General features: G+C 52.7%; 4 protein-coding genes across 4 annotated transcripts; 2 read left to right on the top strand and 2 right to left on the bottom strand.

Moving 5' to 3' along the window:
* Positions 1-1,846: 1,846 nt before the first annotated feature.
* Positions 1,847-2,782, bottom strand: LOC135326961 (olfactory receptor 14A16-like). Its single transcript, XM_064504601.1, has one exon. It carries the CDS (start codon positions 2,780-2,782, stop codon positions 1,847-1,849), a length of 936 nt encoding a protein of 311 aa, XP_064360671.1.
* Positions 2,783-30,220: 27,438 nt separating this feature from the next.
* LOC135326960 (olfactory receptor 14C36-like) lies at positions 30,221-31,156 on the top strand. The gene has a single exon (XM_064504600.1). It carries the CDS (start codon positions 30,221-30,223, stop codon positions 31,154-31,156), a length of 936 nt encoding a protein of 311 aa, XP_064360670.1.
* A 4,119-nt stretch (positions 31,157-35,275) lies between these two features.
* On the bottom strand, positions 35,276-36,211 carry LOC135326959 (olfactory receptor 14A16-like). Its single transcript, XM_064504599.1, has one exon. The coding sequence runs from the start codon at positions 36,209-36,211 to the stop codon at positions 35,276-35,278; it is 936 nt and encodes a 311-aa protein (XP_064360669.1).
* Positions 36,212-67,230: 31,019 nt separating this feature from the next.
* On the top strand, positions 67,231-68,343 carry LOC135326958 (olfactory receptor 14A16-like; the record flags this gene model as incomplete). Its single annotated transcript, XM_064504598.1, has 1 exon — positions 67,231-68,343. A coding segment is annotated over exon 1 (1,113 nt), but the record flags the coding sequence as incomplete, so codon positions are not given.
* Positions 68,344-70,084: the final 1,741 nt, after the last annotated feature.

The following is a 70,084-nucleotide window of genomic DNA, read 5'->3' as shown; positions in this document are numbered from 1 at the left end:
AGAGAGTCCCCAGGTGATGCTGGACTCCACCTTGGCTGAGGGGAGGGGAGCACAGGGCAGGGTGGAAGAGGCAGATGGACCAGCAGATCCCCCTCCCTGTCTGCCTGCAGCCCCTCCGGCAACTCCTGCTGCCCCAGGGACACAGCAGCCTGCCCCAAGCTGGTGACCAGAGAAACCTGTTTCTCATTCTCGTTTTCTATCTCTGAATGCTGCCCTGCTCCTCTCCTGGGGCATCCCTGCTCCCCAGAGAGCCTTTCCCAAGTCAGTGTGTCTGTGCTGGCCTGGCTGTTCCTGCACCCCTGCCTTGTGCTCCCCGCAGGGCCCCTCTCTGCTCTGCAGAGTGAGTGAGCTGTGGGGCCACGGGGTGACTCCTGACTCAGCTCTGGCCATGCTGGTCAGGGCAGGAATCAGACCCAGCTGGACAGGGATCACCACCACTGATACTGCTGGCACCTGTCTGTGCTCATGGAAGGTGCTCAGAGTGACCCCAGGGCCTCTGCAATGGCAGGAGATGTGTTTGGGTGGGCACTAGCTCCAGCCTGTGGTGTTTCACTGAGGGGGCAGGAATCACTCTCCAGTGCCCCTTCCCTGGGCCCCCTGGGTCCCAACTGCCTCCGTGGGGATTGCAGAGCCCTCGTTTCCCCCTACATACCCGGATTTAGTGCTCTACCTTCTGGTTACTGCACCATGGACCATCCCTCACTTTGTGAGGCTCCACTCACTGCCCACCCCCAGGCACACACTGTCCCTGGAGACCCCGTGAGCTCTCCTGGGGACTCAGATTGCCCTCCAGAAGGATGGGCATCTCTCATCAGCACGGTCACCTGTGGGACAGCCCCGAGGAGGCAATTCAAAGACCATTCCCCATCTCCACTGGCACTGGTCACCGAGAAATGAATCCAACCCTCGGTCCCTAACAGATCACCCAGGGACTCTGAGCTCATTCCCCAGAGCCCATGGAGTCTGCAAGCAGAACAGCAGACCCTGCAGTGGTGCAATCCCTTGAACATATTTTTGACTCCATCTTCTGAAGAAAGGCCAGACTTCAGGCACGTCACACAGGAGAACCCCTTTATTATGGAAATGTTGTTCTGGAGGCCAGGTCTGGCATAAGGGTGCCCAGGGCCTGGTCCTGCCTGAGCTCACAGAAATGCACAAGGAAGCACCATGTTACAGGAGCGCTTAGGCCATGTGCACGCACGAGAGCACAGCAGGACATTGCAGCCCCCACTCAGAGGCTGCAGCAAGGATATGCCTGCTGTGGCAATGTAGGGATGGTCCTGAGGAGCAGAGGGTCTGTCCCCACAAGCTGCATCCAGACTCTCCTCCCTTCTGCTCCCGCTCCGCTGTGAATGTTGGAGCACTGAAGAGGGAAAGGACCAGCCCATGGTGACAGCTGTCTGCCACCCTCGCAGGAGAAGGGTGTGAGATCACACCCTGACTGTGGCTAGGAGATCTGGGCTCTCCTAATGGACATTGGACTTCTGGTCTCACCCTGTCAGTGCTCACCTGAGCCTGGCTCTGGGCCTCTGAGCATCCTTGGTGTCAGTGCCAAAAGAGACACTGCACAGGGAAACCCATTGCACTGGGGGCATCCGAGGGAGCTCAAACTAGTGGGCTCTGAGGTTCCCCCACCTCTGCTGATGAAGGGGGAAGCCTGGCTTCCTGTTTCAACATGGTCTCTGGGTCAGATTCAAAGGAGAGATTCCAGAGGAGACATGACATGAACTGGATATTTTTCTTTGTTTTTTACTGTAGATGTAAAAGAGAAAAGTAAGAAAGAAGTAAATGCACAACACACACCCTTGATTCCGCATATCCTGGTGAGTGAATGAACGAGGGACAGTTACTGGTGCTGACTTTGTACCCATTGGATCAATTTCTTCAGTGCCTCCTTGAGCTCCTTGTTCCTCAGGCTGTAGATGAGGGGGTTCACTGCTGGAGGCACCACCGAGTACAGAACAGCCACCACCAGATCCACAGCTGGGGAGGAGATGGAGGGGGGCTTCAGGCAGGCAAACGTGCCAGTGCTGATGAACAGGGAGACCACGGCCAGGTGCGGGAGGCACATGGAAAAGGCTTTGTGCCGGCCCTGCTCAGAGGGGATCCTCAGCACAGCACTGAAGATCTGCACGTAGGACACCACAATGAAAATGAAACACCCAAAGCCTAAACAGGTACTAACCACAAGAATCCCAACTTCCCTGAGGTAGGCGTCTGCACAGGAGAGCTTGAGGATCTGGGGAATCTCACAGAAAAACTGCTCCACAGCATTGCCATGGCAGAGTGGTATTGAAAATGTGTTAGCAGTGTGTAGTAGACCATAGAGAAAACCAGTGCCCCAGGCAGCTGCTGCCATTTTGACACAAGCTCTGCTGTCCATGAGGGTCCCGTAGTGCAGGGGTCTGCAGATGGCAACATAGCGGTCATAGGCCATGACTGTAAGGAGGGAAAACTCAGCTGAAATCAAGAAGAAAAAGAAAAAGACCTGGGCAGCACATCCCGAGTAGGAAATGGCCCTGGTGTTCCTCAGAGAATTGGCCATGGACTTGGGGACAGTGGTGGAGATGGAGCCAAGGTCGAGGAGGGAGAGGTTGAGGAGGAAGAAGTACATGGGGGTGTGGAGGTGGTGGTCGCAGGCTATGGCTGTGATGATGAGGCCGTTGCCCAGGAGGGCAGCCAGGTAGATGCCCAGGAAGAGCGAGAAGTGCAAGAGCTGCAGCCCCTGTGTGTCTGTGAATGCCAGGAGGAGGAACTCATTGAAGGAGCTGCTGTTGGACATTTGGTCCCACTGGGCTTTGGGGATTGGCTAAGGAGGAAAAGACATTGACAAGTTAGGAGAGACCTTCCAATGGAAGAAAAAAAAAAGTAACATTTCTCTTTGAAAACACCACATTGCTTCTCTTTTTTGGGGAGGATCACTGGGCAGGTACCTTGCTTGAGCTCTGGTTTGTGGTGGCTGAGTGTGCTGTGAGGAGCAGAAGCCTCTGCCCATGGGCTCCAGAGCACTCAGTCCTTCTGCACAGTAGTGGGAACATGGGGACAGGGGTCAACAGCTCTGGCACTCACAGTTTCTGTCAAACAAAATCTATTTGTCATGTGGAATGGCTTTTCAGTGTCTTCACTACCTGCTCTAAAGAACGAGAATTGAGCAACAGAGTTTTAGAGAATTTTTAATAATTTTTATTTTCTTTGAGAGGCCCCTGTCCCCCCTGGGGAGTGTTCCGCAAAGGCAGAAATTCTCAGCATTTCTACTGTGAGTCAAAACAAAACAACAAAAAGATTCACTGCCACTTGGTACAGAGAGGGGACAGTTTATCTGTGTATTAGCCTTGTTCACAGCTGTCCTGTGCTCACACCGCTTTGAGCTGGGGGATGATCACACTCACATGTTGCCCTAAAAAGAAACCAGCCACTGCTGAGAGCAGAGGAGTCCAGTTTCAAAGTACAGATCTCCAAATTTGTCTCTAATTCTCTGGGCACCAGGGGGAGGTCTCCACACTCCCCTTCTAGGCAAGGACACACAGGGCTCTTTTCAGCTGCCTGTTTACAGCCTCCCACCACCATTTCCATGATCCTCACATCTCTGCAACTTCTGCACAGCTCTCTCAGATGTCACAGAGATGCTATGGGACATCTGTGCCTTGCTGGAGGGCAGCTTGCAGCCTGGCAGGACACCACAGGGAAACAGTCAAAGGCCTGTTAGGACTGAAGATGGGCTCTCCTTAAGGGACAGTCCGCTCAATTCCCTACCCCATAGGCTGCATTTCCAGGAGCCACACTGGTCAAAAGTGGGCTGGGGCAACAGCACTCCCATGCAGAGCCCTCTCTTGCACAATTTGCAGCCTCGGTGTCTGAACTGCAGCTGAAAACCCCAACCCCAGGGAGCCCAAGAGAAAAACAGGAGCAGCATGGACAGGAGGGGGAACAAGGAGCAACATCATGATCCTGCTGCCAAGAGAGGCAAGGAGACAGAGACAGACAGGCACTCGGGAAAGCCTTTCCCTTACGTAGGTGGGCATGTCACCTTGCAGATGGTGACATTGCAGGGCAATCACTCTCAGCCCCTTTGTTGGACAGTACAAGATGGGCCCATGGCAGGAGAGACACCCCTCTCCTCTGCTGGAGGTCTGGCTGCAGAGGAGGCAACTCATGCCCTAGACTCCATGGCTGTCAGGGCAGAAGCTCTGCTGGGTGGGAGAGGAGACATGGGGGACTTGCTCAGAGGAAGTGTCTGTGTCAGATGGACTAACCATGACTTGCCCAAATCCATCCTCCCATCATGATTCCGTTAGCAGTTCCCTCTCATTTCCTGCCCACCTCTGCTGCCTTGAGCTGTCCTTGCTGGCAGCTCTTTCTCTGTTCCAACGTCTTTTCCCAGTCAGTGCTCCCAGACCCCTTCCCACCCTCTGTGTGCTCAGTTCTGCCCTACAGAAACCTCCCGGGACAGGGCACTAGCCAGAGGCACCTCTGTGTTTGCAGGTCCTAAGGAGCAGGTGACACAAACCCTGACGAGCCTAGAGAAGGGTGATGCTGGTGCTGTCTGTAGGCGGAGGTGGGAGTGGAGCAGCTTACTGAGGTTTCTCAGACCTACTGATCTCTGAGAGTGAAGGTTTGGGAGTCCCAGTTCCTTGCCAAAGTAGGAAACTCTTTCCTTTTTTCTCCCTGACAAAATCTGGAAACTGAAAGTGCAGACATTGAGAGGAAAGCTCCTTCCCTTTCAAGTAGCCTTTTCCTCGCTTTCCTCTAAAAAGACTCCTCAGAAATGTCCTGTGCATAAGCTGGAGCTGTGAGCAGCCCTGAATCACGCAGCACCCCCTCAGCAGGAGAATGAACCTGCCCTGATGAGGGGCACTCCTCCCACCCAGAGCTTCTCCCTGCAGCACTGTGGGGGGCTCCCTGGGCAGGCTGAGTGCTGACCCTCACAGGCAGCAGAGTCACTGCCCCGGGCACACAGCACCCTGGGGCACAGGGACGCTGCTCTGAATTACACCCCTGGGCAGACCCATGTGCACACCTCAGCTTCACACCCCTGCAGCCATCCCTGGGAGAAAGGTAACAGGCTGCCCTGTCCCTGTGACAGTGCGACTAGAAATCCCTGCTCTGAAGCATCTCATCCTCCTCTGACTGGGATCCTTAAAAAGACAGTCATGGGATGGGATGGGTTTAGAAGATCCCTCCAGGAACCTCAGTAGCACTGCCCTGCAGCCAGAGACTTACTGTGTCAAGGGCTGTGAAGGTTTCTTCCACAGTGAGCCCTCCTCTGTCCTCCCACTCCACACTGCCTTGCACTTCTCTCTGTCTTCTCTCATCTTGTCAGCAATGGCAGGTAGTGCCCAAAGCCCTGCTGCTCTGAGCAGAGGAGCTGCTCCTGCACACAGCTGCCTCAGTGCTGCCAGGTTGCCATGAGCTCCTGTTTCGTTAGCCTGGACCCACTTGGGAACAGTGGCCCAGCTGAAGGTGTGATTTTATTTGTCCTTTGTGCTCCCTCCTCCTGGGAAACGTTCACTAAAGTAGACTAAAATAATCACTAATGGTCCCTCTCTAAACACTGAAGAGACCCTGATTCCAGGCTTGTAATTTGTCTCATCAGAGGAGGGTTATCTACAAGAGGTGGAAATGTTCCCCCCCCCTCCGCCCCGGAAGCCCCTGTTCCCGTCACTTAACTAGGCAGGACACGTAGACAAGGACAAGAAGGGAGTTCATTTACCCAGGGCTCAGGTATTGATTCAAATGAGTCAATCTGGGCATTTCATGCCAGGTGAAAAACCCCTGGTCTGGAGTGGGATTCAGCAAACTCCCATGAATGCCACAAACACACAGGAGGTGGGATTCCCCTTGCCCAAGCTGAAGTGTGCACAACACAGGTGTCTGCACACAAGATCCTACCGTTATAATCACTGGAGGTGGAGGGTGGGAGTCAGTTGCTCACACACAAACCCTTGGTGACATGTGAAGAGACAGAGGTGGTTCAGGGCATGTGCCAGTGTCTGCTTGCTCTGGAGGAGGAACCTGCATCCTCCTAGAGCATCAGGTGGCGGCTAGGTGAGGAATTTCCTTGGCCATTTCCAATGACACTAGATGCCTACTACTACAACTAAAGCTCCACTCACTCTGATGCTGAGACACAAGCAGATCTGTACAGTGCAAACAGCTAATGTAATTCAATGCGGACACTGGATTCAGTGACATAAAGATAGGCCATAGGCAGGGCCATGTCTGATGCCTGGGGTGTCCAGCACAACCACATGTCTCTAGCACATACAGCATGGCACCTACAGGAAAAACATGCTCCTTCGGAGTGGTTGCTGGGCAAGGGCCCCAGGGCATCTTGGGTTTCCTACCTGTGCTCAAACAGCTGAAGCCCACAGATGCCTTGAGGCAAAGTCCATGCCATCTACATCGAAGCGTGCTGCATAAATGAGAGGCACATCACACCAAGGTCTCTGCTCTAGTCTCTGCACTCTCAAACACTCCTAGCTTTCCTCCTCCTGAACTTCTTCTCACCTCCAGATGATATGAACAGGGACTGTGCTAATGATGTCCTCAGGGTGGCTGGATCGCAGGCTGTCCAGGCCCAGGAACTTCTTCAGTGGCACCTTGTCCTTCCTGCAGATCAATACACCCCTGCACAGGGCCCAAGGTGTTGCAAAGTCAGCTCGGACAGAAAACCCCTCTCCTGCCATTTCAGCATAGCCCAGCTCTGTTTCTCCCTGGCCTTGGGCACTGCAGGGTTTGCTCTCTTAGTGGGAACCCTGTTTCACCATCGCATTACCACTTGCTGTTGGCTCTGTATGACCAGGAGCACAACCCGAAGGTCGAGGGGCATGATGATCCCCTCTCAAGTCAGCATTCATTAGACCATGTGTACTGCATCTATCTTTGGGTCCCCAGAAAAAGAAAGGGGTTGAATACTGGGAATGAGTTTGGTGGAGGTTCCTCCAGATAATCAGGGAGCTGGAGCACTTCCTCTGTGAGGAAACAGGGCTTGTTCAACCTGGAGAAGAGTGGCTACAAGGAGGTCATCAAGAAGATGGAGGCAGAGTCTTCACCATGGTGCATGGCAGGAAGACAAGAGACTGGGCAGAAGTTGAAAGAGATGTTCAGGCAAGGGATAAGGAAAAGCTTTTGCACTAAGAGGATGGTCAAGCATTGGAGTGTTGCTCAGAGAGGCTGTGCAGTCTCCTCCCTTGGAGGTTTCCAAGACCAGACTGAATCAAGCCAGAGCAACCTCATCTGACCACAGAGCTGACCTTGCTGTGAGCAAGGAGATTGGGCTAGAGACCTCCTGAGGTCCCTTCCACCCTGAAGGAGTTCCATGATTCTTCCCACTCTGGGTCTTCACTCTCTGATGTCGGGGAAAGCATGAAGGTTCCCTGGGACAGTGGAAGCTTTCTTGTCCTCCTCCAGTCAGATGTGTTCCGATACAAGGCTTTTTGGCAGGAATCCCCAAATAGCCCTCATCAAGCCTTTGTTTCACTTTTAATTTCCTTCCCACCCCTCCAAGTTTGTGTCCCTTACCATCCTGATCCCTTCCTGTACAATCAGCTCACCCCTGCTTACCCTTTCCCCAGTGGCACTGCTTTGTTTTGTTTCATTTTGTTTGGTGCTGTTTTTGACAGAGAGGAGCTGCAGTCCAGAAGCACCTTGAGAAACTTGGGGGATTCAGACAACAGACACCTCATGGAGGTTTGCATGGAGGTGTCAAGTCCTGCGCCTAGAGGGGAATAACTGTATCCGTGAGGAGAGGTTGAGGGCCTCGGGCTTCTTCATCCTGCTGAAGTGGAGGGGAAGGGGAGAAGCCTATGACTGCTTGAAGGGTGGTTTCAGAGATGATGGAGCTTTTCTTGCTAGTGGGAAACAGCATGAGAAAAGCAATCAGCCACAATCAGCTTGTAGGGTTCAGATGTAACATTAGGAAAAGGAAAGGTCACTTGAAGGGTAGTGCTGTGGTGCTACAGGTGCTACAGAGAGGGTCTGTGATCAGCCCCTGGCTTTGTGTTTTGAGAAAAAGCAAGAGAGAGCAGAGAGACATCAGTAAAGGTGGGGAGATCGCAAGGTGAGAGCAAGGGGAGGAAGCAAGTTGGGTGTCTAGAGGCTTCAGGGAACGAGGCGCAGCAGCAGCACAGCACAGGAGAGTCTGTGGTGAAGACAGCCTAGGGGACTGCCAAGGCTGAAAGCCTCCAACAGAGCTCAGGTCTTTGTCCTCTTGGCTGTGGCTGTTGTGTGTGGAGTTTGGCTGTTCTGCTTGATAAACTGCATCAAGGGTTGACTTGACATCAGAGCCACCTGCACATTGCCTTTGCCTACCTGCCATCAGTGCCTCCAGATTTCTGCTCTCATCAGCCTGCAGGGAGGCTTTGTGGGTAACGGCCCTCAGTGGGACCCATTAACACTCCAAGAAACTTTGATGTTTTCTTCTGACTTTAACTTCTTGAGGGGTTTGTTCACTCTCCTCTCAGTATCTGAGGTTCACGGACTCAGCACCAAATACACCAGAGAGGTCCTTAAAATGCAAAAGGACCTAACAATCCATGTCACTCTCCATAAATTCTTTCAGTTCTTCAATTCTTGTGTGGTTAATTGGAGAGGCTGTCAGAGTATATTTACAAGAGGAAGTTTACAATGAGCACCTAGAAAAAAGAAAGAAAGAAAAAAGAAATTAGAAAAGAAATAAGAAAAAGGATTTCTACTTTTTAAGTTCTTCAGCTTTCAGAATAAGTGATATGCACATTCTCCAGTTCATACTGACCCACAGTGTCTCCTCAAGAAGTCTGGATGACTAGGAAAAGCAGCATTTTTGACAGGAGACATGTATGGACAACCTTCTGCCTCACCTCCCCAACCCTGCCATTTCCCTCTTCAGCCACCTTTTCCCATTCGAGTCTGTAGCTGAATGTTACAGCTGCTAAGCACCAATTCCCAGCTGCTTGTCTTAGAGAACTAGCTGTGGACACAGCAGGATTTCTCTTCATTACAAACAAAAATAAAAAATGAAACAGTTTAATTAAACACTAGAAATACTCCTCCACTGTATGTTCATTAAGCCCAAGATGCCTCCACTGGTGTCTGCTTTCCACAAGGAATAACCTTCCTAGAAATGTTTTAGACGGATAGATAGGACAGGATAGAAACACCATTAAGGACTTGGCTAAAGAGATGATTCAGAATCCCTGAAGCTCAGAGCAGCAGCTGGAGAGCTGACAGGTATCTGAATGGATACAAAGCAAGTGGAGGAGGAAAAGTGGAAAACTGTGGAAAGTGCATATGTCCAGATAGTCTGATGCAAAGGGAACTTTAGAAATGATCATTTTAATCAGGGCATCTGAAAACATGTGGGAGATTCCTCAGATTACAGCCACAGCATAATTAGACAGAGCAGTGGTAATGCAAGTTGAGGGGCCTATCACTGCTTCTGCTGCTGCTATTCACACCCTTCCTTCATACCCTTCCTGAAAATTTCCATTATTTCATCACAGGAAAATTTGACATTTGTATTAAAATCATTTTAACTGATGCAAGTGTGTTCTTATTTTTTAAACGTTGAGAACAGTTCTTCAGCTTTCCAGGCTGCGATCAGGTGTCCAACCACAAGCACCCAGTGGCACTTGGAGAGGCCTCGGTGCACGTGAGGTACTGGCCAGGGCCTGGCAGCTCTCACAGCTCTCACCTATGGGTGACCGGAGCCCCTCGGAGCTGCAGATGGAGGCTGGGCAGAGGGGACCAGGGCACCTGCAATGGCACCACATGTCCATGACCCTGTCACTACATTCCCACCCCAGCTCTGAAAATTGCTTTCCTTTCCAAAGTGGGGGGGGGGGGGGAATCCCCCCAAAAGACCAGTATATTCCAAAAAAAAAAAAAAAAAGACAGTAAAGCAAAGATAAGAACAAAGGAACTTCAAAGTTTTTCAAGAGCACAGCTAACAGCTGAGCGTGCAGCTAACAGAAGCAGCGAACAGAAGGCCAAGGCCCATTTGGAATTAAAGCTGGCAAGGGATGTCAAGGACAACAAGAAGGGCTTCTTCAAATACATCAGTAGCAAAAGGAAGACTAGGGAAAATGTGGGCCCACTGCTGAATGGGGTGGGTGCCCTGGTGACACAGGATACAGAGAAGGAAGAGTTACTGACTGCCGCCTTTGCTTCAGTCTTTACTGCTAAGGCCAGTCCTCAGGAATCCCAGACCCTGGAGACCAGAGAGAAAGTCTGGAGAAAGGAAGACTTTCCCCTGGTCAAGGAGGATCTGATTAGAGATCATTTAGGCAAACCTGACACCCACAAATCCACGGGGCCCCGATGGGATGCAGCCAGGAGTGCTGAGGGAGCTGGTGGATGTTATCGCTAGGCCACTCTCCATCATCTTGGAAAGGTCCTGGAGGACAGGAGAGGTGTTTGAGGACTGGAAGAAAGCCAATGTCATTCCAATCTTCATAAAGGGCAAGAAGCAGTACCCAGGGAACTACAGGCCAGTCAGCCTTACCTCCATCCTTGGAAAGGTGATGGAGCAGCTCATCCTGGATGTCATCTCTAAGCATGTGGAGGAAAAGGTGATCAGGAGTAGTCAGCATGGATTCACCAAGGGGAAATCATGCTTCACCAATCTGATAGCCTTCTCTGGTGGAACGACTGGCTGGGTAGATGAGGGGACAGCGCTGGATGTTGTCCACCTTGACTTCAGTAAGGCTTTCGACACTGCCTCCCACAACATCCTCATCGGTAAGCTCAGGAAGTGTGGGTTAGATGAGTGGACAGTGAGGTGGACTGAGAACTGGCTGAATGGCAGAGCTCCGAGGGTTGTGATCAGTGGCACAGAATCTAGTTGGAGGCCTGTAGCTAGCGGTGTCCCCCAGGGGTCAGTACTGAGTCCCCTCTTGTTCAACTTCTTCATCAGTGACCTGGATGAAGGGACAGAGTGCATCCTCAGCGTGTTTGCTGATGATCCCAAACTGGGAGGAGTGGCTGATACACCAGAGGGCTGTGCTGCCATTCAGAGGGACCTGGACAGGCTGGAGAGATGGGCAGAGAGGAACCTCCTGAAGTTCAACAAAGGGAGGTGCAGGATCCTGCACCTAGGGAGGAATAACCCCATGCACCAGGACAGGCTGGGGGCTGACCCGCTGGGAAGCAGCTCTGTGGAGAAAGACCTGGCACTACTGGAACAAGTCCAGCGTAGGGCTACGAAGATGATTAGGGGACTGGAGCATCTCCCCTACGAGGAAAGGCTGAGAGAGCTGGGCCTGTTTAGCCCAGAGAGGAGAAGACTGAGAGAGGATCTTATCAGTGTATTGAAATATCTTAAGGGAGGGTGTCAAGAGGATGGGGCCAGACTCTTTTCAGTGGTACCCAGCGACAGGACAAGAGGCAATGGACACAAACTGAAACACAGGAAGTTCCATCTGAATATGAGGAAAAACTTCTTTGCTGTGAGGGTGACAGAGCACTGGAACAGGTGGCCCAGAGAGGTTGTGGAGTCTCCTTCTCTGCAGATATTCAAAACCCACCCGGACACGATCCTGTGCAATGTGCTCTAGGTGACCCTGCTTGAGCAGGGGGGTTGGCCTAGATGATCCCCAGAGGTCCTTTCCACCCTCAACCATTCTGTGATTCTGTGATCTTAAGCACCACAGATGGAGAAACCTTGCTGAGGACTTTTAAAAACAAAGACCTTACTTCGGTGCCTAAAGGAGGAAGGCCAGGTCCTGTCCCATATTGTCCAACATACGACTTCTACCAAAAGAGTGACCCTCAGCAGAAACCAGTTTTGAAGCATCACCAAGCCCCAGCTTCCCAAACAGGTCTATCCAGGGCAGAGACCTGTCAGGGCAGGGGTGCAGAAGTGACTTCTCCCGTGCCCCATTTTAGATATTTCACAGCCTTTGGCACCATCTGGAGACATTCCTGAAGGATTTATGAGCAAGTTCTGGAAAATAAGTGGGGTGAAGGGAGGTGACTGCTTTCCAGGACATGAGGGGAAATCTGTCTGCTCTCTCCCTGGCTGTGCCATCTCCATGGCAGTGACCTACTGAGCCCCCAGGTGACATAAGCTGAGGTCACACTGGGATGTGCTGCATCACAGGGAGGTCTCCCAGGTGCCACAGCGGTGCCCTCACTTCCGTACAAGGCTCAGACACTGCTGGACACCACTTGTGCACTCCCCACTGCTGTCCTTTGGAGCCACTCCGTGGCAAAGAGAGGGAACAGGAGCCGCACTGGGGCTCTGGAGGTTCTCAAGACTGTATTAAGCCCTCAGCAACCTGTCCCGACCCGAAAACTGACCCTGCATTGAGCACAAGGTTGGGCTAGAGGCCTCCTGAGGTCCTCTCCAGCCTGGAAGACTCTGTGATTCTTTCCCCCCCTGGTTTGTTCTCTTCAGTGTTAGGGAAATCACTCAGTTCTCATGACCATGTGTTGCGGCCCGAAAGGAGTCGTTTAGGATGACCTCCCGCCCCTTGGGACCAACGACCAAGTTCATGGTGCCCTTGGACTTAATTAAGGTGAAAACGACACCAGCCGACCAGTTTTACGATTTATTAACACACAAAAAACAAGGCATGCAGTCAAATATGATAATTCAATGGCGGTTACTGCAACTAGCTAGACAAGTCCTGTGCCTCACGTTTCGAACAGATCTTACCAATATTCAACAAAAGAGAGAAAAAGAGAGCAAGAGAGAGCAAGAGAGAGAGAAAAGATATCACCACCCGTGGATCCGGTGGCGTCCCGTTGGTCCTCTTCCTTTGGGAGTCTCAGCAGTGGCGGGTGGGGGCAGGGCCTCTTCACCCTGGGTGTCAATTTTAGCGATGCACGTGCAGTAATTACAACTCGAGCAGTGTCCAATCCTAGGTTCCTGCTGAAAAGTTCGGAGCCAAATCAAGGCAAATTAAATAAATAAATTGTAATGACACGTGTGCAGTAGTTAGAGCTCGAGTTGGGTGCCTCCAAAGAGGGACCCCAAACAAAGAAATCCCTGGGCAATTATAGCTTTTTCAAATTAAGTTTCCCACCCCTCACGCGGTAGTTCAGACCAATAGTAATATTTAGGTCTGGGGTCTCCTGCTCCTTATTGGGTCTCATCGTTGTTCCTAGGCAGGCTGTTTTTTTCCCTTATCTTTACTGTTGTGGTTTCCGCCCGGCCTTGTCTCTTAAGGCCCTGCAAAGCCTTGACATCCTCCATCCTGGAGTGTGAAGCATGGAAATGCAGACTGCTTGTAACTCTCTTATCTTTCCAGCCTGCACCAGCTCTGGGGCCCTTTCTCACTGAACTAGGGAGTGCGGCCTAAGGCTTTATAGAAGTTGTGCTAAGTGGCAATAATTTACAGTCCAGGTCCCAAAGTCTCTGCCCGATCGTGGTCTGGTTCAGCGCAGGCTCGGTGTGTCCTGAATGGTCGCAGGGAGACCATTTTGGGGGTCACAGCCACAGTGCCCCCGGTAACCAGGACCACAAATCGCCACTCCAGCCATTCCAGGTTTGGACGGGGACATGGGCTATTTTTCTGGTATCTTTGGTTAACTGGAGAACTACTTCACCTACATCATCTATCTCTAAACAACAGTTGGAAATATTCAATTTCCCACACACCCCTCCCTCTTCAGCTAACAGATAGTCTAAAACCATGCGGTGCTGAAGGATTGCCATGCGCATCTGTTGGGACTGCAGAGTTAAAAGATCTATTGCATTTCGCTCCCCAGCTTTACTGAAACCAGGGGTTCGGCTGGGGAATCCAATTCCTCAACCCCTGGTCCCCGTCAGTCTGAATCTTCTGTACCAATCATGAGCAAATCTGCCTCTGGAACAGATGCAGACTGAGGTTTCCAATGATCTGATTGTCTCTTCAGGCACTCATTTTTCCAGTGCCCCTTCCCCCTGCAAATTGCACATTGATCTCTCCTCAGTGGAATTCTATTTCCCAAATGCCCTCCTACTCTATGTCCTCTTCAACCTCCTTGTCCTTTCAGAAAACCACTTCCCTGAGAGGAAGTTTGTGCCTGGCCAAATGCAGCTGCCAAGATTGCAGCATTTTGCCCCTTATCTTTCAGTTTCTCTTTTTGTTCTTCCTTTCTCTCTACTTCTTCCCTGTTATTGTACACTTTATATTGACATCCCCGACATATCATCTACTTTCTGAAGCTTTCTCCTTTTATCTGGTGCTGATTGTCCTACTTGTCTCTTAATTGTTTGATTCATTCTTTCCACTTTTCCACTGGATTGTGGCCTCCAGGGGGTATGTCAGGAGGCCACTCGTTATTCTCCCATTTTTGCATCCCACCCAAATCTACCTTAATGGATCGCGTCTTACGGGCAACCCTTCTGTCTCCGAGGTTATCATATACCTTTACACCTAACTGAGGCCCACCTGTTTCTGGTAAAAGGAAAAACAAAGGTCTGACAATCCCTATATAACAAATTCCCGACCACCCCGGGGATAAAGATTTATATACTGTGTGTCCACAGATCCAATAATGCCCCTTCTTAGCTCCAATGCCCTGAGCAAATGACCCATTCATTCCTGTTGGGAATTGAAAGTAAGTTGTGTCTCTGTTGCCCAGAGGGCTGACAAATGTAACTGCCCCATCACCTATTTGGCCGGTACGATACCAAGCCCCAGAAGTGTCTTTCCATTTGCAGATTCGCTTGTAAGGGGGATAATTAGATTGTCGGTGAACTACAGTTTCATTTTTATTTGACCAGTATCCCTCAAGTCCCCGACTGTGCCCCATTTCATTGAGCCACATCCATAGGTAGAGATTCCTGTTTTTATCGAGTGGCTTATGAGTGAGTGTCCATCGACATTTACTTTCCCCCACTTCGATCCCTCCCTCCTGGGTATGATTTAAAAAATATTACCCCATGGCTGGAAACTGAATTGGCCAGGTCCCACCGTCGTCCCACAGGTCGTCCATGGTTTTGCTATAATTGCTTGTGATCTGGTCTGGGGTGAGGGATGTGGATGTCCATAGCCAACTTGATAACCCTAGCAGTCCTCCACAAACCCAGCAGTGGCTTAAATTGAAAGTTTGGCTTACTGCTTTCACCAGCAACACGAATTCGTTGTTCTCGAAGGGATTAAGTGGGTTGGGGGAAGGTAGAGGGAGTGGTCGTTCGTCGCCTTTGTGGATGCATCCTTGAATCAGGATGGTCCAGAGCAGTAGGTGTATCTTGGTCAGATCGCCGCCCTTAAAAACAGAAATAAGAACAAACTCACTCCTCGGGTCAGAAGGAGGGAATAATCCATTTTGTGTGAATCTTCTGGATTTTCCCACTAGCATCTTTTGCTCTCCAAATATATTTATTTATTGGGGTGTCTAATATGAGCGGTACGGCTCCCATGGTGGGAAGTTCGACCAAAACAGGTTGGCCGGGGGAATGGGATGGGATATCAGGTGGGATCAGAGCTCTGGGAGGTGGGTATGCCACACAGGGGAATTGAAGGGGGACTGTGCCGGGATTACAACTCTCTGTTTTTTTGGGGTCTTTCCCAGAGCATTTGTTTGGAGGGGACCGAGATACCACACCGTTCCGCCTCACTCCGTTTTAGCGCTGTAATTTGGGCCCCTGTGTCAATTAAAAAGGTTACGGGCCTCCTCTTCAGCCCCACCGCTATGGTGATTAACAAATCTCCTTTGTTATTGCAGGTGAGCTGTCTTATACACACCCACCCTCTGCCTCCCCCCTCACCCTGAGGGGGTGGAGGAGCTAGTTTTCCACCTCCCTTTCACCCCCCTCAAAACCCTCCCCCACGTTTAACACCAGTGCGGAAGGTGGTTTCAGTCTGGGGGGGGGTCCCTGTCCGGACCACCCCTGTACCAGAAGCTCTAGTTTTTTGGTTGGGAGCCCGTCCATCAAGTCCCAGGGCACGCCTTTTTGCAGCTCCAGTTGCCATAGTTCCTGCCGGGTCAGGGATCTTTCTCTTCTGGCTAAGTCTGGGCTCCTCCCAGAAAATGCCAGTGGCTTGTTTGCTGGCTCTGCCGCCCGCACGGCCCTAGTTTCCACTTTTTGGTAAGTCCGTCCGACTGGCCCATATTTCCTCCCATAACTGATCAATTCCTGGGCTATCTCTCCCCAGGTCCACACCTTTTTCCCTAGCCGCCCATGCTTGGGGGTTACCATCCCCTCCAGGGCAGCCGCGATCCTCTCCTCGCGGGGCACATTTTGGATTCTCCCCTGCAATTGGATCCCAATAGGTTTCAGGGAATCGGGAAGTCTCCGTATTAGGGGTGTCATCCGCTCGGGATCTACTGGCAATAACATCGGAGAGCTCAGGGTCGGCTTGAGTTCCCGATTGTACATCATTTGCAGACAAGCTGCCTTTTGTACGCTTTCCAGCAATTGATTGACAGAACCTGTTATAGCTAGGGGATCCCCCCTTTCCAAAGGGTTCAACCCCCCCGCCCAATATGCAGCCCTCTGAGTCAGGGACCACGGGGCTCGGCGATTGCCGGTTGTCAGGAACACGCCCGGGCCCCAATATCCCTCTGCCTCCTTTTCCGATAGCAGGATTCCGTCCCCCCCCGACAGGGATACCCTCCACACATATTCCGTTTCGGATTCCCTAGCCGTTCTAGCAAAATCTTTTCGCAGCTTGGCCAATTCGGTAGCTGTGAAAGGGATTTCTTTGGTAACAACCTGAGGGCGGTTGTCACTGTCGTCCTCGTATATATATTCCGTTTTGATTAGTGGGCCCATATAGAGGGGGGCGTCTACGGCCTCCTTTAATCTTTTTAGGTCTCTTTGGGGGTAAATTTGGCATACCCCTTTCTCCTTGAGCAGCACCTCAGTTTCGGTGAGGGTGTCTGCCTCCCTCAGGAGCTGGTTTCTTAGCTCCTCTTTCAGTATCAGATTTTGGCGCTTCTCCTCCTCCAGCACCTGCTTGGTTTCCTGTAATTGTTCTTGCAGCAGCGTTAGCACCGCTTGCAGCGAGGCAGCCACAGCCTCCGCCTGACAAGGTGCCCGCTGCCTGTCCTCCACTGCAGCTGCTAGGCACACTCCTAGCACAGCGCAAACAATAGCTTTCCCTTTTCCTCTCTTAACTTTGGCTTCTTTTTGCAAGACCGCTATTCGGTCCACTACACTTTGCAATTGGAACCAATGGTCCCGTGCCCATTCTCGTCCCAGGGGTGAGGGACGAGAACGGTGTGCTTCCAAAAGGTCATATAATTTCTCGATTTCCTCATAAGAATCGCCTGCCTTCTGAGCAGCCATATCCTACAAAGGGGATTTCGTCCTGGGAGGGCCAAACCTTAAAGGAGTCCAAGTTTCCCCTATACGCTCCCGGGAGGCCAAACAGTAAGCTACTACAAAAAGTGTCCTACAAAGGGGATTTCATCCTGAGGGGGTCACACCTTAAAATCCAAGTTTCCCCTATACACCCTCAGGAGGCCAAACCGTAAACTAGTATACGAAAGATCTCACCATTCACTCCTTCCTCACTCTTCGTTCGTCTCCGGCCGCTTCCCTCGCAGGAGAGCGGAACCGCGGATCGGAACTCCGCACTCACTTCGTACTTGTTCGTACATCTCGTTCACACACAATCGCTCAGCACACCATACGGTTGTACGATACCCTCATCTCAAGGGATCCTGTCCGTGACGCCAATTAGATGTCCCGATCCAATATTGGGGGGGTTTCGTTACGATCCCAAGGACGAGATTAAGATGCTGAAACCAGCCACATATCGTACAACCTTTTAACTTTATTTTCCACGGAGTGGGGAGAAAAGGTGGGGAAAGGCGAAGGGGAGGAGAGAGAGAAAAAGAGAGAGAGAGAGAGAGAGAGAGAAAGGGATATCACCACCCGTGGATCCAGCGGCGTCCTGTTGGTCCTCTTCACCCTGGGTGTAAATTTTGGTGAAGCGCGTGCAGTAATTACAACTCGAGCAGGGTCCAACCCTAGGTTCCCGCTGAAAAGTTCGGAGCCAAATCAAGGCAAATTAAGAAATAAATTGTAATGACACGCATGCAGTAGTTACAGCTCGAGTTGGGTGCCTCCGAAGAGGGACCCCGAACAAAGAAATCCCTGGGCAATTATACTTTCCAATCTTAAGCTCTCCGCCCTTCACACAGTAGTTTGGACCAATAGTAATATTTAGGTCTGGGGTCTCCTGCTCCTTATTGGGTCCCTAGGTAGGTTGTTTACCGTTGTGGTTTCTGCTGACAGATGCGTTTTCATTCTTCGGGTCTTGCCCTTATCTCTCAAAGCCCTGACAGTTTATTACTTCCCCAGCAGTGATGGTAGGTGTTATTTCCCAAGGTCCAGACAAAGGGAATATGATCTGGACCCCGAGATAGCCCAGACCCCCCAATCAGCAGTGTTTCCGCAGCGAGAGGAGGCCCCCAGGGTCCCGGTGCCCAAGCAGGCCTCACTTCAATGCCTTGACATCCTTCCTCCCGGAGCGTGAAGCATGGGAATGCAAACTGCTGGTAACCCCCTTGTCTTTGCTGCCTGCACCAGCTCTGGGGCCCTTTCTCACTGAACTAGGGAGTGCGGCCTAAGGCTTCAGCAAATTTAGCTACTCATGCTAAGCAAGCTTTATAGAAGTTGTGCTAAGCAGCAGTAATTTACAGTCCAGGTCCCAAAGTCTCTGCCCGATCGTGGTCTGGTTCAGCACAGGCTCGGTGTGTCCCGAATGGTCGCAGGGAGACCATTTCAGGGGTCGCAGCAGCTCAGTCCTGTTCCCACCGGGAACAGATGGTTTGTTCGGGGTTATGGTTTGCTTGCACCTTATGTACCAAGAAATGTTTAAGGCAAAAGTTCACTCATGTGTCCGCCACAAAAGGGAGCCCCCCTCCAAGGGAAACCTGGACCTGGATTGCCCCCTGCCGTGATGGGATAGAGCTGTGGCTCAGGGCAGTGCCAGCCCCAGGACCCCGGAGTCCTGGCTGCCACATTGTCCCCTGGGACAGGTGGGACCTTAAGGCACGGTACCACTCTTATGGCAGCCTCCAGCCTGGTCCAGCCACCCTCGCATCCCTGGACCCACAGCCGTTTTTGCAGTTAACAGTCTCTGGGTGACACCTCAGGAAGGAGCTCCCGAAGCCCTTACCCTTGGTGGAGAGCTCCAGGAGCATCAGGAACAAGGAACTGTGGTCCAGGCTGATGGTCTTGCTCCAGCAGCCCTCCATCTCGCTTACTTCTTGCTCTCGGCTCACTTCTCCAGCCAGGAAGGAAGGACGCTCTTCCCATTTTGTCAGCCAAAATTCCTCTCCAATGTGTCCCTGCTCCTCTGCCCGTCAGCAAGTGGCCCCAGCATGGCTCTACTGCCTCCTGTCCCCACTCCTTGCCATGGAGCAGCTCCAAAGGCAGCAGTGGGGAGCGCGTGAGCAGTGCCCAGCAGCACCCAGGCCTCCCGTAGAAGTGAGGACAGTGCTGTGGCACCAAGGAGACCTCCCTGTGATGCAGCACATCCCACTGTGACCTCAGCTTGTGTCATCTGGGGGCTCAGTCATTCATCGCCATGGAGATGCACAGGCAAGGAGAGAGCAGAGCCATTTCCCCTCATGTTCTAGAAAGCAGCCACCTCCCTTTAGCTCCCAGTTATGTTCCAAAACTTGCTTTTAAATCCTTCAGGAACATCTCTCGATGGTGCCAAAGGCTGTGAAATATTTAAAACGAGGCACTGGAGAGGTCACTTCTGCACCCCTGCACCGACAGGTCTCTGCACTGGGCAGACCTGTGCAGGAAACTGAGGTTTGGGGGTTGGCATTTTTCAAGGAGAGCATCAAAGTCACATGGCATCCCACATGACAGCACAAAGTGTGACCATGTGCTGAGATGCCTTGGTGAGCCTCAAAACTGGTATCTACTGTGGGCCACTCTTTTTGTAGCAGTAGGATGTAGGACAGTATGAGACAGGATGCAGCCTTCCTCCTTGAGGCACCAGACCAGGCTCTTAGCTCTTAAAAGTCCTCAGCAAGTTTTCTCGGTCTATGGCGATGGCACCCCCACCTGTTCCCAAGCTGCTCCCCCAAACAGGCTGTCTTTTGGGTGCAGAGGTTGGACCCCCATTTGCAGGAGGACAGGGGCTGTGGTCATCGAAGGACAACATCTCTGAGCCCAAAACATTCTCTGCCAAGTTGGCAGCATGAAAGGATGCAGGGGGAAGGAAGAGAGGTTCTCCCAAACAAGTATATGCTTTGGGTTTATTACAGGGTGAAGGGTTCATTTCCCATGTGGGCATTTCCAGCAGGCTCTTGGGAGCCCCACGGGAGCTGCAGGACACCGCAGCCTTGAGGACACAGGACCGCTTTCCTGCCAGAGCCAGATCCCAGAGGGGGCCCACTCCCAGGGAAACGTGGGTCATGGATTGCCTCCTGCCATGAGGGGGTGTAGCCAGCCCTAGAGGAGGTTCTCAGGGCAGCCCCATCCCCAGGCCCCAGGAGTCCTGGCTGCCATGTTGTCCCCTAAGCCAGGCAGGACACTCAGGCAGGGCTCTCATGGCAGCCCCCACCCTGTCCAGCCACCCTCACAGCCCAGGATCTGCAGACATTTTTGCAGTTAACAGTCTCTGTGTGACCCATCAGCAAGGTGCTCCTGAAGCCCTTACCCTTGGTGCAGAGCTGCAGGAGTACTGCAAACAAGGAAGTGTGTTCTGGGCTGATGGTCTTGGTCCAGCAGTCCCCCATCTCGCTTGCCCCCTTGCCCTCACCTTTTCTGTCCATCCAGGGAAAAAGGATGCTCTTTCCGTCTCATCAACCAAAACCCTTCTTCAACCTCCACCTCTGCCTTTCAGCGAGGGGCCCCAAGGTGGCCCGCTGCCTCCTGTCCCCATGCCTTGCCATGGAGCAGCTCCGCAGGGCAGTGGTGGGGAGCATGTGAGCAGTGCTCAGCAGCTCCTGGGCCTCGCAAGGAGGTGAGGACACTGCTGTGGCACCGGGGAGACCTCCCTGTGATGCAGCACATCCCACTGTGACCTCAGCTTGTGTCATCTGGGAGCTCAGTAGGTCACTGGCATGGAGATGGCACAGCCAGGGAGAGAGCAGACAGATTTCCCCTCCCCTCCCCTTCCCTCACCCCAGGTATTTTCCAAAAACTTGCTGATAAATTCTCCAGGAACTTCTCCAGATAGTGCCAGAGGCTGTGAGATATCTAAAAGGGGGCACTGCAGAGGTCACTTCTGCAGCCCTGCACTGTTAGATCTCTGCACTGGGCAGACCTGTGTGGGAAGCTGGGGTGTGGGGGTTGGTTTGGGGTTTGGCATCTTTCAAAGACGAGATCAAAGTCCTGTGGGTTGAAACAGCACAAAGTGTGGCCACAGGCTGAGATGCTTTGGTGAGCTTCAAAACTGGTTTCTACTGTGGGCTGCTCTTTTTGTAGAAGCAGCATGTAGGACAATCTGGGACAGGACGCAGCCTTCCCCCTTGAGGCGCCAAAGCAGCATCTTTGTTTTCAAAAGTCCTCAGCAAGGTGTCCCGGTCTGTGGTGCTTAAGATAGAGATGATACACCAGAAAAGAGTAAATGTGCCCTGAACACACATCGTCCTGAGAGCTTTATCTGGGACCCTGGTCCCTGCCGTGCTTCATAGCTGTGGGCACTGTAATGCATGAACATGATGCTGCCAATTAATAAGAAAGAAAAAATATATATATGGAAATGGTAAAAATGTGTGAAGTTTTTGAAAAGAGGATTTTTTTTGTCAATTATCACATTGAGTTATTTCTTGAGAAGATTTCAGCTTATGGCTAGAATCTCCTTTTGGGGCTTGATTCATCTGACCACATAGAGAAGCTGCTGCTGCCTGAGATGCCCTGGGATGGCTGTGTTCCCATGTGGTGCTGGAGATTTTGGAGGTGGCTCCTATGGGACCTTTGCTTGTCATTAGGAAATGTATCTTAAAAGAAATCAGTTGAGAAAATCTGTTTCCCTCCATTGACTAGGAAGGGAAGTCCTGACAACTGGGTTGGACAGAGACCTCTGCACTGATGGGGTCTGGCATGGGGTGAGATCAGCCTCCTCCCTGTTGTCTACTAAAATGAAGTCACACTTCACTGACTGTGCAGGGAATGAAAAGGGCGTGTGGCTAGATGTTTTAGGGACTGCTTTAAAACGTCATAGTAACACAGGTATGTTGAGATTTGTGCAAAGTTGGCCATCCAAAAACGGACGAAGCTGATCACCTTGCTTTCCTCATCAGTTGAGAGAGCCCAACACCTCAGAGTGTGACGTGCTCTGTGCAAAGAGTGAAGAGTTGCATGGATAGCCATGGGCAAGGGGTGGTTTTCTGAGCGCTGAGCTTTCTGTGAGACACAAAAATATCTTGTTTAATGGTGCAAGCCTGATTATAGCAGAACTGTTTAGAAAATGACATTAAAAATGAAACAAGACAGAAATTAGGACAAAGATTCAAAGTAAAGAAATGTGTTGACATACTTTTCAGTTTTTCTTTTTTTTGTGTGTGTGTTCTTATTGTCTTTCTTGATTTGTTCTGTTTCAGTATACTAGTCTTCTGGGGTGATTATGCGTTATCTTTTTATCTGAAAAGGAAAGAGATTTGTCAGAACTGGGCTGGGATGCAGTCACAGGGTCATGGATTTCAGGTGCCCTGGTCCCCTTTGCCCAGCCTCCCTCTGCAGCTCCAAGGGGCTCCGGTCTCCTGCAGGTCCCCTGTGAGAGCTGCCAGGCCCAGGCAGGTCCCTCAGAGACACCGGGGCCTCTCCAAGTGCCACTGGGTGCTTGTGGTGGGACACCTGAGCTGGGCCTGGAAAGGAGAAGAACTGTTCTCAACATTTAAAAATATATATATATGAAAACATTTTCATCAGCTGGGATGACTTAATGATTTTAATAAAATGTCAGTGTTTTCCCATGATGACATAATGGAAACTTTGAGGAAGGGCGTGAATCTCGGGAGAAAAATGTTGATCTGCCCCCTAACTTGTGTTACCACTGCTCTGTCTGTTATGCTGTGGTTTTAACCTCACTAATCTTTCACCTGTTTCCACGTGCCCTGATTAAATTGATCATTTCTAAAGTCAATTTTGCATCAGATCATCTGGGCATATGCACTTTCCATAGTTTCCCAGTCTTCCTCCTCCCCTTGCTCTTTATCATTCAGATACTTCTCTACTCTCCAGTTGCTGCTTTAAGCATCTGGGAGTCTAAAGTTTGCATCATCTTTCAGCAGTCTAATTGTCTCTTCAACCAACTCCTTCACTGTGTGTCTGTCCAGCCTTTCCTATCTTTTTGTGAAGAATGTTTCAAGGAAGGTTGCTCCTTGTAGACTGTGGACCTCACTGGGGGCAACTTAGTTTGGTCGCAATTAAGACAAATCCTTCTGTGCCTGTTTACAGCCAGTTCACTACTGAAAGCAGGTGGCAATTGGTGCACATGAGCTGTAACATTCAGCTGCAGCCTTGAGTGGAAAAAGGTCAGATTTTTAACAAGGGTGATCCAAGTCCCCAGTGGCTGATGAGAGAAATGGCAGGGCTGGGGAGGTGGAGAGGAGTATTTCCCATGGATGTCTGACCTCAAGGATGCTGCTTTTCCTCCATGTCCAGACAGCATTAGGAGCCACTCTGGATCAATCTCACTTGGAGAATGTGGATATCAGTCTGTTCTGTAAGGTGAAAAATAAGGAAAACTTTAAAAGCAGGCATCTTTTTTTTTTTTTTTTTTTTTTGATGCTCATTGAAATCTTTCTCTTGTCAATACACTCCTGAAACCTCTCCAATTAGCTACACAAGAATTGAAGAGCTGAAGAAAATTATGGAAAGAGGCATGGCTCCTTAGGGATTTTTGCATTTTAATGAGCCCCATGGTGTATTTGGTGCTGAGCCCATGAACCTCCGATGCTGAGACTGAGCAGACTTCTCAAGAATTAAAGTCATAAGCCAAGTTTCCAAGTTTCTTGGAGGGTTAATGGGTCCCACTGAGGCCCATGACCAAGAAAGCCTCCCCAGGGGCTGATTAGAGCAGGAAGTTGAAGGCCCTGATTGCAGGTAGGCAAAGGCAATGTGCAGGTGGCTCTGATGCCAAGTCAACCTGGATGTGTGTTATCAAGCAGAATGGCCAAGCCCCATGGCCAGCCGCGGGGTAGGGTGATGCTTTCCCTCCCATGCTGCTCAGGGCTCTTGCTGAGGGCACTGTCAGGGTAGGGGAGGTGCGCAATGCCTAGTACAGGACACAATACAGCTCTGTGGAGGCGAGGAGGCAGCAAGGCCACAGTGCTGTAAGGAAACGTCATCTCCTCATTAGCCACAGTGGCAGAGACACTAGCCATAGCAAGGGGGACAAAGACCTCAGTTCTTTCGGAGGCTTTCAGCCTTGGCATTGCACTCTGTCATCTCCACCACAGACTGTCCTAAGCTGTGCCAAAGCTGTACCTCTTTCCCTGCAGCCTATAGACACCCAAAATTCTTCCCCACCTTGCTTTCACTGCAGGATCTTCCCACCTTTACTGACACCCCTCTGTCCTTGCTGGCTGCTCCTTGAAAGAGAAAGCCAGGGGCTGATCACGGAGTCCCTCTGGGTGTCCTGTTGTACCACAGCACTACCCTACAGGTGACATTCTTGTCACCTGAAGGGCAGTCTGAACCTCTCAAGATGCAGGTTGTGGCTCTTTCCCCTTCTCATGCTGCTTCCCACTGCCAAGAAAAGCTCCACCATCTCTGAAACCACCCTTCAATCAGTCACAGGCAACTGCTGTATTGGCCTTATCCTCCCCTTCAGCAGGCTAAAGCATCCCAGGTCCCTCACCCTCTCCATACAGGCCATGTGCTTCAGGCCCCTAACCCCATCTTGGCAGACCTCCTCTGGACCCTCTCCAGTTGCGCCCCATTCCTCCAGCACTGGGCAGCCCACACTGGGACACACTGTTCCAGACGTGACCACAGCAGTGCTGAGTCGAGGGGGATAAGAAGTGCCCTTGCCTGGGTGGCCATGCTTTTCCTAATGCAGCCCTGTATGCAGCTGGCCTCATTTGTGGTGAGCACGCATCACTGGCTCATCGCTTGTAACGTCCAGGCCCTTCTCCTCAGAGTCACTCCTCTGCCAGTCAGGTCTCTGCCTGTCCTGAGGAATGTATTGTTCTGCCCTGCTGATGAGCCTTTCAGACAGGACAGGATGTGGGGTATACGGCTGCATAACCTCTGCATACCTGGCTTTCCAGTAAAGCATGACCCCCTTCATGAAAACCCTTTGAGCTCGATCATCCAACCAGCTTTTTACCCCTCTGGATGTCTGCTGGACATCCACTCCTCTCTCCTGCTCCACAAGTGCAGGTCTTTTATCACAGAAGGCAATTACATGGGTGAGGAGGGATTTACCTTCAGGAAATCCATTCTGACTGTTCCCCCGCAGCTTCTTCATGTGCTCAGAAATGTGATCGGAGAGGATGCGCTCCACGACACACGCCTCCCCAATGTGAGGCTGAATGGCCTGCAGCTCCCTGGTTTGTCCTTGTGCCCTTTTTTGAACACAAACACAACATATTGCTTTTTCTGCTCATTGGGACCTCCCCTGATCTCCACAACCTTTCCAAGATGACAGAGAGCAGTCTTGCTGTCACTGCAGCCAGCTCTCTCCTTCTCCACGGATGCCAGCCATCCATTCCCATAGACGTCTATGGGTTGAGTGACACTCGTTAGGCACTGCGGATTGGTTTTCTCCTCAGGACTCCTGACTCGAGGCACAACAGCTCAAGAGACCTTGTTGGTGAAGGCTGAAGCCAGGAAGGACTTGACTTCCCCAGACCGATCTACATCCACTTTTACTAGAATCCCTGCCCCTTTCAGCAGTGAGCCCACATTTCCTTGTTGATTCTTTTACTGTCACTGAAGCAGTAGCAGCTCTTCTTCCTGTCCTTCATATTCCCTGCAAGTGTCTCTATCCCAGGGGACCTTTGGCTTTCTTAACACCATCCCTACTTTGCTCGACAATATTTCTAAACTCCTCCTTTGCAGCATCTCCCTTATTCTCATTTCCATAGGCTGCCTTATTGCCCTGGAGCTCACGTGTGAGCTCCCTGTTTAGACACGCTGGGGTCCAGAGGTGTCTACTAAATTTACAAACTGTTTGTATGGAGCATTCTCGTGCTTGACAGGTGCTGTCCTTAAGGACCTGCTGGCTTTCCTGAGCTCCTCAGCCCTTCAGAGCTGCCTCCCTTGGTCCATCCCATGGAAGAGCTCCATACATCCAAGATGCCCCTGCACACATAGGGAACCCCCTCCTGATGTTCCCTGGTGGTCTCTCCTGAAGAACTTGCACCCTGCCATTGAAGGATTCCATCATGCAAGTGATCCCACCACAGCTCAGCTATTCCAACCATGTGGCACTCCTGTGACAGCTTGTGCATCTCCAGTTGCTCCTGGCTGCACCCCAGGCTGCATGTCTTTGCATATATGTTGGCTTCAGCACCTCAGCTGTGGTGCCTGCTGAAGATTTGTCTCAGGAAACATGTTACCAAGGACCTCATGTATGCAAAGGCTTTGATTGCAAGTGGTGACATGCTGGCATGGATAGCAGGTGGCAATGTGATGGTGAAAGGAGGTTCCCACTGATAGAGCAAACCCTGCAGTGCCCGAGGCAGGGAGAAGCAGAGCTGGGCTGTGCAGGAATGGCAGGAGAGGCGTTTGCTGCCTGAGCTGAGTCTGCAGCACCTTGGGGCCTGTGACAGACTTGAACCAATCTGCAGGAAGGACAGGTTGCCACTAAAGAAGCCCCTGGGCCTGGGCAGCTCGTGATCCAGCCACCCTAAGGACACCGTGAGCCCAGTGCCTGTTCTTATCATATTGGGGGGTGAGAAGACATTCAGGGGAAGGAGAACTAGAAGGTTTTGAGAGGGTAGAGACTAGAGCAGAGACCTTGCTGTGATGTGCCTCTCCCATTTATGAAGCATGCTTGGATGCAGACAGTGCAGATTTTGCCTAAAGACAGTGCTGGGATTCATTTGTTTGGGCACAGGCAGGTAACCTGAGATGCCCTGGGACACTGGCACAGCAACCACTGTGAAGGCGCATCGTTTTCCTGTAGGTCCCGTGCTGTATCTGCTAGGGACACGTGGTTGTCCTGGACATCCCAGGCATCTGAGATGGCCCCGCAGGCCTATTTCTGTGTCATTAAATCAAGTGTCTGCACTGACCCACAACAGTTGTTTTTAACATTGGTATCTTCAGATGTCTCAGCTCCCCAGTGAGATGAGCTTTAGTTGTAGTAGGCATGCAGGGTCATTTGAGACGACCAAGAAGATTCCTCATCTGGCCCCCACCTCATGCTCCAGAAGGATGTGGGTCTCCTAGTCGCTCCATCAGAGCAAGCAGAATCTGGCACATGCCTGGGACCACCTCTGTCTCTTCAACTGTCACCAGGTGTTTGTGTGTGAGCAGCTGACTCCCACCCTCCATCTCCAGTGATTCCAGTGGGAGCTTAGACAAGGAGCTCCCATGCAGACACCTCTGTTGTGCTCACTTTGGCTTGATAAGGGGAACCTCACCTCCAGTATGTTTGTGGGGTTCACAGGAGGGATCTGAATCCCAGTCCATCCCAGGGGCTTCTAAACTGGCATGAGATGCCCAGACTGACTCATCGGAAACAACACCTGAAGCATGTGTCAGTGAGCTCCCTTCTTGTCCCTTTTCTAGGTGTCCTGCCTAACTAACAGACAGGAATAGGGCCTTCCAGAGTGGGACGTTTCCACTTATCACAGATAGCCATCCTCTGATGAAATAAATTGCAATGTTGGAATCTGTCTTTCTCCACTCTTTACTAAAGGAGAATAAGTGATTATTTTAGTTTACTTCAGTGAACATTTCCCAGGAGGAGGGAGCACAGGGGACAGAGAAATTCAGGCCTTCAGCTGGGCCTCTGCTCCTGAGTGGGGCCAGGCTCCTGGGATGGGGGGAGCTCATGGCAACCTGGCAGCACTGCCCAGACACAGCTGTGTGCAGGAGCAGCTCCTCTGCAAGGAGCAGCAGGGCTGCGGGCACTGCCTGCTGCTGCTGACATGAGCTGAGAGAAGGCAGAGAGAAGTGGAAGGCAGTGTGGAGTGGGAGGACAGAGGAGAGCTGATTGTGGGGGAAATCTTCACAGCCCCTGACACGGTAAGCCTCTGGCTGCAGAGTAATACTACTGAGGTTCCTGGAGGGGTCTTCTGAACCCAGTCCATCCTATAACTGATAGATTGAGTCATGAATTCAGTGACCTCTGGCAGGACAGGTTCATTCTCCTGTCAAGAAGGCCATGCGTGGCTCAGGGGTGCCCGCAGCTCGAGCGCATGCACAGGTTATGTCCAAAGAGTTTTTTCAGAGGACAATCAAAAAAAGGCTAATTGAAAGGGAAGGAGTTTTCCTTCTAGTAAAAGCCCACTAGTAGTACTAAAACTAGAAAGAATACATCCTAGTTCTGGCAGGGAGAAAAGAGGAAAGAACTTTCTGGTTTGGCAAGGAACATGGACTCCCAAACCTTCACTCTCAGAGATCAACAGGTCTGTGAGAAACTCCAGCAAACCCCTTCAGCCCCACCTCAGCCTACAGACAGCACCGGCAGCACCTTTATTGCCTTATAAGAGTTTTTCTGACCTGCTCCTTAGGACCTGTGAGAACAGAGATACCTGTGCCCAGTGCCCTGTCCTGGGAGGTTTCTGTAGGTCAGAACTGAGCATGCTGAGGGTGGGATGGGGTCTGTGAGCACTGACTGGGAAAGGATGCTGGGACAGAGAAAGAGCTGCCAGCAGGGACAACAGTGCCAGGCAGCAGAGATGGGCAGGGAATGAGAGGGAACTGCCAAGAGAATCATGATGGGAGAATGGATTTGAGCAAGTCTTGGTCAGTCCCTGCAAGGCAGACAGCTTCTTCTGAGCAAGCCTCCCATGTCTCCTCTCCCACCCAGCAGAGCCTCTGCCCTGACAGCCATGGGGTCCAGGCCATGAGCCCCCTCCTCTGCAGCCAGACCTCCAGCAGAGGAGAGGGGCCTCTCTCCTGCCAGGTGCCTGTTTACTGCTGCCCGACAAAGGGGCTGAGAGTGACTGCCCTGCGATGTCACCGTCTGTGAGGTGGCATGCCCGGCTGGGTAAGGCGAAGGCTTTCCTGAGTGCCCATCTGTCTCTCTTTCCTTGCCTGCCTTGGCAGCAGGATCATGATGTTGCTCCATGCTGCTCCTGTTTTTCTCTCGGGCTCCTTGGGGTCACTCCCTGGGGGGGGGGGGGTCGGGTTCAGCTGCAGTTCTGACACCTGCCCTGCAAGTTGTGCAAGAGAGGGGTCTGCTTGGGAGTGGGGTGTCCGCAGCCCCCTTCTAACCTGTGTGACTCCAGAAAATGCAGTCTGTGGGGCTGGGAACTGAGCTGACTACCTTAAGGAGAGCCCATCCTCAGTCCTGATGGTCCTTTGACCATTCCCCTGTCATGTCCTGCCAGACTTTGAGCTGCCCTCCAGAAGGGCACCGCTGCCTCATAGCATCTCTGTGATGTCCGAGAGACCCCTGAAGAATCTGTAGAGATCCTGAGAGTGTGGAAATGGTGTTGGCGAACTGTATACAGGCAGCTGAAAAGAGCCCTGTGTGTCCTTGGCTAGAAGGGGAGTGTGGAGACCTCCCCCTGGTGCCCTGAGAAAGGGAGAAAGGGTTGGACAGCTGTGGTTTTGAAACTGGACTCCTCTGCTCCTAGCAGTGGCTGGGTTTTTTTTTTAGGGCAATGTATGAGAGTGATGGTCCTCCAGCTCAAAGCAGTGTGAGCACAGGACAGCTGGGAACAAGGCTAATAGACAGACAAGCTGTCCTCACTCTGTACCAAGTGGCAGTGAATCTTTTTGTTTTTCAAGACTCACAGTAGAAATGCTGAGAATTTCTGCCTTTGAGGAATACTCCCCAGGGATGACAAGGACATCTCAGAGAAAATAAACATTATTAAAACTTCCCTAAAACTCTGTTCCTCAGCTGTCATTCTTTAGAGCAGGTAGTGAAAACACTGAAAAGCCATTCCACATGACAAATAGATTTTGTTTGACAGAAACTGTGAGTGTCAGAGCTGTTGACCCCTGTTCCCATGTTCCCACTACTGTGCAGAAGGACTGAGTGCTCTGGAGCCCATGGGCAGAGGCTTCTGCTCCTCACAGCACACTCAGCCAGCACAAACCAGAGCTCAAGCAAGGTGCCTGCCCAGTGATCCTCCCCAAAAAAGAGAAAAGTAATGTGGTGTTTTCAAAGAGAAATGATACTTTCTTTTTCCTGGGAAGGTCTCTCCTAACTTTTCAATGTCGTTTCCTCCTTAAACAGTCCCCAAAGCCCAGTGGGATCAAATGACCAACGGCAGCTCCTTCAACGAGTTCCTCCTCCTGGCATTTGCAGACACATGGGAGCTGCAGCTCTTGCACTTCTCGCTCTTCCTGGGCATCTACCTGGCTGCCCTCCTGGGCAACGGCCTCATCATCACAGCCATAGCCTGTGACCACCGCCTCCACACCCCCATGTACTTCTTCCTCCTCAACCTCTCCCTCCTGGACCTGGGCTCTGTCTCCACCACTGTCCCCAAATCCATGGCCAATTCCCTGTGGGACACCAGGGCCATTTCCTACTCAGGATGTGCTGCCCAGGTCTTTTTCTTCTTTTTCTTATGTTCAGCTGAGTTTTCTCTCCTTACAGTCATGGCCTATGACCGCTTTGTTGCCATCTGCAGACCCCTGCACTACGGGATCATCATGGGCAGCAGAGCTTGTGTCAAAATGGCAGCAGCTGCCTGGGCCAGTGGTTTTCTCTATGCTCTCCTACATACTGCTAACACCTTTTCAATACCACTCTGCCAAGGCAACACAGTGGACCAGTTCTTCTGTGAGATTCCCCAGATCCTCAAGCTCTCCTGCTCAGACTCCTACCTCAGGGAACTTGGGCTTATTGTGGTTAGTGCCTGTTTATTCTTTGGGTGTTTCATTTTCATTGTGGTGTCCTACGTGCAGATCTTCACTGCTGTGCTGAGGTTCCCCTCTGAGCAGGGCCGGCACAAAGCCTTTTCCATGTGCCTCCCGCACCTGGCCGTGGTCTCCCTGTTCATCAGCACTGGCACGTTTGCCTACCTGAAGCCCCCCTCCATCTCCTCCCCAGCTGTGGATCTGGTGGTGGCTGTCCTGTACGTGGTGGTGCCTCCAGCAGTGAACCCCCTCATCTACAGCATGAGGAACAAGGAGCTCAAGGAGGCAGTGAAGAAATTGATCCAGCGGGTACAAGGTCAGCCCCAGTAGCTGTCCCTCATTCATTCACTCACCAGGATATCCGGCATCAAGGGGGTGTGTTGTGCATTTATTTCTTTCTTACTTTTCTCTTTTACATCTACAGTAAAAAACAAAGAAAAATATCCAGTTCATGTCATGTCTCCTCTGGAATCTCTCCTTTGAATCTGACCCAGAGACCATGTTGAAAGAGGAAGCCAGGCTTCCCCCTTCATCAGCAGAGGTGGGGGAACCTCAGAGCCCACTAGTTTGAGCTCCCTCGGATGCCCCCAGTGCAATGGGTTTCCCTTTGCAGTGTCTCTTTCGGCACTGACACCAAGGATGCTCAGAGGCCCAGAGCCAGGCTCAGGTGAGCACTGACAGGGTGAGACCAGAAGTCCGATGTCCATTAGGAGAGCCCAGATCTCCTAGCCACACTCAGGGTGTGACCTCACACCCTTCTCCTGCGAGGGTGGCAGCCAGCTGTCACCATGGGCTGGTCCTTTCCCTCTTCAGTGCTCCAACATTCACAGTGGAGTGGGAGCAGAAGGGAGGAGAGTCTGGATGCAGCTTGTGGGGACAGACCCTCTCCTCCTCAGGACCATCCCTACATTGCCGCAGCAGGCATATCCTTGCTGCAGCCTCTGAGTGGGGGCTGCAATGTTCTGCTGTGCTCTCATGTGTGTACATGGCCTAAGCGCTCCTGTAACATGGTGCTTCCTTGTGCATTTCTGTGAGCTCAGGCAGGACCAGGCCCTGGGCACCCTTATGCCAGACCTGGCCTCCAGAATAACATTTCCATAATAAAAGGGGTTCTCCTGCGTGATGTGCCTGAAGTCTGGCCTTTCTTCAGAAGATGGAGTCAAAAATATGTTCAAGGGATTGCACCACTGCAGGGTCTGCTGTTCTGCTTGCAAACTCCATGGGCTCTGGGGAATGAGCTCAGAGTCCCAGTGTGATCTGTTAGGGACCGAGGGTTGGATTCAGAGCTTGTTTCTCGGTGACCAGTGCCAGTGGAGATGGGGAATGGTCTCTGAATCACCTGTGCCAGGCTGTCCCACAGGTGACAGTGCTGATGAGAGAAGCCCATCCTTCTGGAGGGCAATCTGAGCCCCCAGGAGAGCTCACGGGGTCTCCAGGGACAGTGTGTGCCTGGGGGTGGGCAGTGAGTGGAGCCTCACAAAGTGAGGGATGGTCCACAGTGGAGTAACCAGAAGGTAAAGCACTAAATCCAGGTATGTAGGGGGAAACGAGGGCTCTGCAATCCCCACAGAGGCAGTGGGGACCCAGGAGGCCCAGGGAAGGGGCACTGGAGAGTGATTCCTGCAGCCTCAGTGAAACACCACAGCCTGGAGCTAGTGCCCACCCAAACACATCTCCTGCCATTGCAGGTGCCCTGGGGTCACTCTGAGCATCATCCATGAGCACAGACACACGTCAGCAGTATCAGTGGTGGTGATCCCTGTCCAGCTGGGTCTGATTCCTGCCCTGACCAGCATGGCCTGAGCTGAGTCAGGAGTCACCCCGTGGCCCCACAGCTCACTCGCTCTGCAGAGCAGCACCACCAGCCTGGGGCCCTGCGGGGAGCACAGGGCAGGGGTGCAGGAATGGCCAGGCCAGCACAGACACACTGACTTGGGAAAGGCTCTCTGGGGAGCAGGGATGCCCCAGGAGAGGAGCAGGGCAGCATTCAGAGATAGAAAACGAGAATGAGAAACAGGTTTCTCTGTGCACCAGCTTGGGGCAGGCTGCTGTGTCCCTGGGGCAGCAGGAGCTGCCGGAGGGGCTGCAGGCAGACAGGGAGGGGGATCTGCTGGGCACAAGAGCAGGGGAGGCAGAGAGTGACCAGCCTCATTGTGAGGCCTTGAGCCCTTGCCAGGGAGGTGCTGCCCTTGTCCTTGGGCCTGACCTGAGTTATGCCGTGGACACGCCTGTGCCTGGCCCTGCACCTCTCGGATCCTGACCTCACCTTGTCTCCGTGCCACTGAACCGACTCCCCGTTTCTGCCTTGGACCTGCTTCTGTACTACAGTCAATAAAGCCTTGGCAAGGGAAGCTGGGACTGAGCAGATCCCAGAGAAGGCTGTAGGTACAGGCAGACAGGGAGGGGGATCTGCTGGGCACAAGAGCAGGGGAGGCAGAGAGTGTCCTGTCTCATTGCGAGGCCTCGTCCCCCTTGCCGGGGAGCTGCTCCCCTTGTCCTTGGGCCTTGCCTGAGTTATGCCGTGGACAGGCCTGTGCCTGGCCCTGCAGCTCTTGCATCCTGACCTGACCCTGTGCCCATCCCGCTGACCTGACTCCTCATCTTTACCTTGCACCTGCCTCCAGACTACAGTCAGGGAAGCCTTGGCAAGGGAAGCTGGGACTGAGCAGATCCCAGAGAAGGTTGTAGGTACAGAAGGTGACTATATATGCCCACAGCAGCAACCCTTGCCTGACAGCCAATTTAAAGGTGCTCCATATGGGAAGCAGAGCCAGGAGCCAAGGGTGCTGGCAAGGCAGGCAAGGCAGAGCCCCACCGACGGGAGATGCCATTTCCCAGTGCCAGCAAAAAAAACAGCAGAGCAGGTTTGGGGATGGTAACCGGGGTCAGGCACAGTCCAGCGATCACCAGACAAGACTGTAGGGCTCCAACCCGCCCTGCTTGGTGCGGGAGGTTGGGCTGGAGACCTCCAGAGGTCCCTTCCCACTGAAACTCCTCTGTGACTCCATGGTTTCTTGCTCCTCAACCTCTGCTCTGGCATGTCTGGCAGGGGGATGAGAGCTACTAGAGCAGGGCAGAGTGAGTCCATCTGGGAGAGTGTCGGGGGGAAGATCCAAAGGTGCCCGGCTCAGCCCCGGCTTTGGAAAACTCCCTCATGCATCAGGAGAGGGTCCGTCTGCCTCTTCCACCCTGCCCTGTGCATCCCTCCCCTCAGCCAAAGCTGAGTCCAGCATCACCTGGAGACTCTCTTCCCCATGGGGAGCAGAGGGAGGGCCTTTGCCAGCCCCACACTGCCTTTCCCACTCCCAGCCTTTGCAGTTGCATGTGCCTGGCTCTGCCCACTTGCCTTCACCACAGTCACGGCTGCACTGGAAGCCCATGAAAATCCCGGAGCTCCACTCCTGTCCAGTGCCCCAGCCATGCAGCCAAGGGCAGGGGTCCTTGCTCCAATCTCCCTGCTCCTCCCCATGCTCTGGGCACCATTCATGCATGGGAGCTGCCTGCTGGCATTTTGCCTCTCCCAGGCCCTTTCCAGCACAGCCCAGACCCTCCCCAGCTCTCCCCACCTCCCCCGCCCTCTCCCCAGCCCACCCAGCAGAGCAGCCCAGGCTGGGGTGGGCCCCACAGCAGTGCCTGTGGCAGGGGGCTGCAGAGCTCTGGGCACTCACCCCACAGCCCCAGCCCCTCTGCAGGGCACAGCAGCTGCTGGGGGGCAGAGAGGGGTGTCAGCCTCCCCATCAGCCCCACACCTGGGGACCAGCAATGGCACAAGGAAATGGAGGTCGATCACTCCACGTCTCCACTGCTTTCATGACCAGAGATCCTTGACCCTGGCTGCCTGCAGCCCCTCTGGGCAGCCCCTCTCCCCAGCACAGCACTCACTGCCCACTCCAGGCACACGCTGGCCCTGGAGATCCCCTGTGCTCTCCGGGTGGCTCCATATCCCCTTCCAGCAGCATGGGCATCTCTCACCAGCCCTGTAATATGTGGGACAGTCCCCGGCAGAGACCTCTTGACCACTCACCCTCTCCAGGGGCACTGGGCATCCACAAGGGAGGGCTGAATCCAGCCCTCGTTCCCTAACGCATCACTCTATGAGCTGATGCCCCGCAGCCCATGCAAAACCCAGGCATGGCAACAGGGCCTTTTTGGGTGCAATTCCCTGAGTGCCTTCCTGGCTCCAGTTTGGGAAGAAGAGCCCAGCCTTCAGGCACAGTACTGAGAATATCCTCTTTTATTACAGAGATGCTATTTGAGACGCCAGCTCTGACACAGTGAGGGGCAGATTTACAAAAGGCCTCTCAGTCAGACACATGGGGTTTGTGTCTCTGGAGAAGTGGGATGCATTCAAACATTTGTTGACAAACATGACTGTCACAGAGAGAACACTCAAAACAAAAGAGTTGCCTGAGATGAATTGGAAATGATATGTGAGGAGAGATGGGCAGCTTATTGCTGCTGAACTACTACCACTTGAAGCAGTTTGCTGAGGGCCTCCTTGAGCTGCTTGTTCCTCATGCTGTAGATGAGGGGGTTCACTGCTGGAGGCACCACCGCGTACAGAACAGCCACCACCAGATCCACAGCTGGGGAGGAGATGGAGGGGGGCTTCATGTAGGCAAACATGACAGTGCTGACAAACAGGGAGACCACGGCCAGGTGAGGGAGGCACATGGAAAAGGCTTTGTGGCGGCCCTGCTCAGAGGGGATCCTCAGCACAGCAGTGAAGATCTGCACGTAGGACAGCACAATGAAAACGAAACACCCAAAGAATAAACAAAGACTAACCACAATAAGCCCAAGTTCCCTGAGGTAGGAGTCTGAGCAGGAGAGCTTGAGGATCTGGGGAACCTCACAGAAGAACTGGTCCACGACATTGCCCTCACAGAGTGGAACTGAAAATGTATTAGCAGTGTGCAGTACAGCATTGAGAAAACCACTGGCCCAGGCAGCTGCTGCCATTTTGACACAAGCTCTGCTGCCCATGATGGTCCCATAGTGCAGGGGTCTGCAGATGGCAACAAAGCGGTCATAGGCCATGACTGTGAGGAGAGAATACTCTGCTGACATAAAGAAGACAAAGAAAAAGACTTGGGCAGCACATCCCAGGTAGGAAATGGCCCTGGTGTCCCACAGGGAATTGGCCATGGATTTGGGGACAGTGGTGGAGATGGAGCCAAGGTCGAGGAGGGAGAGGTTGAGGAGGAAGAAGTACATGGGGGTGTGGAGGCGGTGGTCGCAGGCTACGGCTGTGATGATGAGGCCGTTGCCCAGGAGGGCAGCCAGGTAGATGCCCAGGAAGAGCGAGAAGTGCAAGAGCTGCAGCTCCCGTGTGTTGACGAATGCCAGGAGAAGGAACTCAATCAGGGAGCTGCCATTGGACATTTTGCTATCTCCAGGCATGGGGGACTGTCCAAAGAGGAAAAGACATTGACAAGTTAGGAGAGATTTTTTTCAAGCAAAAATAATCCCCAGAATGTTCCAGTACTCATACAACCCCCCCCCACACACACACACACACATTCCTTCTCTCTTTACTGAGAGGATCTTTGTGCAGCTCCCTTGCTTGAGCTCCACTTTGCACTGGCTGAGCTTGCCTTGAGGAGTAGAGACCTCTGCCCGTGGGCTCCAGAGGACTCAGTCCTGCTACGCAGGAGTGGGAACAGGGGAACGGCGGTGACTAGCCCTGACAGTCACAGTTCCTGTGAGGTGAAAGCCACTAACTATGTAGAAGAGCTTTTCAGAGTCTTCACTCCCAATTCTGAAGGATGAGGTTTGAGGAACAGAGTTTTAGGGATTTTGTAGGGATTTTATTTTCTTTTAGATGTCAGCCCTGGGCAGGGTTCCTCAAAGGTAGAAATCCTTGGCATTTCTACTGTGAGTCCTGAGAAAAATGGATTCACTGTCCCTTGTTGCAGAGTGAGGACATCTCATCTGTCTATTAGTCTCATTCCCAGCTGTCCTGTCCTCTCACCTCTTTGAGCTGGAGGATATTGCCCTAAAAAGAAACCAGTCCCTGCTGACTGCAGAGGAGTCCAGGTTCAAAGTGCAGGTCTCCAACCTTCTCACCCTTTCTCAGGGCCCCTGAGGGAGGTCTCCACAACCCCCTTCTAGCCAAGGACACACAGGGCTCTTTTCAGGTGCCCACTTACACCCTCCCACGACCATCTCCATTCTCTCAGCATCTCTGCTGCTCCTTCATTTGTCTCTCAGATATCACAGAGGTGCTATGAGACAGCTGTGCCTTTCTAGAGTGCAGCTCACAGCCTGGCAGCACAACACAGAGAAACAGTCGAAGGACCATCAGGACTGAAGGTGGGCTCCTTAAGGGATAGTCAGCTCATTTCCCAACCCCACAGACTGTCTTTCCTGGAGCCGCACAGCTTAGAAGGGGGCTGGGGAAACCTCATTCCCATGCAGATCCCTCTGTTCCACAATTTGCAGCCTCGGTGTCTGAACTGCAGCTGAAACCACCCTAACCCCAGGGAGCTCAAAAGCAAGAACAGGAGCATCATGGAGAGGAGGAGAAACAAGGAGCAACACCATGATCCTGCTGCCAAGGGAGGCAAGGAGAGAGAGGCAGATGGGCACTCAGGAAAGCCTTCACCTTTTCCAGCTGGGCATGCCACCTCAAAGACAGTGACATTGCAGGGCAGTCGCTCTCAGACCCTTTGTCCAGCAGCATGAAATGGGCCCGTGGCAGGAGAGAGGCCCCTCTCCTCTGCTGGAGGTCTGGCTGCAGAGGAGGATGCTCATGCCCTGCACCCCATGGCTGTCAGGGCAGAGGCTCTGCTGGGTGGAGGGGAGACACGGGGGGCTTGCTCAGAAGAAGCTGTCTGCATTGGAGGGACTGATCATGGCCACAAAGGTGCTGCTGGAGGTGGAGCTGAAGGGGCTTGCTGAGGTGTCTGACAGACCTATTAATCTCTCAGAGTAAAGGGTTAGGACTCTCAGGTCCTTACCAAAACAAAACAAAAAAAAAGCAACCCCCCCCCTTTCCTTCACTCTCTGCCAAAATTAGGGACCTGAAAGCACAGACACTAGAAGGAAAGCTCCTTCTCTTTCAAGTAGCCCTGTTCCTGACATTCCTCTTGAAAAGCTGGGGGTTGCTCCTCCCACCCAAAGCTTTGTCCTGCAGCACCATAGGGAGCTCCCCGGGCAGGCTGAGTGCTGATTCTTGCAGGCGGCAGAGTCACTGCCCTGGGCACACAGCACCCTGGGGAACAGGGACACTGCTCTGAATTACAGCCCTAGGCAGACCTGTGTGCACACCCCAGCTTCACACCCGTGCAGGGTCCCTGGGAGAAGGGAGCAGCATGCCCTGTCCCTCTGCCTGTGAGTCAGGGAATCCCTCCTTTGAAGCAGCTCCTCCTCTGCTTATGCACCGGAGGAGCCAGGAGAGTGACCTTTAAAAAGCCTATCAGTCATGGGATGGGATGGGTTCAGAAGACCCCTCCAAGAACCCCAGTAGTATTGCTCTACACACAGAGACTCACCACGTCAAGGGCTGTGAAGATTTCTCCCACAAGGAGCTCTCCTCTGTCCTCCCACTCCACACTGCCTTCCACTTCTCACTGCCTTCTCTCATCTCATGTCAGCAGCAGCAGGCAGTGCCCGCAGCCCTGCTGCTCTTGGCAGAGGAGCTGCTCCTGCACACAGCTGTCTCTGGGCAGTGCTGCCAGGTTGCCATGAGCTCCCTCCATCCCAGGAGCCTGGCCCCACTCAGGAGCAGAGGCCCAGCTGAAGGCCTGAATTTCTCTGTCCCTTGTGCTCCCTCCTCCTGGGAAATGTTCACTGAGGTAAACCAAAATAATCACTGATGCTCCCTCTCTAAACAGTGTAGAGAGAGTGATTCTAGCATTGCAATTTGTTTCATCAGAGGATGGTTATCTGCAAGAGGTGGAAATGTCCCACTCAGAAAGCCCCTATCCCCATCTCTTTACTAGGCAGGACACCTAGATGGGGACAAAAGCAGAGCTTGTTTTCCCATTGTTCAAGTATTGTTTCAGATGAGTCAGTTTGGGCTTCTTGAGCTGCTTTAGAAGGCCCTGGGCTGGCGTGAGATTCAGATCCTTCCTGTGAGCTCCACAAAAAGCAGCCAGGAGGTGGGATTGCCCTTGCCCAGGCAGAAGTGAGCACAGCATGGATGTCTGCATGTGAGATCAGGAGTCAGCTGCTCACACACAAACACCTGGTGACACTGGAAGAGACAGAGGTGGTGCAAGGCATGTGCCAGTGTCTGCTTGCTCTGATGGAGCAAGTGTGAGGCCTGCATCCTTCTGGAGCATGACTTGGGAGCCAGGTAGGGAATTGCCTTGGCCACCTGAAATGATACTCGATGCCCACTGCTCCCAGAGCTCCACTCACTAGGAAGCTGAGACACAGACAGATCCCGACGTTGCAAACAGCTGATGTCATCCAGTGCAGACACTTGATTCGGTGACACAGCAGTAGGCCTGCAGGGCCATGTCGGATGCCTGGGGTGTCCAGCACAACCACAGGTCTCTAGCACACACAGCATGGGAGCTATAGGAAAGCCATGCCCCTTTGGAGTGGTTGCTGGGCAAGTGCCCCAGGGCATCTCACGTTTCCTACCAGTGCCCAAACACCTGGATCCTACCACTGCCTTTAGGCCAAGTCCATCCGATCTACAGCCAAGCGTGCTTCATAAATGGGAGAGACACATCACACCAAGGTCTCTGCTCTAGCCTCTGCCCCTTAAAACCTTCTAGCTTTCCTCCCCATGAACCTCTTCTCACCCCTCAGATGATATGACATGGGAATGGGCTAGTGATGACCTCAGGGTGGCCAAATCACAGGCTGCCTTGGCCCAGGGACTTCTTCAGTGGCACCTTGTCCTGCCAGGAGATGGATTCACCTCTGTCACAGGCCCCAAGGTGCTACAAATCACCTCAGGCAGCAATCTCTGCTGCCAGGGCTGCACAGCCCAGCTCTGTTTCTCCCTGGCCCTGGGCACTGCAGGGTTTGCTCTCTTAGTGGGAACCTCCTTTCACCATTGCATTGCCGCCTGCTATCTATGCCAGCATGGCTCTGTTCTGAAGTGGGGCCATTGCACACACAGTGTCCTTGGCTCGTGGTAACAGGTGTCACCGTTACAAATCTGTTCCCTGTGTCACAGTTGAGGCTCTGCAACCCAAATATACACAAGTGCATGCATCCTGGGGCACAGAGAGGAACAGATGGAGATGCACAAGCTGTCACAGGCCTGAAACATGGTTGAAATAACTGAAGTGTGATCGGACAGCTCGCATGACTGGAGGGCTGTGATGGCAGGGTACAAGCTCTGCAGGCAAGATGGCTAGGGAAGATGGGCAGGGGGGATGCCCTTGGTGTGAAGGGACATCTCAGATGTATGGAGTTCTTGCATGGGATGGACAAGGGTCAGGGCTCCAGAGAAGAAAAACAGCCAACAGTGGATGGGGGTTAAGTGAGGGATTGCTTGCAAGAGCCAATCCCATACAAGTCTTTGGGGCTGGATGGGCTGCATCTGAGGACACTGAGAGGGCTGGCCTATATAATAACAAGGCCAGTCTCTATCGCCTTTGAAAGGTTGTGTAGATCAGGGAGGTCCCAGTGACCAGAAAAAGCAATATGTTGTGCCCATCTTCAAAAAAGGCCACAAGGATAAGCCAGGGAGCTGCAGGCCCTTCAGCCTCACTTTGGTGAGGAGTGTGTCATGCAGCCAGTTCTCTTGCCTCACATTTCTGGGCACATGAAGAATGTGCCTGGTAGCAGTCAGCATGGTCTTACTGAAGACAAATCATTCCTGTGCAAGCTGATTGCCTTCTGTGAGCAGAGACCTGTGATTGTGCAGGAGCAGAAAGTACTGGATGTCATTTACCATGATTTTAGCAAGGTGTTGGACCCTGTCTCCACAAATATTCTTGAATACAAGTAAGGCTTTACGATAAGATGGGTAGAGAACCCAGTGGGTAAAAAAGCTGGTTGGATGATTGAGCTCAAAGGGCTTTTTGGTGTGGGTCATGCTTTACCAGGAAGCCAGGTAAATGTGGAGTATGCAGGGGTCTGTATTGAGACCTGTCCTGTCTGACAGGTTCATCAGTGACCTGGAGCATGCAACTCTCATCACTTTTGTAGACGGCACCTGATCAGGAAGAAGAGTCATTTGTTTGAGGGCTGCCATTCAGAGGGACCTCAGCAGGCAGGTGGAATGGGCTGTCAGGAATGTTGTGAAAGTGCAGGTCCTGCACCTGGGGTAGACCGACACCCTGCAGTGATAAGGCCTGGGGAGTGCCTGGCTGGACAGCAGCTTTTTGGAAAAGGACCTGGGAGTCTTTGTGGGCAGGCAGCTGAACATCAGCCAGCAGCGTGCCCTAGAAGCAAAGGAGGCCACAGTGTCCTGGGCTGCATGAACAGCAGCACAGCCAGGAGATCAAGGGAAGCGATTAGCCCCCTCTACTCAACACTCGTCAGAGCCCATCTAGATACTGCATCCAGCTGGGCTCCCTGTAGAACACTGTTGATCACATGGAGTGAGTTCAGTGGCAGGACCCACGGTGGTTGGGGGCTGCAGCACTTGCCCTGGGAGGAGAAGCTGAGGGAACAGGTTTGTTCAGTGCAGAGAAGGGAAGGTTTCTGGGGGAACTCATAGCAGCTTCCCAACCCAAGGTTGGCACCAATAAAGAACAAGGCTTTTACAGCAATTCATGGCAGGAGAATGAGAAGCAATGGTCATAAACTGACACAAGTGCAGCCAAAATTGTAGATAAGGGAGAAAAATCAGTGAGGATCCTAAAGCATTTGAAGAAGGGTCCAGAGAGGTTATGGACTCTCTGTTCTTGGAGGCTTTCAGGATGCAGCTGGACAAAGCCCTGAGGAACTTGGTGTGAATTCAGTGTTGATCCCTATGTGAGCAGGAGGTTGGACTAGAAACCTCTCAAGGTCCCTTCCGACCTGAATGATTTGGTGATATTGTCATCTCTGGCAATAGCTACTACAATTCTTGCAGTCAGGAATTCTTTTCCTGCACAGAGGTTAGCACCTGACATGGCCTCCCCAGAGCCAGGCTCTCCAAGTGGTGTGAGTTGCCTCTTGGGCCTGAAAGGTTTTAAGGTCAAGGGTTAGTTATGAGTGACTGCTTGTCCAGAGCGAGCCCTCTTCACAGCCTACAACACCTGCACATTACAACATGATGCCAAATGAGTATGACATATGCAGAAAGTCACGGTAGGAGGGTGATTGCACTCTAACACCCATGAGGTCCTTTGCTGATCCAAAAATATCCAGAAGGATTGGAAGAGCCTTAAACCTCTTGGGCACACATAGCTAATGCTGACTTTGTCACTATGGGAGGCTGAGGGAGCTGGGTTTGTTCAGCCTGGAGAAGAGAAGGCTTTGGGCAAACCTAATAACAGCCTCCCCATACCTACCAGGATGTCACCAAGGAGATGGAACCAGCCTCTTCACTGCTGTGCATGATGTGAGGGTGAAGGTCAATGGGCATTAGCCGAAACAAGAGAGGTTCAGGCTGGGTGTAAGGAGAAACTTTTAACCAATCCAGACAGCCAAGCACTGGGGCAGGTTGCCCTGAGAGGCTGTGCCATCTCCATCCTCAGAGGTTTTCAAGTCCTAAATGAGTAAAGCCCTGAGCACCCTGATCGGACCTCATAGCTGACCATGCTGTGAGAAGGCAGTTGGGCCAGAGACATCCTGAGGTCCCTTCCAGATGGAATGATTCTGCATTTCCTTCCGCCCCAGGTCTTCTCTTGACCTTGGGAAAACATTCAGCTTGCCTGTGATCATGGAAGCAGATCTCACGAAAGTATGAGCAGATCAACTGCATGCTCCTTCTCCTGCTTTAGTTAGAGTCATGCAGATTCAGGACTGCTTAGCAGCTACCCACAAATAACCTTGAATTTTCTTTTGCTTTGCCTTTTATTGCATTTTTCCCTCTTTTCCACCTTCCAAATTCTTCTCTTTTAACATCCTGATACCCTCCCATGCTGTCAGCCAGTCTCAGTTTGCCCTGTCTCCATTGGCCCTGCATTTTCTTTCTTCATTCAGCTTTCTGAGATAGTTGCCATGGTGGTCCCTACCATTGCCAGCAGTCCCTTTAAACTGGTACCTCCTTTTATTATGTGTGGTGTCCTGCAGTTCCTCCTGCCGTTATGCTGTCAGAGGCACCGCAAGACAGGATGAGGCATCTGCACACACACCTTAACAGCTGACAGAAAGGAGCTTCAGTCCAGAGGGGCCTTGAGAAACTTGGGGATTTGGCCAACAGAAGCCTCAGGATGTTGTACAAGGAGCAGTGACAGGTCCTGCATAGAGTGGCAGAACAGCCTATAGATCAGGACAGGCTGGGATATGACCGTCAGAGGAGTGACCCTGCGGAGAAGGGCTTGGACATTATGAGGGATGCTGTATGAGCTAGAGATGCACGCTCACTGCAGATGAGGCCAGCTTCATACGAGGCTGCTTCAGGAAGACTGTGTGCACCCAGACAAGTGGAATTATTATACCCCTGGGCTCAGTACTGGTGTGGCTGCATCTGGAATAGTGTGTCCCAGGGTGGGCTGCCCAGTCCTGGAGGAATGGGAAGGAAGCAGAGAGGGTCCAGAGGAGTTATCGTTCTGAAGCACATGGCTCATATGGAGAGGCTGAGGGACATGGGTTTCTTCAGCCTGGTGAAATGGAGGCAAAGGGCAGCACAGTATAAAAGGCACGAGAAGGGGAAACCAGGCTAAAACGGGAACTCACAACTCAGCTCCAGGGCAATAAGGCAGCATACAAGAATTGGAAGGAAGGAGAGGCTGAAAAGGAGGAAGTCATAAACATTGTCCACCAAAGTAGGGATGGTGTTAGGGAAGCCAAAGCTCTCAGAGGGTAGACACTTGCAAGGGACATCAAAGGCCTGAAGAAGAGCTGCTACTGCTTCAGTAAGGGTAAAGGATAAAAAGGAAAACGTTGGCTCTTTGCTGAAGGCGGCAGAGAATCTCATAACAGCAGATGTAGGTAGGTCTGAGGAGCGCAGTGCCTTTTTGGCTTCAGTCTTCACCAACAAGGTCTCCCTCACTGTTGTGCCTAGAGTCTGGTCTCCAGATGAGAAAAGCAACCAACAGTGCATGAGGTCTGAGTGAGGGACCTGCAAGAACTCAACCCCTACAAGTCAGTGGGATTGGAATGACTGCATCCAAGGACATTGAGAGAGCTGACAGCTGTCACAGCAAGGCTGCCCTCTATCACCCTTGAAAGATGGTGGAGATGGGGTGAGGTCCCAACACCTGCAGAAAGACAAACGTTACATCCATCTTCAAAAACGGCCCAGAGGGCAAGCCAGGGAAAGACAGGCCTTTGAGCCACAATTGGTTAAGGAGTGTGTCATGGAGTGAGTCCACCCATTTTTGGGCACATGAGGGAGAAGAAGGTGACAGTGAAGAGTCAGCATGGATTTACCCAGGGTGAATTGTGCCTCACCAACCTGATTGCCTTCTATGATTAAATAACTCTATTTGTGGTTGGAGAGTAGAAAGTGTCTTTCAACTTGACTTTTGCAAGGTGTGTGAAACTGTCTTCCACAATATTTTTGTGGAACAGATTTTGGAAATTCACAGTCTAGATGGGTGGACAACCAGATGTCTAAAGAACTTGTTGGATGATCAGGCTCCAAGGGCAGTGGTGAATGCGTAGTACTCTTCTTGGAGGCCGGGGAGAAGTGGAGCACGCAGGTGCCCTGTGACAGTGGAAGTAGACCAGCTTTCTTGTCCTCCTCCAGGCAGAACTTTTCAGATACAGGGCTTCTTGTCAGGAATCCCCAAGACCACCCTGATCAATCCTTTACTTCACTTTTAATATCCGTGGTTGTTTTTTCTCCCCCCCCTCGCCCCCCCAGTCTGTCTCTTTTACCATCCTGATCCCTTGCCCTACAATCAGTCCATTCCTGCTTACCCTTAACCCATTGGGGCTGTTTGGGATTGTGTTTCTTTTTTCTTTTTTTTTTGACACAGAGGAGCTTCAGTCCAGAAGGATCTGGAGAAACTCAGGTGATTCGGATAACAGATACCTTATGGAGATTTACAAGAGAAGTGTCAAGTCCTGGGCCTAGGTGGGAAAGACCCTGTCCATGACGAGAAGTACAGGGACCTGGGCTTCTTTAACCTGGTGAAGTGCAGGCAAAGGGCAGGAGAGTAGGAGCCTGTGACTGTGTGAAGGGTGGTTTCAGAAATGATGGAGCTTTTCTTGGTAGTGGTAAACAGCATGAGAAGGGGAAAGAGCCACAAACAGCAGCTTGCGGGGTTTAGATGCAACATTAGGAAAAGGAAATGTCACTCGTAGGGTAGTGCTGTGGCACAACAGGTCACCCAGAGGGAGTCTGTGTTCAGCCCTTGGCTTTGTGTTTCAAGGAAAAGCAAGTGAGGACAGGGAGACATCAGGAGAGGTCAAGACATTCCAGGGTGAGAGCAAGGTTAGGAAGCAGGTTGGGTGTCTACAGTCTGCAAGGAAACAGGAACAGGCGTGGGAAAGCATAGGACAGCCTGTGGTGGAGATGGCTGAGCGCACTGCCAAGGCTGAAAGCTCCCAACACAGCTAGGTCTTTGTCCTCTTGTCTATGGCTGGTGTCTCTGCCACCAAGGCCCATGAGAAGACACCATTCCTTAAAGCACTGGGCCTTGCTGCCTCCTTGTCCCTTGGGAGCCCAGCAGGTGCCGTATCATGGTCCTGCACTCAGCATTGTGCACCCCCACCTGCACACTGCCCCCAGGAAGAGCCCTGAGCAATACATGATGGAAAGGATCACCCTACCCAGGGGCTGGGTGTCAGTGCCTGGCTGCTCTGCCTGAAAACACACATCAAGGTGGACTTGGCATCACAGCCACCTGCACATTGCCTTTGCCTGCCTGCAATCAGGGCCTCCAACTTTCTGCTCTAATCAGCCCCCGGGGAGGCTTTCTTGGTAATGGCCCTCAGTGGGACCTGTTAACACTCCAAGAAACTTGGGATTTGCTTCTGACTTCAACTTCTTGAGAGGTTTCTTCAGTCTCTTCTCAGCATCTGCAGTTCATGGGCTCAGCACCAAATACACCTGAGGGGGTCATTGGAATGCAAAAGCCCCTAAGGAGCCATGGCGCTTTCCATAATTCCCTTCAGTTCTTCAAGTCTTGTGTGGCTAATTGGGAAGCTTTCAGGAGTGTACTGAGATTAGGCAGATTTCAATGAGCACCTGAAAACAGAAGATGTCTGCTTCTGAAGCTTTCTTTATTCTTCAGTTTTCAGAATAAACGATACCCACATTCTCCAGTTCATACTGACACCCACTGTCTCCTAATGAAGTCTGGACATGTAGGACAAGCAGTATTTTTGATAGAAGACAGGTATGGACAACCTTCCTCCCCAGCTGCCCAGCCCTGTCAGTTCCCTCATCAGCCACTGGGGACTTAGAGCACTCTGGTTAAAATCTAACCTTTTTCCACTCAAGGCTGTAGCTGAAGGTTACAGCTCATGTGCACCAATTCCCCACTGCTTTCCTTAGAGAACTAGCTGCAAACAGACACAGAAGGATTTGTCTGAATTGCGATGAAACAAAAATAAAATTTGAAACAGTTTAAGAAAAGATAAAAGGCACTCCTCAACTGTATGTCAAGTCCAAGCTGCCTCCAGTGAGCTCCACTGCCCACAAGACATAACCTTCCTTGAAATGTTTTTGACAGATAAATAGGAAAGGATAGACAAGACACAGAACAAAGGAGCTGGCTAAAGAGACAATGAGACTGCTGAAAGACGAGGCAAGCTTCAGACTCCCAGAAGCTCAGAGCAGCAACTGGAGAGTTGAGAGGTGCCTGAATGATAAAGAGCAAGGGGAGGAGGAAAACTGTGAAACTATGGAAAGTGCATATGCCCAGAGATTCTGATGCAAAGATGACTTTAGAAATGACCAGTTTCATCAGGACATGTGGAAATATGTGAGAGAGCACTGAGATTACATCCACAGCCTAATAGACAGAGCAGTGGAAACACAAGGTGAAGGGCTGATCAATATTTCTTCTTCCGAGATCAATACCTTTCTGGACGGTTTCCACTATTTCATCATAGGAAAACATTGTCATTAAAATTAGTCAATCATCTCAGCTGATGAAAGTGGGCTCATATTTTTTTAACCTTGAAAACAGTTCTTCACCTTTCCAGGCAGAGCTCAGGTGCCCAACCAAAATCACCCAGTGGCACTTGGAGAGGCCCTGGTGTCTCTGAGGCATCTGCCTGGGCCTGGCAGCTCTCACACGTTACCTGCAGGAGACCAGAGCCCCTTGGAGCTGCAGAGGGAGGCTGGGCAGAGGGGACCAGGGCACCTGCAATGGCACCACATGTCCATGACCCTGTGACTGCATCCCACCCCACGTCTGAAAATCTCTTTCCCTTTTGAAAAAGAAAAGAAAATAAAAGAAAAAGAAAAAGAATCTCCCCAAAAGACTAGTGTATCAAAAAGGAACTAAACAAAAAAGAGCATTAAGAACACAAAGAAGTTTCAAAAATGAAAAGTGTAACAAAGCATTCTTTTTTTCACTTTCAATAGTTTATTTAATTCTCGTTTCTTTTTTATTGACAGTTTCTAAAGTCTTCTTTTATAATACGTCCTACAATATTAAAAAGGTATTTTTGTACCTCACGCAAGTCCAGTGCCCCTCAAACCACTCCCTGCCCAGGATCTTCCTTGCCACTCCTCACTCTTTGCACACAGCAAGTCACACCATGAGGTGTCAAGCTCTCACAATGATAGAGGAAAGCAGGCTGATCAGCTTCAGTAAAATGCCCTAGTTATTGATGGCCAAAATTGCACCAATCTCAATGTACCTGTGTTACAGTGACATCTTAAAGGAGTCCCTACACATCTAGCCACAAACCCTTTTCATTCCCTGCATGGTCATGAAGTGCGACTCCATTTCAGGCGACAACAGGGATGGGAATTATCTCACCCGATGCCAGACCCCTCCAGTGCACGTCTCTGGCTAACCCAGTTGTCTGGACTTCCCTTTCTAGTTGGTGGAAAGAAATAAGTTGTCCCCCTCAGAGGTCTTGAGATATTTCTCCTGGTGACCAGCCAATGCTCCAGAAAGGTCCCCATAGTTCCTGGGTCACATTTCCCAGCACTGCATGGGAACATACAGGGCATCTCAGGCAGCCATGGCCTCTGTATGCACCTATAAAGGCCTGAATGTAAAGTTCTTGTCATAGTTTGAAATCTATGAAAAATATAGCTCTATGCAGGAACTGAAGAAATTCTTTGTTTTCAGAATTTCAAACATTCTTTATCAATTCTAATGAATAATTTCTTTCGTTCTGATTGGCAGCACCATGCATGTGCACCACAGTAATTACTCTATGTGAGTTTACATGTTAATATATATGTACATGTTCTTCTTCATGATACACTTCCTGAAAACACTCTGAACGGAGAAACTTTGCTCTGAGAAATGACTGAATTCAAACTGACATGTCTCCTCTCTCTTCTTCTGCCTCTCTGTCCTCTCTTCCTCTGTCTAGTCTGTCTTTACAGAGGCCTCATGGCCCCTCTGCCCCCCAGGGAAGTCTCCTGTTGGATCCTGCCAAGCGGATCCTCAATTAGCTGAATCACCTACCAGAATGTCACCCAGACTGCTGTGTCGTCTTGTCCTTCCTACAAGGTCTCCACTGGCTCAGCACCTGCTCCAAGGCAAAGGTCTCTGCACTCCAGCCACCCCTTTGCACAGAGCACACCTGCACCTCCTCGCCACCCCAGCCTGCCTTCCTCAGGAGCTCAGTTTCATCCTGCCACGTGAGCTGTCCCACCACGAGTGTGTAATCCCACGGGAACAGGGGAGAGGGAGGTGCCAGTAAAGGGACATGGCTGGGATGTTGAATGTGGGGCCCAGAAGCGAGGATGACTCAGAAGAAGTGCAGGGGACAAAAAGACAGAAGTGACACCTCTGCAGTGTTGATGGTGAGGTCACCTCTTGTACAGGAACCTCATGGGCTGGGTTGTGGTAGGAACCATTTTGAGAACAAGAAGAAAATCACAGCACCACTCATCCCATCAGAGATAATATAGGGGCAGGAGGATGGGGAGAGGCAGGCAAAGGGGACATGGCAGCAGTGCTGACTGTGAGGTCACTTCCACTGCAGCAGCCTGGTTGGTCCTCAGCAGATGTGCTGGCCAGCAGGCATTGTGATGTCACCCAGTGCCTCAGAGCATCCACCCAGCAGCAATCACAGCCCTGGGGAGGGGAGGGGGTGATGCAGGTGACAGGGCCCCATCTGGGTGCTGATTGTGAGGGCACCTCTGCTGCAGCCACCCCACCAGCCCACAGCTGCAGGCAGGCAGGCACGGCTCATGGCCACCCTGCCCAGGACTCGCCCCTCTGGAGCGGACCTGCCACTGAGCAGTGCACAGCTCCTCACCTGGGTCTTCTCCAAGCTCAATGTGCTGCCCCTGTGTTCCAGAGACACCATGGACATTATCTGGAGGCTTCCTCTGGCAGCTCAACCTTCCCAAAGTAGCGCATGATGGATTATTACCAGCCAGAGGGGTATTTTATAGTGTGCTACCAAGAAGGAGTCATCCTGCAGGCTCCAATGTACAGTTTGATGATGGGTGGGTGAGATGAACTGTGCAAGGCCTCCTGGGACAGCCCTGGACCACTCTAGAAGGAACTGACTCTCACTTGCTTTTATACACACCTCACTGCCAAGAAGGCATCTGAGACACAATGACCTCACCAGCATCACCAAAGCCACATGCATACTGCTGTCTCTCAGGTTCTCAATGTCCTCACCAAGACAACCAGCAGTAATGTCCCTGATGCTGGCCTACCAGGTAGGGATTGAAAAGGGGCCTCACATTAAGCCCTGGAGCCATGTCCCTACAGCTGCCCTATCAGGTACTGAGTCACCAATGACGTCACAAACGCCAACGGCAGCCATGTGCCTGCTGCTGGCCTATCCCATACCAAGGCACCACTGACCTCACACTCAGCCTTGAAGCCATGTGCCTGCTGCTGGCCTATCAAGGACGGAGGCAGAAGCACCTCACAGTCTGCACCAACAGCACTTAGGTGCCTCCCCCGGCCTAGGAGGTGCTGAGGCACAAGTCACCTCACAGGCAGCACCCAAGCCAGCTGCCTGCAGCTTGCCCAGCAGCTCCTGAGGATAAAGGGACCTCACAAGCACAGACCCTCCCCATGGGCCTGCTGCTGACCTGTCAGGTACTCAGGCAGAAGGGACCTCCAAGACTACACTGAAGCTATTAAAAGGTTTCTTGCTGATCAGGAGAATACACAGAGGTGACATCCCAAGAACCTGCACCAACCAAGAGCCTGCTGGGCACAGCCCTTTCTCTACAGGAAGGTGCTCTGCCAAAGGATCTGTCACAGGGGGAGCTGGGAACCTCCACTGGTTCTTCAGGCATGAGAAACATCTCTGGGCCACTATGTATTTCACAAGAACACACGGGTTGAGGCAGGCTTCTCTCATGCCCGTCACAGAGGAGAAGCTCACCTGGGTCGCCCTCATGTACCTTGATGTCACTGTCATCACTCCTTTCATGACGCTCCTCTGCAAACGGCTGTCATCTCCTGGCAGGATTCTCTCCAGGTCATGTGACATCTCCACTCTGTCACCCTGGGCACAAATCACAAAAAGGAACAATTTCACTTGCATCTCCTTTACCATCAAGTCTTAGATGCGAGCCACTTCTTCTGCAGCACCTGCTAAATGACAGCAGGATGCCACTTCCATTTCTAGGGCCTCAGTACAGAGATCAGCCCAGGGAGCAGCTGCACTGGAAAGGGTTTCTGACACTGTTAGATCCACTCAGCACTGCACCAGCCATCGACCTGATGCCAGACCCCAGCTGTGGCAGCTGGTCCGCAAACACACTGTCTCTGCCCCACAGAGCTGGCCCTTCTGCTAGATACAACCAAGTGCCAGCAAGCAGAGATGGGTGCAGGACACTCGCCACTTGCACACTGCCCAGGCACCGCTCTGCTCACTGCTTCCACACAGGAATCACAATGCTGGCTTTGGGGTTGACAGCTACAGGGACACACCCTGGCACCCTGCCTCCATCCTCGGGGGTTCCAGGGCTGCACTGGCAGCCTACCTGACCATGACTGGAGCAACCTAGGAAGAAAGAATTGAAGGGTTACCGTCAGTTCTGCTGGCCTTATATAGTCACAACAACCACGGGCCAATGTCTCCCCTCCATGCTGAGCTGCATTCATAAGAGCACAGACAGCTGGGCCACTGAGGAGACTCTACCTCTCTTTTTGGCACAGCTGAGGCCACATCTGGACACCGGGTTCTGTTCATGTTCTCCAGTTCCAGAAAGGCAATAGCACACAGGACGGAGCCCAGCCCAGGGCCACCAAGCAGGTTGGGGGCTGGAGCATAGGGCATATAAGGAGGGGCTGGGAGAGCTGGGTTTGTCCAGCCTAAGCAAGAGAAGGCCAAGGGGGATCTACCTGCTCTGCACAGCTACCTGATGGAGGACACAGAGAAGATGGAACCAGATTTTCTTGGAGGTGCACAGTAACAGCCTGAGAGGCAACAAGGACAACTTGGAGCATGGGACATTCACCTTAGATGTTAAGAACAACCGTTTTTCTCCATGAGGGTGGCCAAACTGTGGCACAGGCACCCAGAGAGGTTCCCACATCTCCGTCCTTGGAGAGATTCGAAACTTCACTGGAGAACACCTGACGATACCTCATCTCCTGGGACCTGCCTTGAGCATGGCATTGGACCCCCACCTGCAGATGTCTCCCCCATTGCAGGCTCAAGGAATCTGCTCTTCTAAGACTCTATTCCAAAGGGACCAGAAGCTTTGGAGATGCCAGGTGCACAGCTGACCAAGGACAGGCATCTGAGCCACCCATTACCCCTAGATGCCCGACTTCTTCTGAGGTGGCATCTCCACTGTCTGCAAGGGTCTGGGCAGGCAAAAAGGGGAGAAGTAGCTCTGACTGCTTTGATTAACTCCCCATCTCCCTGATGGATCGGAATGGATTAGGGTCTGGGATGGGAAGATGCAATGAGGATCCAGATTCAAGAGAAAGCCTTCAAGGAGTGAGAAGGTGACTTTCCCCAGAAGTCCTGGTACAATCCCAAAGAGTCAGGGAAGCATCAAGAGCTTCAGAAACTGCAAGCCTGAACCTCAGCTGACAGGAACCAGCAAACCGCGAGCATCCCTGGCTCACACCAGGATGCTCCAAGGAGGGACCATGGTCACCAATGGTCCCCACCCCAGGTCTCCCAGAAGAACACTGTAATGGCAGGCTATGGCCTGGGAGCACAGCACTGCTCTCTCCAGACACCTCCTCTCGTGAAGAGCACTAAGACATGGGGGCCGCCACCAATTCCCACCACAGGACACCCACCACTGTGACACCCTGCACCTCCGCCTCTCGCCTCACAGAGGGTGGCCAGCCAACACGCACCTCTGCAGCAGGGACACACAGGGCACAGCACCACACATGGCAGCAGAACAGGCCACCTCCAAGGGACCCAAAACACACACAGACCAACTCTCCAGCCCTCCCATTCCCTCCCAGTCCTCCAAGGCCTTGCAACAGGCCCTGCCTCTCAGCAGCCAGGCACAGCCCTGCGCCTGCTCACTTCCCACCTCCAGCAAGCAGACAGCAAGTGCTCTCCCAGGGGCTCAGCAGGCCAGCTCTTGCCTCTCGCTTTTGCCTCCCATGCCCCCGGGGTGCTCACCCAAGGGGCCTCCCTACAGAGGTGCCTTTTAGGCCTCCAATGCAGGAGGCCCAGTCTCTTTGGCACCACTCACCCTCTCACAGAGCTGGCGCAGGGGGCTCACAAATGACCACATGGTGACACACAGACACACTGCCCAGCACGCACAGGGCCAGGGCACCAGCCCTAGACAAGCAGGCTTCCAACCAGGAGAATGGCACAAGGCTTCCGCTGCTCTCAAGCATCTGCATTCCTCTGTCTCGCCAAGGGCTGGGATTTGTCTCCCAAGCAAAGCCTGGAGCCAAGCCAGCAGGTTTCAGCAGTGCGCGTGACACATGCAAAAGCCAGTTAAGGCCCTGCCTCCAAGGTCTCACATGGCGTGGCACAGGGAGAGTCCGAGAGCACCAGCAGAGTCACCCACTGAAGGAGCTGGGGGTGTGGGAGAGCCAAGCTCCTTTGTCCTCAGGCTTGGTACAAGGAGCTCTCCTCTAAACCAGCACCAGGGGCAGGCTGGAGGAAGGACCACTCTTCTGTTGGTAAGCAATTGACCCCCGGTGCTCCACTCATTGGCACCTGGACTTTGCAAGGCTGGATTGAGATGATCCCATCCGAGCCTCAGCTGGGATGAGCTGGAAAACAGGAGTGGTCACAAGGCAAAAGCTCTAGGACTCTCCCCTCAAAAAGAGGAGAAACTCTAAAAGCACTCATCTGCAAAAAGCCAAGGGAAAGTGCTTCCAGCACACAGGATCCACAATGCCTGCACAAAAGCTGGCAGCCTCCTTGGCGGATGACTGTGCTCACCACCACTCCCTTGGCTCCAGCTACTCACAGCAATGCATCTAGGGCTAAGTGGGGCTCCTCACATCCACACAAAGCTCAGGCAAAAACCAGCCCCTTGCCTGTGGCAGCAGTGGCAGCACCTAACAACACCACACCTAGCACACTCATGCCTGCACGTGGGCTGCTCTCTTTTTTCCCCTGCTGCAGCACAGAAGGTCACACTAGAGCAGGACAGTGGAGGAACTTGCAGTGACTGCAACTGGAAGGAAGACAAACCTGAGCTGTGCATCCCTTGCAGGGCACTCTGGCTTGGCTTGCCTTCTCAAAGGCCCTGCTTGCCTAAATAGATCCGGCATGTGAAGGTAAAAGCCCCTTAACAGTCATCTGCCAAGGACAATCTTGCCTGTCACCAAAGACCACCTCTCCACAAGGCCTTTACTCCTCCGAAGAGCTGCCAGCATGCCAACAGCCAGCAGGCAGTGAGCATCTCCCACCGCCTCCTCCTCCCTCAGCAAACACCACTGCAGAGGAAATCTCTCATTACAGAAAGCAAACAAGAGGGAAGGAGGGAAAAAGCAGGCTTGGTTCACATCTCAGAGAGAGCAGAACCACTGCCTGGCCTTTAGGCAGCATCCTGCCCGCACATCCTGCACAGACGGCAGCATGCTCCCAGATTCCCTTGGTCACGCCACCAGGGCAGCCTGGGCCCTGCGAGCCAAGTCACCTCCTCACCTCGCAGTGCTCCCCAGCCTGGTGGCACTCCCCACGCACAGCACTGCTCTCTCCAGACACTTCCTCCTGTGTGGAGCAGCACCAAGACACTGGCACCACCGCCCATCTCCACCACAGGGGACCTGGCCACTGTGACACCCCCCACCCCCACCCCTCGCCTCACAGAGGGTTCCCAGTCAACACACCCCTCTGCAGCAGGGACACACAGGGCACAGCACCACACATGGCAGCAGCCAGGGCACCCCAGGGCCCCAAAACACACACAGACCAACTCTCCAGCCCTTCCATCCCCTTCCAGTCTTCCAAGACTTTCCAACAGGCCCTTCCTCTCAGCAGCCAGGCACAGCCCTGCGCTTGTTCACTTCCCACCTCCAGGAATCCAAGGACAGAGATGTCATTCAGATCTGAGTGAAAAATCTCAGAAACCCCCTGGTATTTTGATGGAGCAGAATTTTCTGCAGCACACAGATATTGGAAATTAGATTGCTGATCTCACTGCTCACACCAGCACTTCATTCATTTAGCAGCATAAAAATTCTAGGTGGACTCCGTCATCCACCAGTAGCAGTCTGTAAAGCTATGCTCAGCAAGAAGTACACAGTCAAACTCCATGTCTACATTTACCAGAGAACATCATCCACATTTTCAATGTAGCATTACTAATTCACAATGATGGAGTGGAATAAGATTTGTACCAGATGGTGTGGAATATTATTGCCTACTTCTGCTTGATTTATTAGTTGCATTTCTGTATTGCTGTAGAGCTCTGTAGGTGTCAATCCCTCCTCCTGGCACACTCACCAAACCCAGAAGTGACCTCACCGCCAACATCCAAGCCATGGGCCCTCTCCTGGCCTATCAGCTGCTCAGATGGAAGTGACCTCAGAAGTCCATACCCCCACCAGGTACCTGCTGATGGACTATGGGCTTCAGAGACACAAGTTGCCTCAAAATACCTTCCCCAGACATGAACATGCTGCTGCAGACAGCCATGACCTCCCTGCCCACAGCCCGGCCATGTGGCTATTGCTGCCTGCAGCTGCCCCTGCCTCCCCCAAGGCTCAGCCAGCTCCTGAGCGGCTGCCTGGACTCACCCCGGGGCCTCGCAATGCTCATTGGGCAGCAAAACACTCACTACAGAGCAGTTACTGCCCCAAAGCAGCAGCTCCGGGAAAGGCTGGACAAGGGGTCTGCGATCCAGGGCAGGGGCAAAGCTTCCTACGCCCAAACCCCCCCAGCCGCCCCAGCCCAGCTCCTCAGGGGCAGCCGGCACGTCTGGCTCGCAGGGCAGCTCCCCCGGGGCCAGGGCGCTTTGTCCTGTGCTCCCGGCCCCACCAGCCCCTGCTGCAGCTCCTGCAGGAAAGCAGCCCTGGGGCAGCACCGCTGCCCCCGCCCCGGCGGGAGGGCACCCGCTGCCATCGGGACGTGCCCGCAGCCCTGCCAGCCCCGCTCGCACCCGCTCTCACCCGGCCCCTCGCTGTAACTTTTGTCCCGCCTCCCTTCCAGGGCTGGGTTTTCACACATGGGGCCTCCCATTGGCTGACAGAGCTATCAGTCAAACCCACCCCACCTTCCTCCTCACATCCGCCAATAGGAGGCAGCACTGGGGCGTTGCCGGGGAACCATTGCAGCCTCCTGCCCAGGCAGCCAGCTCTGCCCCTCCCCTCCGCTCTCCCCCCTCCCCCCTCGCGGTGGGGTGCCATGTTGTGGGTGGCAGCGCGGGGTGCAGTGGGGCACGGGGGGGCCTGGGGGCAGTTGGGCGCCGTGTGCCCGGGCAGTGTGGGGCCCCGGGGCCCGGCTGCTGCCCCGCAGGGTCTGGGCTCTGCCACAGGGGTCCCGTGAGGCTCCTGGCTGCCCTGTACCCTGGGTCGGTGCTGGTGCCAGGACGGGCAGGGCCCTCTCACTCCTTCGTCCCCATCGGGACTCTACAACAGGGCTGTCACGGCAGCCCCCACCTTGTCCAGCCACCCCCCACGGCCCGGGATCCACAGCCCTTATGGCAGTTCACAGTCTGTGCGACCCCTCAGGAAGGAGCTCCCAAAGCCTTTACCCTCAGTGCAGAGCCGCAGGAGCGCTGGGAACAAGGAACTGGGGTCTGGGCTGATGGTGTCCATCATGTACTCCTGCATCTCACTTGCCCCCTTGCCCTTGGCTCACCTCACCAGCCAAGGAGAAAGGACACTCTTGCCGTCTTGTCACCCAAAACTCCTCTCCAACGTGCCCCTGCTCCTCTGCTTGTCAGTGAGGGGCTCCAGCGGGGCTCCCATCCCCTCTCCTTGCCACAGAGTGGCTCCAAAGGGCAGCAGTGGGGAGTGCAACAGAGGTGCCCAGCAGTGTCCAGCAGGCCTCGCAGGGAAGTGAGGGTGCTGCTGTGGCACCGGGGAGACCTCCCTGTGATGCAGCACATCCCACTGTGACCTCAGCTCGTGTCACCTCGGGGCTCAGGAGGTCACTGCCATGGAGATGGCACAGCCAGCGAGAGAGCAGTCAGATTTCCCCTCATGTCCTGGAAAGCAGTCACCTCTCTTCACCCCCATTATTTTCTACAACTTGCTGATAAATCTGTTAGGAATGTCTCCAGATGGTGCCAAAGGCTGTGAAATACCTAAAATGGGGCACTGGAGAAGTCACTTCTGCACCCCTGCCCTGACAGGTCTCTGCCCTGGGCAGACCTGTGCAGGAAGCCAGGGCTTCAGGGCTGGGTTAAGGTTTGGCATTTTTCAAAGCCAGGATCAAAGTCATGTGGGATGAAACAGCACAAAGCATTGCCATGGGCTTAGATGCTTTGGTGAGCCTCAAAACCGGTTTCTGTTGTGGGTCACTCTTTTTGTAGAAGTAGGATGTAGGACAATATGGGACAGGACAACCCAAGAACCATATTTAAGCACCAAAGCAGGCTCTTTCATTTTAAGAGTTCTCAGCAAGGTTTCTCCATCTGCAGTGCTTAAGATGAAGATGATACACCAGAGAAGAGCCAATGTGCCCTTAACACCCATCATCTGCAGGGCCAGTCCAGGGAGCAAATCTGGAGAAGTTTTCCCATTTCCCATGCCTTTTGCCCAGCTTTCCTTCTGGCTGAGCCTAGGGAAAGCCATTTCTCCTCTGACTCCTGGGGGTTGCTAAAGCCTCTGGCACCCAGGACATACCCAGCCTCCACCCAGGCTCCCCTATGGGGCTTTACAGCCCTGGCACCCTGGATCTTCCACATTTTTGACCCTGGTCATCTCAGGACATGCCCACACACTGCAGTGCTGCTGTGCAGGCTCCAGTGCACAGCCTGTAAGGTGGTGCAGTGCCTCAGGACCTGCATTTTGGATCATTCAGAAGTTTGTGAGGTGACCATCTCCCAGATCTGCAGCTGCTGAAGCTTGGGAACATCCCTACAACCAGCCTTCCTGCTCTTCCTAGTCTCAGCACAGTCCTGGGGTGACTCTTGCAGAAGGGAGTCTCCATCCCCCTTGAATACTGTCAGAGATGGGGCTTTCCAAGTCACTGCCAAAGGAAGGACTCATTTACTTCTTTGCATTGCTTCTCCAGCCTGTGGCACCCTCTCTGTGATGCTGTGAGCCCAGCTGTGCACCCTGAGGTCTCTGCCCTTTCTCTGCCCTGTCTCCTGGGTGTCTGCCCAAAGTCTTCTCTATGCACCAGGGCCATGGGCAGTGTTGCTTTAGAGAGCTCACTTGAAGCTGGGACATGTTGTGGAGCTGAAGACCTGAGAGAGGCTCGTCTGGGATGTGGCCATGCTCCCACGCCTCCTCCTGCTCCTTGTCCAAGGGCCCAGGAAGGTCCCAGGATTGAGAGCAGTGGGTTTGGTGTGGGTGGGATGGGTTTCCCTTGACATGCCTGAGTCCTGCCTGGGTTGCTCTGAGTGCCCAGGAAAACCCCTCTTCTCTAGGGGTTGTGTAGAGTGTTTTCCAGACTTTTATACAGAAACACAACCTGGCCCAAGATGCCCAAGAGCAGCACAGCCCCCAGCATGGTGCAGGACCCCCAGGAGCTGTATGGCTCTCTCTTTTGTTTCCACATGTCCTGATTAAATTGGTAATTTCTAACATCCCCTTTACAGCACACTCTCTGGACATTGTAACATTGCAACTCCTTCCATTACTCCTTGTTCATTCCCATAGTGTGCTACTGTTCTGCACTTTGGGGAGTTTAAAGCTTGCTCCGTCTTTCAGTAGTTTGTTCCTTTGCTCAAGTCCTTATTCTGTTTCTATCTAGCATTTCCTATCCATCCAGAAGATTTCTAGTTCATCTATCCCTTGTGGACCTCATTGGAGGCAGTTTGGAGTTAGCATGCAGTTGAGGAGTGTAATTATCTTTAAGGAACTGTATCATGCCTTTTTTTTTTCCTGGCTTGCAATTAAGAAAAATTCTTCTGTGTCTGTTTGCAGCTCGTTCTCTAAGGAAAGCAGGTGGGAACTGGGGCATATGAGCTGTAACATTCAGTTGCAGACTTCAGTGGAAAAAGGTTTGACTTTAGCAGGAGTGATGCAAGTCCCAGGTGGCTGATGAGGGAAGTGGCAGGGTTGGGGAGATGGGGAGGAAGATTGTCCATGCAGTGTCTGACCTCTGGGACACTGCTTTTCCTGCGTGTCCACATTTCATTAGGAGACACTCTGGATCTATATCATTTGGAGAATGTTGCTGTCACTTATTCAGAAAGCTGAATAATAATACTAATCATGCAGATTTGTATTTATAGCAGAAATGTATTTATATTATGTTCTAACTGAAGTCACCACCTATCAGCTACACTGCTGAAACCAATTATCTATATATTACTTGAAGAAAATTATAGGGAGAAATGTTGTTCACCATGGCCTTTTGCATTGTAATGAGCCCCAAGGTGTATTTGGTGCTGAGTCCATGAACCTCAGCTATTGCAAGGAGATGGAGCAAAATGTTCACTGCAAAGTCAGAAGCAAATCCCAAACTTTTGTAGAGCGTTAATAGATCCCTCTGAGGGCCATTACCAGCAAAGACTCACTGGGGACTGATTAGAGGAGAAAATTGTAATCACTGATTACAGGCAGGCAAAGGAAATGCTCAGCTGGCTCTGATGCCAAGCAAACCCTTCCTTTGTTCTATAGAGCAAAACGTCCAAGAATGGACTCTGAGACCCTGGGAAGGGAGATGCTTTCCCTCATGCATTGCCCGGGGCTCCTCCTGGGGCAGTGTGCGGGTGGGAGTGTGCAATGCTGAGTGCAGGACAATGACGGGACATCTCCTGGGGTCCCTGGTGTGACAAGGGGACAATGAGGCCCCAGTGTCTCCTGGTAGGCCTTGGTGGCAGAGACAACAGCCAAAGGACAAAGACCCCAGTTCTGTGAGGGCCCTTCAGCCTTACCATCCCCCTTTGGCCATCTCCACCACAGGCTGACCTACACTGTCCCACACCAGCTCCTGTGTCCCTGCAGACTGTAGACACCCAGCCTGCTTCCCCACCTTGCTCTCACCCTGGGTTCTCTCTCCCCTCCTTGTTCTCTCTCATCCTCTTTGGCTGTTCCTTGGAACACAAAGCCATGAGATGATCACAGACTCCCTCTGGGGGACCTGTTGCACCACAGCACCCCCCTTCAGGTAATACTTTTTATGCTGATGTCCCATCTGAACTTCCCAAGCTGCAGGTTTGAGGTTGTTTCCCCTTCCCATGCTGCTTCCCACTACCAGGAAAGGCTCTGGGGAGCCTGGAAATGGGACACACTAGTGCTGAGTCGAGGGGGATAATAACTGCTGTTGTCTGGGAAGCCATGCTCCTCCTAATGCAGCCCTGTTGACATCTGGCCTTATTCGCAGTGAGCATGCACCACTGGCTCCTACAGCATCCCTCACAATAGCCAGGCCTTCTCCTCAGGCCATTCCTCAGCTGCTCACATCCCAAACCACCCTGATACATGGGGTTATTCCTCCCCATGTGCAGGACTTGCCCCTTCTCTTTGTAAAATGTCATGAGGTTTCTGTTGGCTGAATCCCCAAGTTTCTCAAGGTCCCCCAGACTGAAGCTCAGTGCAGCAGCTGTTAATGTGTGGTGCAGATGGCTCACCTTGAGTTGTGATCCCCCTAAGAAGACAATAGCAGAAGGGATTGCAGGACACTTCAAGTACTGGAAGGAGGTACTGGTTCAATGGAATTGCTGACCTAGGTAGGAATTACCACGGCAACCATCCCAGGAATGCCTAGTGAGGGTACAAAGCAAACACAATGAGGGTCTGCGGGGAGAGGGTAAAGGGAGGTGGGCAGTTTGTACGGGAGGTTATGAGGCTGGTAAGAGGGTAGAACTTGGAAGGAGTAAAGGAGATGGAAACGCAATAAAAGGTGAAGTACAGGAGTGATCAGGGCTGTTCAGGGATATCTGTGAAGCAGCCCCGCCTCTGCACATCTCTGACTGGAGCAGGACAAGAAAGCCAGTTGATGTGGTCATGCTTGTGTCTGACTTACTTCCATGGTCATGAGAACTGGGTGCTTTCCCTAACACTGACAAGAATCGACCCAGAGGGGAAGGAATCACAGAGTCTTCCAGGCTGGACAGCACCTCAGGAGGCCACTAGCCGAACATTGTGCTCACTGCAGGGTCACCTTTGGGGTCAGGCCAGGTTGCTGAGGCCTTGATCCAGTCTTGAGAACCTCCAGGGATGGAGACAGCACAGCGTCTCTGGCAACATCTTCCAATGCTTGAGCATCCTCTCAGTGGAAAAACTTTTCCTTCTCTCCAGCCTGTTCCTCTCTGGTTTCAACCTATGGCTGTTGTCTCTCAGCCTTCTGCCATGCACCATTATGCAGAGCCTGTCTTCGTCTTCCTGAGGACCTCTTTGAATGGGGGGGGGGGGGGGGGGCCTGTACTGGGGGGCCAAAACCTGGATGCAGTATTGTACATGTTGCCTAACAAGTGCCGAGAAGAAGGGGATAAGTGCTTCCCTTGACCTCCTGGCCATGCTCCTATTCATACAGCGCAGGATGCTGTTGGCCTTCTTTGCTGCCCAGGCACACTGCTGTCTCACATTTTGCCTTCTGTATGCCAAAATCCTCATGTCCATCTCAGCAGAGCTGCTGCATGGCCACTCAGTCCCCAGCCTGTCTCTCTGCAGGGGGTTGGTCTGTCCCAGGTGCAGGAGCCTGGCATTTGTCCTTGCTGAATGTCATGAGATTCCTGACAGCCCTTTCCTCCTGCCTGCCTAGATCGCTCTCAAAGGCAGCCCTCAAGCATAAGACTGGCCCCACACAGTTTGAGGTCATCTACAAATGTGATGAAAGTTGCCCCTCCAGGTCATTCATAAAGGTAGTAAGTAGGAAAGGCCCCAATGGAGACCCTGTGGTGCTCCATTTCCCTTCTGGCCTCCAGGAAGACTACTACCCATTCACCACCACCCTCTGAGCCTCATCATCCAACCAGTTATTTGGCCAGTTGGTTGTCTACCTATTCAGAGCATAAAGTCCTAATTGGTGTTCAAGTAAGCTGTGGGAGAAAGAGCCAAAGCCTTCCTAAAGTCAAGGTAACTGACGTTCACTGTTCTCTGTTCATCCACAAATACAGTTCTTTTAACGTAGAAGGCCATCAGGTTGGTGAGGCATGATTTACCCTCAGTAAATCTATGCTGACTGTTCCCTGTCACCTTCTTCTCCTTCATTTTCCCAGAAATGGGGCCAGAGATAACTTGCTCCATGACATTCTCCTGATCAAAGTGAAGCTGAACAGCCTGTAGTTCCCCACAGTGTCCTTTTGGCCTTTTCTGAAGATGGATGCAATATTTGCCTTTCCGCAGGCATTGGGAACTTCCTGAGCCTCCACAGCTTTTCAAGACGATAGAGAGAGGCCTTGCTAGATAAAGGTCAGCTCTCTCAGCATCCTTGGCTGCAGCCCATGCAATCCCATAGATTTGACTCTTGCAAATAATTCCTGACTCAACCGTCCTTTACTGCAGGTTGTTTTTCTCCTTGGGAGTCCTTAGTATAGGCACAATGGCCTGGGAGAACTTCCTGGTGGAGGCTGGATCCAAGGGATTGAGTTCCCCACACCTACCTGCATCTGCTCTTACCAGATTCTTTGCTGCATTCAGCCATGCACCCACATTGTTTTTAAGGTTTTACTTTTCGTGAAGAAATAGCAGATCATCTTCATACCCGTGACATCCCTTGCAACCACCAGTGCTAGAGGGGCTGTGGCTTTCCTAACCACTTCCCCACTTCCCTGGACAATATTTCTGAATTCCTCCTTTGCAGCCTCTCCCTGCTGCCCATTCCTGTGTGCTGCCTTTTTGTACTGTTGTTCAGTTGTGCATTTAGCCAGCCTGTCTCCTGAGACGTCTGCTTGTTCTCCTGGGTATCAGTATGGGCCATTCTCAAGCTTGGAGGATGCTGCCTTAAAGACCTGCAGCTTTCCTGAGCTCCTTTGCCCTTCAGAGCGGCCTCCCATGGGCTTCCTCCACCAGCCTCCCCAGTAGGCCCAAGTCTGCTCCTCTGACATCCAGAGTTGGACTCTGCTCCTCTTCTTCCTCACTCCCCTCAGGAGCAGGAGCTCCACTACCTCGTGGCCACTGCAGGCAAGGCTGACACTGATTATCCCATCTCTGGTCAGTTCTTCCTTGTTTGCAGGTTCCAGGTCCAGGACAGTGTCACCCTTGGTGACCTGCCTGGCTTGGCTGTGCTCGGAAGTTGTCCTCCACACCCTCCAGAATCCTCTGTACTCTTTCTACCCTGCTGCATTGCCCTCCCAGGGAGTGCCAGGGAGATTAAAGTCTCCCCATAGGAGCTAGGGTCTGTGATCCACAGACTGCCTCAGGTTGCCTAAGGTTGCTTTTGTAGTTCTGCAACAGCTTGTGCATCTCCCCTTCCTCTTGTTTTGTGGGCCAGGCTTTGTGCATTTGTGTATATTTGGGCTGCAGAACCTCAGCTGTGGCACCAGGGCTGAGTGCAGCGTTGTTGCTGTGAAACCTGTTCCCAAGAGTGAAGGACGCCATGTAGGCAAAGGCCAAAGTTCAGCACAGAGACCTGTTGGCGTAGAGAGCAGATGGCAATAGAATGTTGATATGAGGCACTCACTAAGAGAGCAAACCCTGCAGTACCCAAGGCCAGAGAGAAACAGAGCTGGGCCATGCAGCTGTGCCAGAAGTGTTTTGTACCCAAGGTGACTTTGCAGCACCTTGGGGCCTGTGATAGAAGTTACCAGATGTCCAGGAAGGACAAGGTGCCATTGTGAAGGTCCTTGGGCCTGAACAGCCTGCAATCTAGCCATGCTGTAGCTGCATCATTAGTATGGTCCCTGTTCAGATCACTGGGAGGGGTGAGAAGAGCTTTAGGGAGAGGAGAACTAGATGGATTTGAGAGTGTAGGCGCATGTGTGGAGACCTTGGTGCGATGCGCCTTCCATCTTTGCAGCATGCTTGGATGTAGACATGACAGACTTTGCCTAAAGGCAGTGGTGGGAATGCCTTGCTTGGGAAGAGGTAGGAGACTCGAGATGCCCTGGGGCATTTGTCCAGCTGCCACTCCAGAGGGCATGATTTTCCTGTAGGTCCTGAGCTGTATCTGCCAGAAACGTGGTGCTTGTACTGGGCACCCCGTGCATGGGGCATGGCCCTGCAGGCCTGTTGTCATTGCATTAACCCAAGTGTCTGCACTGAATTACATCAGCTGCTTGCAACATCAGGATCTGCATAGGTCTCAGCTTCAGGGTGAGCCGAGCTCTTGCAGTAGGCAGCTAGTGTCATTTCAAATGGCCCAGGAGATTCATCACCTGGCAGCTGATGCCCCAGGAAGATGTGAGTTTCAGAGCTGTTACATCAGAGCAAGGAGACACTGGTACATGTCTTGGACCACCTCTGACACTTCCAATGTCAGAAGCTATTTGTGTGTGAACAACTGACTCCCACCCTCCATCTCCACTGATTACAATGGGAGCTTAGACAAGAAGCAGACAGTCACACTATGCACCCCAAAACCTGGGCAAGGGGAATCCCACCTCCTGTGAGTCTGTGGAGGGCATGAGAGGGAACTGAATCCTGCTGCATTCCAGGAGCTTCCGAATCAGTATTTAATGCCTAGCTTGACTCCTCTACACCAATTGCTAAGGCATGAATAAATGAACTCCCTTCTTGTCCCTGCCTAGGTGTCCTGTCTTCCCATGAGATGGGAGCAGGCCCTTCCAGAGTGGGACATTTCCACCTCTCCCAGATAACCATCTTGTGATGAGACAAACCAAAATGCTGACCTCAGTCTCTCTCCACTGTTTAGGGAGGGACCATCGGTGATTATTTTAGTCTACTTGAATGGACATTTTCCAGGGGTGACCATGTGGTCTTTGAGGAGATGCCAGCCCTGAAGCCCCGGGAACTTCTTGAAGGTGCACAGGGCACGGAGAAAGTCACGTCCTTGCAGGCCTGGCTCTTGGGACTGCAGGAGCCCATGGCAACCTGGCAGGCGCTGAAGGGACACAGCTCTGTCCTGACGCAGCTCCTCTTAAAGGAGCAGCAAGACTCAGGGCACTGCCTGCAGGGGCCAGGATGAGATGAACAACAGTCAGGAACAGGAGGACAGCTGAGAGTTCACTGTGAGGAGAAATCTTCACTGCCCTTGACACAGTAAGTCTCTGGCTGTGGGCAATGCCGCTGTGGTTCCTGGAGGGTTCTTCTGCAGCTGGCACCTTCCACAGCTGATAGGGTCTGTCAGGGCAGCTCTGCCAGCTTCTCCTGTTTGGAGCAGGTGGTGCTTTAGAGCAGAGATTCCCAGCCACACCGTCAGATTGACAGGGCATCACAGCTACCTTCTTCAGGGGGTGGTGCAGGGGTGTGAAGCCAGGGAGGGCACCCAGGTCTGCCCAATGCTGCATTTCAGAGCAGTGTCCCTGCACCCGAGGGTGCTCTGTGCCCGGGGCAGTGACTCTGCTGCCTGCAAGGGCCAGCACTCAGCCTGCCCAGGGAGCACCCCATGATGGTGCTGCAGGGAGAAGCTGTGGGTGGAAGGAGTAACCTGCATCAGGGCAGGTTTGTTCTCCTGTTGAGGGGGTGCTGCATGGCTCAGGGCTGCTCTCAGCTCCAGCTCACCCCGAGGACATTTTCTGAAGGGGACTTTTCAAGAGGAAGGTATATGCTGGTCACACCTGCAAAGGGCAGAGCTTTCCTTCCTCAGTCTGTGCTTAAGCATTCCTCCTTTTGACAGGTTTGGAGACAGAGTTGTTTAGTTTAGACAAGAAACTGTGACTCCTAAACTGTTACATGGCGAGATCGAAAGGTCTGCAAGGAACCTCAGCAAATCCCTCCAGCCACCCCTCTGCCGATGAGCAGCACCAACACAATGTTCATTAGCCTCCTCAGGGTTACCTGCTCCTTAGCACCTGCAAACCTGAAGGCATCTGCCCCTGGGACAGTGGCAGGCAGCAGCGGGATGATGCATGAAAGAGAGGAAACTTCTCACAGGAAAGGCTGTGGGAGGGTGGATGTGGGCAATTCCCTGACAGCTTCTGCAATGCAGGTGCCTTCCCCTGAGCCAGCCCCTGTGTCTCCTCTGCCACCCAGCAGAGCCTCTGCCCTCCAGGCTACAGGATCCAGGGCAGGAGACACCTCCTTTGCAGTCCAGCCTCCAGGAGAGCAGATGTGCGTCTCTCCTGTAAGTGCCCATTTTACCACTGCCTGACAGAGTGGCTGAGAGCAAAACCTCCTCTGCAGGGGGATGTGCACAGCTGGGTAAGATGCAGGCTTTCCTGCATGCCCATGTGGATGTGTTTGCATGGGAGCGAGGGGTGCAAGACCCCTCCTAGCCTGTGGGTCTTTGGGCCATGCAGTCTGTAGGGCTGGGGAATGCACCAAGTCTCCCTAAGGAGACATCCTCTTTTGGGCAATGCACAAACTGAAACACTTTTGCCGCTCAGGATTCTCTCGGAATGGAAAAAGCCAAGGATTTCTATCCCTTCGATAGATGTGCCCCATGTGTGGTGAGAAACTGCCCCTCTGCTACAGTCTGTCTTCTGGAGAATGGGTTGTGAAGAGGTTGCAGACCCCTTCCATACTATGAGTAGGCTTAATCGGAGAGAGGATGTGGACACAGAGCTTGCCTGTACCCCCTGCCCCGCCAGCCCCTATTGTGGCTGCAGATGTGGTGCAGGTGGTAAAGTGATGTGAGGAGAGGATCTATCTTAGTGGAACGGGGACCTCTGCAATGGTCCTGTAACCCCTGCCTTCATGTGCCTATTTTCCTCCCTTGCACTGAGTGGGAGCTGGGGGTGACTGGTTTGGATACAGACACCTCTGTTCAGAAGGGTGAAAGAGGAGGAGACGAATTCCTCCCAGGGTTCTTCTCTTCCAGAGGCTGATGGGCTGGATGCTAATGTCATTTGTCCCTGCAGGACTTGGAGAGTATTCCCACGGGGTCACTGCTTGAAATCCCCCTCACTCAGCTCAGGGCATCCATCCCCAGAAACTGCCCCCCCACCCCACCCCCAAATACGTGTTGCTGTTTGCTATCTCCATGCACCCAGTGTGGCAGAGCACATGGTGAGAGCTAAGGGACTGAAGTTACAGATGAGTTTCAGATATGAAAACTTGGTTTTGTTGTTGAGTCATACTTGTGGTTTGGCTGGGTACCAGGGCTACGCTTGTCTGCACACCCCGAGCAATTTTGTCATTAGCTCCTTGCCTGGTCCAAGAATTCCCTGGCCAGTTGTCTGCACAGATGAGAGAACAGGTTGTCATGAGGCAACAGACCACCTTGAAACTAGGTGATTGACTGGACCTAGGCAATTAAGTATTTGACTGAGAGTTATGGCAGCCCTGCAGGCGGGAATTGCTGAAGGTTGTAGAAATTCCCCCGTGGCAAATCCTGCTGTGTCTAGTCCATTTTGTATGCGGAAATGTGTAGATAAGCATCCTGGGTGGAGTGCCCTGAAGTGTCCTTGCTGCAACAGTGATCAGAGTGTGCATAGCTAAGACATTTGTACATAGTCCATACAAAGTGTTCCTGCAGTAATTGTCACATACTCTGAGGTTAAGGTGTGTCAACAGCAATGAATTATGCATGTGCTGGGTGGTCACATGGGTCCCCAGCCAACTGGATTAGAACTGAGCCAACCAGGGGTTCAGGAGTCTCACCTACTCCCACTGACAGCACTGCAAGGACACTTTGTCACTGCACGATGACTGACCATCCCGTTTTGATTCTGAGTGTGTGTGTAACAAGCAGGGCTGACTCCTCTGGAGCCCATGGACAGAGGACCCTGTTCCCCATGGCAGACTCTGAAAGCACAGACAAAAGCACAAGTAAAGGAGGTGAAGGAAGGTCCTCCTGGCAAGGAGAAAGGAAATGTGGGGAGTTGCTGTGAGAAATGCTGTGGGTTTTGTTCCAAGTCAGGCCTAACTTGTCAGTATATGTTCCTCCCTGCACAGTCCTCCAAAGCCCAGAGGAAGCAAATGTCCAACAGCAGCTTCTTCATTGAGTTCCTCCTCCTGGGGTTTGCAGACATGCGGGAGCTGCAGCTCTTGCACTTCTTGCTCTTCCTGGGCATCTACCTGGCTGCCCTCCTGGGCAACGGCCTCATCATCACAGCCATAGCCTGCGACCACCGCCTCCACACCCCCATGTACTTCTTCCTCCTCAACCTCTCCCTCCTTGACCTTGGCTCCATCTCCACCACTGTCCCCAAATCCATGGCCAATTCCCTGTGGGACACCAGGAGCATTTCTTACGCAGGATGTGCTGTCCAAGACTTTTTCCTTGTCTTCTTTATGTCAGCAGAGTATTCTCTCCTCACAGTCATGGCCTATGACCGCTTTGTGGCCATCTGCAGACCCCTGCACTATGGGACCCACATGGGCAGCAGAGCTTGTGTCCAAATGGCAGCAGTTGCCTGGGGCAGTGGTTTTCTCAATGCTGCCCTGAACACTGCTAACACATTTTCTGTACCACTCTGCCAAGGCAATGTTGTGGACCAGTTCTTCTGTGAGGTCCCCCAGATCCTCAAGCTCTCCTGCTCAGACGCCTACCTCAGAGAAGTTGGGCTTATTGTGACTGGTATTTGTTTAGCTTTGGGGTGTTTCATTTTCATTGTGGTGTCCTACGTGCAGATCTTTGCATCTGTCCTGAGGATCCCCTCTGAGCAGGGCCGGCACAAAGCCTTTTCCATGTGCCTTCCGCACCTGGCCGTGGTCTCCCTGTTTCTCAGCACTGCAGTGTTTGCCTACCTGAAGCCCCCCTCTGTCTCCTCCCCAACCCTGGATCTGGTGGTGGCTGTTCTGTACTCGGTGGTGCCTCCAGCAGTGAACCCCCTCATCTACAGCATGAGAAACAAGGAGCTCAAGGAGGCACTGAAAAAACTGATTCAACTGGTACCAGTTCAGCAGCAGTAAGCTGCCCATCCCTCTTTGTAAGTGCCTTGAATTTATCTCAGACAGCTCTTGTGCTTTGGGCATTCTCTCTGTGATCATCATGTTTGTACAGACGTGTTTGAATTCATCTCATTACTCCAGCAGCAGAAACCCCCCTAGTCTGCCTGACCCAGAGGCCTTCTGTAAATGTGTTCATGACTGTGTCTATCACAGCTGGCCTGTCTCTAATAAAAGGGGATTTCCTCAGTGCTGTGCTTGAAGGTTGGGCTCTTCTTCCAAAGCTGGGGACAAGAATGAGCTCAAGGACTTTCATCCTGGAGGGGACTGCTGTTTTTCTGTGGCTCCCTCCATGGACTCAAGGCAGTGAGCTCTTTCGGGTGCTGTGTTAGGGAATGAGGGCTGCATTCAGCTCTCACTTGTGGGTGCCCAGTGCTCCTGGAGGTGCTGAATGGTCAAGCGGTATCTGCCTGGGACTGTCTGCCCTATGACAGGGCTGGTGACAGATGCCCACAGTGGGGGCCCTTCAGGCAGAGGGAAGAGAGCCTGGAGAGTGGTTCATGTCACCTTCAATGGGCTGCATCTAGGGACACACCTGAACACAGCCTGAGCCATTTGAAATGTCCTGTGATTGTTCAGAGCATCATCCACAGCCACAGACCCCTTGGTAGGGGGTTGTCAGGTGCAATGGTGCATGTCCAGCTGGGTCTGCTTCTCGCCCCAACCACCATGGCCAGTGCAGAGTCACCCCCTGGCCCTGGGGCACCACAGCCCGCTCGCTCTGCAGAGCAGCACCGCCAGCTCGGGGCCCTGCGGGGAGCACAGGGGAGGCTCCAGGAGTGGCCAGGCAGGCCAGCACTGATGCACTCCCTGGGGTGAGGACACACACCGGTGGGTTTGTGGGGCAGAGCCAGGTCTCGTGGAGGGGAATCAAGACATGCCAGGCGCAGGAGAGTGGAGGCCATTTGCAGCCCTGGCTGCACACCCCAGGTTTATGGGCAAGTTTTGCTGTGCGGCCAGCTCGTTCCTGCTGGGCTCAGTGCCAGTATCGAGGGGAAGAGCCAGGCCTCGCCAGCCTCTCTCCTGGCCCAGACCCCAGCAGGCCCTGGGGACGGCTGTGTGCTAACCCCTGCGTGGGGCATGGCCAGGGCTGGGCAAGGTGCAGAAACTGTGGGGGCTGCCAAAGCAGGAGGGCTGTGGGGGGACGGGGCACCGAAGGCTGTTGCAGGGACTGTGCCAGAGGGACATTTCCCTACCCTTGAATGCACCCTGCCCTGTACGGGGCCTGCACAGCGGGGTCACTGGGGCATGGTGACGGCAGTGGAGCTGCGCAGGTGCAGGGATGGAGTGCAGATGGGAGCCACGATGCTCCTCACCGCTCCACTGCAAAAGAGCAACTCCCAGAGGAGCTTCCCTAGGCCTGGTCCAACAGCTCTTGTTCTTGCTCCAGCTGTGCTGGAGGACCACAAGGTCCCTCAAGCAAAGCTGTGCTCCTTGGGGAGCTACCCTGAGCACCACAACAGGCAGAGCACGCTCCTTGTATGTCCCCGTCCTGCTGGGAGGGTGGCACGGACACCAGGGAAATGGCTTGTTTCTGCCTGGGCTCAGTGCAGGAGTTTGGCCTGTGAAGTGAATGCGATAGCCACTGCTGCTGAAACACCAGCCACGACCCCTCGCTGCAGCCCCCACCGACCCCTGCCCCTGCCGACCTGCCCCTGCCAACCTGCCACCACCC

Source organism: Dromaius novaehollandiae, unplaced genomic scaffold, assembly GCF_036370855.1.
Source record: "Dromaius novaehollandiae isolate bDroNov1 unplaced genomic scaffold, bDroNov1.hap1 HAP1_SCAFFOLD_41, whole genome shotgun sequence".
NCBI lineage: Eukaryota > Metazoa > Chordata > Aves > Casuariiformes > Dromaiidae > Dromaius > Dromaius novaehollandiae.
This window is presented reverse-complemented; position numbering and strand designations above follow the sequence as displayed.

Coding starts and splice junctions, on each gene's coding strand:
- LOC135326961 (XM_064504601.1), bottom strand. CDS start 2,782: ATGTCCAACAGCAGCTCCTTCAATGAGTTCCTCCTCCTGGCATTCACA.
- LOC135326960 (XM_064504600.1), top strand. CDS start 30,221: ATGACCAACGGCAGCTCCTTCAACGAGTTCCTCCTCCTGGCATTTGCA.
- LOC135326959 (XM_064504599.1), bottom strand. CDS start 36,211: ATGTCCAATGGCAGCTCCCTGATTGAGTTCCTTCTCCTGGCATTCGTC.